At 31.6% G+C, this 62898-nt stretch overlaps 1 protein-coding gene and 1 long non-coding RNA gene across 4 annotated transcripts in view; both read right to left on the reverse strand.

Moving 5' to 3' along the window:
* Positions 1 to 2741, reverse strand: part of LOC143048103 (uncharacterized) — a 24760-nt gene extending 22019 nt beyond the window's left edge. The window contains exon 1 of the long non-coding RNA XR_012969740.1: positions 2608 to 2741. This is a non-coding gene — a long non-coding RNA (uncharacterized LOC143048103). The remainder of the gene's footprint in view (positions 1 to 2607) is intronic.
* A 4582-nt stretch (positions 2742 to 7323) lies between these two features.
* Positions 7324 to 35972, reverse strand: LOC143048104 (organic cation transporter protein-like). 3 transcript variants are annotated; one of them, XM_076221553.1, is made up of 12 exons: positions 35835 to 35972; positions 27461 to 27555; positions 25698 to 25847; positions 21906 to 22062; positions 19706 to 19809; positions 14263 to 14417; positions 13733 to 13901; positions 13090 to 13314; positions 11785 to 12011; positions 10303 to 10484; positions 9784 to 9935; positions 7324 to 8085 (listed from the first exon to the last, which is right to left on the reverse strand). In XM_076221553.1, exons 3-12 carry the CDS (start codon positions 25838 to 25840, stop codon positions 8010 to 8012), a joined length of 1590 nt encoding a protein of 529 aa, XP_076077668.1. In that variant the 5' UTR covers positions 25841 to 25847; positions 27461 to 27555; positions 35835 to 35972; the 3' UTR covers positions 7324 to 8009. The 3 variants fall into 3 exon arrangements, with proteins under 3 accessions (XP_076077668.1, XP_076077669.1, XP_076077670.1); XM_076221554.1 differs by lacking the exon at positions 35835 to 35972 and adding an exon at positions 27875 to 27959; XM_076221555.1 differs by lacking the exons at positions 27461 to 27555; positions 35835 to 35972 and adding an exon at positions 27646 to 27899.
* Between the last annotated feature and the right edge of the window lie 26926 nt (positions 35973 to 62898).

Below are 62898 nucleotides of genomic sequence, written 5' to 3' on the forward strand. Positions count from 1 at the left end.
GTTCTAACAAAATGTATCGTGGTTAAGGTCACTGCATACGCAACAGGTTTAAGCGAATATCAATATATCTTAAGATGTTGATCACATAAAGGATTTTGTTTTATGAAATGACCACACTTGTTTAAAAATTAACTATTTTGTGGACAACCATCAGAACATATATCTAATATACACTTAAAGACATTCACAACCATTCTTCCGTCACTTTAATTTTACATCTTTTTTTTTTTTGTTTTTTTTTTGTTTAAACAAAATATTTATGCTTTATTGACGGCTTTTACACATTTTTAAAATCCGTGTCCTTGTAAATTTATCTTACCTTAAACCATATGTATTTCAAGGTTTGAGTTTACAAACCCTCGTCGTCTTCATAACCATGAGTGACGACTGTCTAAATCAGCCGAAAAGAAAAATGATTTGAATTGTTTTTCAATCCAATAGAACTATTCAATTAAACATTTAGTTTCCCTTGTTTACTTCTGAATTTTTACGTTGGAAACATTTCTTTTTTTCCTTCAAAATTATTGTTTTTCTTACGGTATATGCACATTTTCTTGGTTAAGAGATTATTTGAAGTCATCAGCTACAATGCTAAAATAACATCATTCATTATAAAACTATATAACCCATTATTGGTCTCCTATATAAGCTATATATATATATATAGATTCTACCACTGCATCGAGTGTAATACGATATTTATCCACTCGGGACAGTTAAATTTTCAAATTTAAAACGCGAGGCTTGCCTGAGCGTTTTAAATATCCAAAATTTAACTGTCGAGAGTGGATAAACATCGTATTAAACGAGATTTGGTGGTGGAATCTGTTTCTCTAATGATTTTCTAACATTATGCAGGCAAACTTATTCCTTCTTTTTGAATGATCTGCAAAAAGATGTGTTCTTTCTATGTGACGTCATCAGGCATGGTCGCCTTTTTTTCATGCCGTCACAATAGGAAATTCAGAGAAAAGCAAGAAAAATCGACGTCATAATCGGATTTTAACCAATGAAGTACTGAGATCAAACGAACCAAAATCTGATTATTTTTTTTTATACAATGGGTGCAGAAAGGGATAAATTGACGAAGAATTAGAGAAATATGAATACTCTGACCTATTAAGAACTGTAAAAAAATTAATAACCTTGCCGAAAACAGAATGAAAATAATATTTTACCAAACAAAATGCAGGATATAAATGTGTACAAATGTAAAAATAACTAGCGATACTCGAAAAGGGTGAAACTAAATGTTCCGTCAGAAAAAAATCCTCATGCCCTATCCCCCATACCCCCAGAATATCAAGTATTAACTGATCAACCCAAGATATCAAACTAAAGAAATTGCCTCAATCATAGCAAACGGTTCATGCAACCTTTTACGATGGTGGACGGTATCGATCGTGATCGACAATATGAATCTTGTTACGTGATGGCAATAGCTAAAAATTTCAAACTGACGTTTTGTTGGAGGTTTTAGCTCTAGATTCATAACCGTTAATTACAGGTCTCTTTTAAATGTCCATGTGTTTTTCTTATGGTGGCCTGGATTACGAAAATTCTGAACATATTCATATCTATAATATCAAATGTATGGATACAGTATTACCACAAGTAAACAGATTAAAGAATTATTTTTTGCGAAAAAAAAGTCCAACATTGATTTTTACATCCACCTTATTTGGTCTCTAGTGGATAGTTAGCAAGCGTACCGCATCTCCTTTTTAATATGATAATAAGGCTAAATCGGATGCGTCTAAATAAATGAAGCATTATGAATTTATATACTATATTTGAATTATGCTTATAATGCATTATTTCCCGTTTATCGCCAACATATGCAAGAAACAGGCTAGCATTGCAGTGTATATACTTGGCTTTATTGAGTAATTATACAATATACAAAACAGAAGATGTGGTATGACTGCCGATGAGACAACTCTCCACCAGATACAAACGATGTAGAGTAAGCAATTATAGGCAACAATGAGAAAAACCCATACCGCTGTATTAGCAGGGGATTAGCTGTTAAATTCATGTTCATCGATTCGACTCAAAATCTGATACTTTGTTTATAACATACTTAAACGTCTATTCAAATTCCATTACGTCCTAAATCAAAAATTAACAATGCATTGAGTCGTTACATTGTATCAACACTTCGTGAGTATTTTAGAATATAAGTCATCTAATAAACCGTCGATATGGTCTCTGAAGAATTCTGTAGGCCATATGATCTGATGCAAAACATAGATATTAATAAACATGAAGCATGTGCAATCGTATAATGAGCAATTTTCTAGGTCTGTTTGATTCCATGTCATACATTAAAACTGACTGCTAATAGCGAAATACTATTTCACGATTCCGCCTTTATACATGTTTGAAACAAAACTATTAAAGTATGATTTTTTTGTCAACTTCGTAGCTAATGCCCCTTTGCCCATCAGCAAATAAAATACATTTAGAAGTAATTAGTAACAAAATATTCCACTAATGTAAGAAATTTTTATTATTGAGTTGTTAAAACTTAGTATAGTTTGATAAATTCTTACTCTTCAAAACAAACAGGTTCGTGAGATCTGTTCAACAAAATAATGTTCTTACCTTTTAGACTATATTATCAAATTGTCTTTCAAAATGAATTACTGTCCGATAACTTTATTTACAGTTTCTATCTAGAGATATTCTTATTCTATGACACTGACATTACAACTGTAACGCTGGATATTTAAGCTATACCTATTTCACCGTGGCGTAATGCCGTAAAATATGATTGACATATAACATTGTAACAAACATACATTTTCTCTTTTCGTATTTCATTTTCATATGTTTGAAAATGGAGATTGTTATGCATACGTGTTAGTAATTTAAATTCTTTGATTCATTTTTTTTTCTAATTCTTATTTACTCAAGGAAAGCATAGGGGTTTTAAAATAAACAGCGTATAGAAAGATGCACTTGCAGCTATATAAAAATAAATCTAAGGTTAAATAAAAAAGTAATCTACTTAACTTTTAAATCTTTTGATTAGTGATGAATTTGTGATATTCCTTCAAATACATTTTAATTGTCTTCAAGAAAGAATCCATTTTTTTTAAATTTATTTTGGCAATGGTTGTGTCACTGCACTAGCTTCGACGTTTTGCAACCTCTTCTACTAGCATCAAGACATACAGTGATATAACAATCTTACCCCTCGTATCATATTCTTTCGTATTTGTTTAACAACCGTTCACGATGAGACCAGTGTATTTATCCTAGTTTTTAGATAGAGAATTGGGGTCGTACTATGAATATAATTTGCCCTATATATATATATAACTTTCAACTTTCCCGTGTACTAACATAAAAATGTACGTCTAACATCATCTAAGTAGTTTTTAATTCGGTATTGGCACGACTTCAATGCTACATATATTATGTGTAAATTTCTAGTTAATAAATTATGCAACTGCACTCAAACTTAAGTTGAAACTTCCTCAAGCAAATTCGATGTAAGTATGACGTTATAGCTTTTGTGTTTATGACATTTTTGAAATTTTATGTGACTGTCATACATGTGAAAGGTTTTTTGGTCTTCCATGCTTTTGAACTTTGAACTTTATTTTGCCTTTAAGTTCTCTGATTCGAGCGTCACTGATGGGTCGTTTGATGACGATAGAACTATAAGTTTGGTATATTTGATGAGTTTTCATAGTATTCTAAGATCCGATCAATGTGTTGAGTAAATAAGAACGCTTGCAAGTTTACTTCTGAAGGTTAAAGTTGCAAAAATTCCTTTTTTTTAATTACAGTTTTTCTTACGGTGTTTGCACATTTTCTTGGTTTGATGATTGTTCGAAGTCATCTAACACAACGTTACAATAACATCATTATAAAAACTTGGTTTCATATATGTGACTAGCCACGAGATGTCAAGGCTTATTGGGGTACCCGGTCTTAAATGAAAGAAAATATCCTGTCAGGTTTTTACGACAGATTTGTTGCGATAACAGTGTAATGGGTCTTTTTGTATATCAGCATAAGGAGTAATGATTCAACTTTTTGATTAACGAACGCATTAATTTATATTTATAAAGTACACATATATTTCATTGGAGCTGAGTAACTTCTAACAGCCTATTTGAGCACAATTTTTCAAATGTACTCTTTGCTTATTTTAGAAAATGAAATTCAAATTTGCAATGAAACGTATTTAAAATTTGTCTTAATGACAGCTTGTGTTTTTTTTTTTACATTTTCTTTTAGTAAGGCAGTTTAATGATGCATGTTTCTACCGCGCATATCAAGCAAAATGACATCTCAAAGATGCATCCAATATGACGCATGTATTATAATGATGCAATTTTAATGTTTCTAACTATGGAAAACTCTATGGAACCGATAATGTTGAATTTTAAACACATCGAAAATTTGTTAATCAAATTTATGCAAAATAAAGAAATTTGAACTTAAAACATAAACGTAAATCTTTTTCAATACTTGTGTAATTGCTAGCAAAACATGTAAAACAAGTAAAGTGGTATACAAATAATTGAAAACGACAACTAAATACCATTCAATTAAATCTAGAGGGAACTAAAGGAACTATCTGAAAGCAGCCTTAAATTTGTAAATGGTTGATTTACTTTCAATTTATATATTATTTTTGTAGTAAATTAGATTATAGAACTACCATGCCAACACATCTACGACTTCTATGGACTTCTATGATAAATGTCCAATAGTGTCTATGATAAATGTCCAATAGTGTCTATGATAAATGTCCAATAGTGATTCTGATCTTTATGTTTACTTATATAATTTTATAGATATTTAGAGGATTTGGACTTCTAATAATACATCACATATCTTCACGTCTATCGACTTACATAATTGACCTGGCCAAACATAGACAAATTGTCGTTCGAGTCTTTCAACATTCTAGGTTCACTGTTGATGAACATGGTGATAGCTATATATTTGAGATCTAGGTGCAATGGTCTATCTACCATACACATATAAAATTACATTCTACATTCTACGAGTTTGGTTTTTTTTTCAAATTGCAATTATACCACATCTTCTTGTTTTATACGTACAATGCGCCAATGACAAAAATACGGAAGAAAAAGGTGCTTTACTAAAATTTTCATGCTTAAGACAAAGATTTTAAAATATACTGAATGTTTCAACTTTTGTTAGTTCCTTTCTTTTAGCTAAATTATATTTCCTACTAGTATTTAATGCTAAAGAGCATTCAGACTTTAAATTCAGTATAGAAATAAATTTGTGTTGTTGCAGAATTTTACGTAACGTTCATAGTCAACGGCGCTATACCTCCATCATGGCGAGTCACACAAGCTCTTATATTTTTGTACTAATCTTCAACGAAAAGGTCCTAATATCAGAACATAACCCTTCTTTACATTGTATGTTTCCATTCACTATTTTAAGTTGGTTAACTTGCAGAGAGCAGCCCAACATATTAAAGGTGATTTGAAAGAACTTTAAATAAGATGTAGGGTAAGGGGACTATTTAAAAAAAAAATATTCTGTCTGGTCAAGAACTGAAAATAAATATCCTTGTCTAAAACAAAATGAAAATGAACATTTTACCCCAAAAAAATGCAGTATATAAATGTGCACAAGGGTAAACATAATAAGCGATACTCGTAAAACGTCAAATAAATATTCAGTCAGAAAGAAATCCTTTTTCCCTATTCCCCATAACAACTCCCCCAGAATATCAAATGCCTATTACCTAAACATTGACTTGTGCTAATTTTACAAATTGTAGCAGACTATTCATTCAACCCTTTACTATGGTCGACGATATCGATCGTGATCGTCAAGAACTATGATGTTACGTGATGGCGATGACTAACATTTTCCAAGTGATATTTTGGTGAAGCTTTTGGTAGAAAATTCATAACCGTTTACTCCTGGTCTCTGTGTTTGCACATAACGCAATAGGTGTTTGCACATCACATAATAGGTGTTTGCACATAACGTAATTGGTGTTTGCACATAACATGATCGATGTTTTGACATAATGTAATAGGCATTTGTGCATAATGTATATAGGTGTTTGAATATAATGAAATAGGTATTTGCACATAACATAATCGGTGTTTGCATCTAATGAAATTGGTGTTATACATAACGTGATAGGTGTTTGCACATACGTAATAGGTGTTTGGACAGAATGTAATAGACATTTGCACATACTGGTATAGGTGTTTGCCCAAAATGTAATAGGCATTTGCACAAAACGTAATAGGTGTTTGCCCCCAACGTAAACGATGTTTGCACAAAACGTATAAGTTGTTTGCACATAACGTTACAAGAGTTTGCACATAATGTATTAGGTGTTTTAACATAATGTAAAAGGCATTTGTACATGACGTAACGAATGCTAACAGAGAGTATCAATTGTTCGGTAACACGCATATGAACAATACGATGTTGTTTTATGTTTTTCACTGGACATTTAAAGTATAAATACAGCATAGAGCCGTTAGACTATAATATCATGAGGTTTCATATAACAAAGATGTATCAAAACATAACGTTTAGAACATTCAGAATAACAATCACATTTGAGACAGGACGCAACTATTTACTGACTTACGTAAAGGAAGAATAGACACATCATAGAGAAAATATGAGTGAATGTAAAGGTGGTTGAACATAAAGTGTAGGGGTATTCACCTAATATACAGTAGTTACAGCATAATGTAATATCCATTGCGCACAACAGAGTTTAGGCATAGTTCCTTGATTTAAAATAGTATACATATCCATTGAACCCTTTTCGGACTTGAAGAAAATATTAATATTAAAAGGTATATTTGCCTGATGTGTTTTTCTCTCTTTCAGTGTTGATTCCAAGGGCTTGGAACCACTATTTTAGAGCTAATATAATTAGCCCATAATTCTATGGAAACATGGGTTTCTTATTATCGACAGATAATTAAGTGTTGACGGTAGATAATTGCAGTCTATACTGAATATATTCTTTTCCAAACTTTTCTAGATTCGGTACCGTTTGGAAATTCCAGTATTATTCATATATTGTTCAAATTGGAAGACTATATTCTGGTGTCTTTATGCAATTTGGTTATTAGAATAGTTGATTTACCTCATTGTTAGGGAATTATACAAATCTTTGTTTAATGTTGTGTTTTGTGTACTTTTGTTTCTCTATTTGTCCTATTTCTTTTTAGCCATGGCGTTGTTTTTTACTAATGAGTTTAAGTGTTTCTTTTCGGTATCTTTCGCTTCTCTTTTATTAACAATTGTATGCTGGAGTAAAGAAACCGGGCAATTCACCAGATCTTTTCAATTTTATTTCGTATGAAAGTGAATAACATTGTGCATTAGTTAATGAGACAATTGTAAAACTTTAATGGCAGTTATACATATTTATCTCACCTCCAATACATTTCTAGGAATATGATTGGTTAAAAGCGTCCACGTTGAGATCGTGTATATTCCATAATAGGTTAATTGGGAGGAAGGCTTATTTCAATACACAGTTAGTAGCGGAGTTACGACTTTGGCACTTTTTAATTATTCAAATGTGTTGTAATTTCTGTTTAATGACTTTAATATTATCATATCAAGGTTGTTTATATTAAATTGGTATTGTTGACATTAGGTTTTTATGCAGACCAATGGAAGTAGGTTCATAAAATTAAACACTTGAACACTTTAATATAAAATATAAAGTTGTGGTATGATTGCAAATGAGACAACTCTGGTCTAAATTCCACAAATAAAGATAGTCGGTAAGACAAACTAGTTACAAAGTGTGCTAGTGACCTCATACGATATATATCGATCAGTAAATTTTGTATGGGGTTCCAGCTTCACTCACACCCCATATGGAATTTACTGACCCCGTATATATCGTATTAGGTCACTAACACACTATGTAACTAACACTATCTGTTTATAAACAAAAATAAAATTAATAGAAATTGTTATATTATCTAATATTGGTTTAAATGTTTAATATTTCATTCCTTTGTGACAATCAAACTACTTTCAGCACCATTCACATACAGGATAGATCCACCATCTTTGTATTGTTTTCTACAACGAAAGTCGTATGTGATTGTTTATAAATATACAAATAAATAGTTATCAAAGGTACCAGGATTATAAAATGCGTTATGTTTAAAAAGAAACTACAACAGAACTGATTTGCCAATATCCTAGGATACGAACTGTTATCAAATTTTGTTTTATCTATAAACTTATAACTGTAATTGTAATTTCTGTAATCTATAAATGGAACTTGAAGAAGTATAACAAATATTCTGAACTTCGAGGTAAATAAATATTCTGAACTCCGAGGTAAATAAATAAATGTGAGGTCCATAAAAACTGACAAAACTGTGATGATTCTTTGCTATATAGATATAGGAAGATGTGGTGTGAGTGCCAATGAGACAACTCTCCATCCAAATAACAATTTATAAAAGTAAACCATTGTAGATCAAGGTACGGCCTTCTACACGGAGCCTTGGCTCACACCTAACAATAAGCTATAAAGGGCCCAAAAATTACTAGTGTAAAACCATTCAAACGAGAAATCCAACGGTCTTATCTATATAAAAAACGAGAAACGAGAAACACGTATAAATTACATAAACAAACGACAACGTCTGTACATCAGATTCCTGACTTAGGACAGATGCAAATATTTGCAGCGGGATCAAACGGTTTAATGGTACCAAACCTTCTCCCCCTTTTTCTGAAACAATAGTATAACATCACAACATAGAAAAACACACGATAAAATAACAATTGGAAGGCTTAACTCAATCAGAAAACGTAAATTAACATTATTTGGTACTGTTTAACATTGATTTGACGTGTATTTTGTTGTTGTCTATACTACCGATAATGTAAAGTTAAATATTTTTTTCGTATAAGAAAAAAACTGTTTTGCCACTGAAACTTATATTTTGGTGTTTAAAATTGTCCAGCGTGTGTGTCGTATCTAAAACATTAAAATAGTATGTCGATGAACGACTTCAAGCTACTTAGTTTTCTTTTGAATTGTTTTATATCAGTGATTTCGGGGTCTTTGATAGCTGACTATGTTGTATGGGCTTTACTCATTGTTGAAGGCCATACGATGACTTATAATTTTTAATTTCTGTGTCATTTTTGGTCTCTTGAAAGAGCTGTGATATTGGCAATTATACCACATCATCTTCTTTATATATTTTTTTTCACGTGATATATTCAACTATTAATACTCATTCTCAGTTCCTTAACACATTTCCCATCAATTAAAAAAAGATGTCATTGGTTGTAATTACATAATGTTATGAATTTGATTTGTTGTTTAGTGTTTTTCTCAGCTCTTTACAATTATGATAATTACAAATAGAAAATTGCTTTCTTTGACTGAATTTAAAACTGGTCATATATTTTACAAAACGGCTGTTTAAATACAGTCAAAGCCTAGTCATCAATGTAAGTAGTATAAAGTCAGAAAACTCTAAGGATACTTTCAATACTATGCATCATGTTAACTATTCTAGTGAGACTTTAAAATATATGTGTTTACTGTAAAATTATTTTGATAGGTTGAATGCTAAGGTGAAAAGATATAATTTAATGAAAATCCCTTGAGATATTGCTCATTTATTAACGTATGCTTTATCTGAAACATCTTATGAACGACATTTTTATGAGCAAATGGTTTAAAGTATAGAATCATTTGAGAAATCCATTCCTTCGATTTAAGGTTTTTGTTGCTTAGACGTAAATACAGACCTTGAAATATTTTCAGCTTCGTGTATACTTTGAGGCAATGGCATATTTTTAGTCTCTGGAAGGGCAAACGATAGTAAACCAGCACAAATACCAAAAGCCCCAAATATTACCAGCGGTAAGGCAACACCAAACTTTGTATCAACCAATACACCCTACAAATATATGAAATGAATTTGCTGGAAATTAACTAATTATAATTGATACATGAAGAACCTGTGAAATGTGACTTAAAAGCTATCATTATTTATCTTATTTTATTCTAGGGTTATTCGTGTTCCTATTGTAATTCTGACTGTTAAATCTAACCTTCATTTTAGCATGCGTCTCATGTTTATGGATTTTTCATATTTCATTAAAGCAGGAAATTGAATGAGTTTTAAAAGTAAAATTGGATTAGATTTTGGTAAAATCAAATATATATATATATATATAAACATCTTGTCAAAATTTCTTTCCTCGTTTCGAAAAATGGTCACCACGAAAAAAGATTGTAAAAAATCTCAAAAAACACATATTTACCAAATCACCCACATATGCAGACACCATTGACCCAGCATACCCAGATGAGCTGCAAATTCCAATCGCAAATGATCTGAGGTTAGTTGGGAAATTTTCCGCTACCATAAGATAAATATTAAAGTATGCCACCGTTATTGTGAGCTTTCCTATCATAGCTAAGGTTATCGTCAACCAGTGAAGGGCTGTAGTAGACAAATGAAAATACGATAAAAACCATGTTATCATACCTTGCATACAAAGTTTTAGTCCGACGTGGTTTAAATGAATTTAAATACAACATAGATGCAAAGAAAGAAGTATAGACTTCCAAGTGCATTTAGGTATTACTAGCTATGTTCATTTTAACCCCGAAATGTTGATTGAATGAACCGTGTCATTGTTACTCCTTCTACATGGTTTGTCGTATCTACATGAAACTATATGCTATATGCAAATAAATTCGTGGATTAACATTCGAGTTCCATAATGAATAGATATAAGTCATATTTTACAAAAGCCGAATTGATTATGAATTTAGCTTGTAAAATTCAGTTTAAAAATTATCAGTCTGAATAGTTATGTTTTTATCATGATAGTTTATTTAATTGATTTGGATCAATGCAAAACCAGGTATTAATTCCAATGGGGCGATAGCAAAGAAATTGCGTATATATCTATGATCATATCACCTGATATCATTGATAACTATCAGAGAAATATATGATGAATTTAAAGAGCTAATGGTGGGAATGGAAAACGACGAAAAAGTATGTTATCTTAATGTGAAACTACAAGCAATTTCAAGTATCTTCCAATTGGTGATATTAGTGCGAACCTAACTAAATTTTTCTACATTTTCATCTGCTATTGTTCAATCTATTTAAACTTTTTTTCAGTTCTGTTGTTTTATTGAGTGAATACAATAGCTATTGTTGTGTTTGTAGTTTATTCACCGGTACCTTTAATTTCTTTTAGCAAATAAAAGTTTGAATAGATTGAAACTGTGGAAATGTTTCTTTTTTTTTTCATGCAGCTTGTGCATTTTAAAACGTTCGTTAAAAAAAGACAGACAGCAAATATGAAAAAAAGTCATTGACTCCAAAAATCAAACAAACCACCAACGAATTATGTTATGATACAGAGTCTGGAAGCAAGTATATGTTGGGTCGCTATCAAGTGTACCTGATTATAAAAATGATAATCGTTTGCGTATATAAAGTTCCAAAAAGTTCACCTCCACTTATTGACAGTGAAAACTATACCATTTGTTTCACATCTATTAGACAAACGGAAAAGCGAAATGAATTGTACATAATATAATGCATTTGCAATCATCGATGGAAAATGTTCACATTGGTTTAACTCCTTTAAAAATACGTACGTTATCGGCATGTCAAGAAAGCTCATATATACTAAAGTTATGTACTTAAGGGGCTTTTTCAGAAGTTTTATTATACTTTGATTGCAATTAAAGCTTTTGAAAGTGTTCTTAATTCTACTTACATGGGCCACCGTACAAAGATGAAAATATTGTACACAGGCAACCAATGCCACAGATTAACATAGAAGAACTGAATATTTTCTTTCTTCCAAGTCTTTCCACCACATAAAGACATACGAATAAGGCAATTACTTCAGCTGACGTGGATATTAAATAATTAACATAAACATCACCACCTAAGTTACCAACTTTCATTGTGATCCCAAAATAAGTCATACTTATTGAAAACCTGTTAAACATATTACAAGTTTATATTAAAATGCTACATTTTTATCATAACACAAGAAAGTCTACAAATATCAAGCAAACATTTAATAAAAGCAAGAACGATAACAAAATGAAAAGTTTTAAACACAAAACATACATCGTTAAACTCTATTGAGATGTCAGTGTTCACTGTTGACTTGATAATGCTTTTACTATTCCTTAGATTTTCGTTTATTACATAACTTATTGATGATGATGTAAGTTTTTAACGACATTGACTTGCTATAGAGCCCTTGCACGGTCGGTTTAAGGTTTTCGCGGTTGACAATAAATATACACGTAATTCAGTTATCCAATAAGTGTAATTGATGTGAAAAGAAATGCTTACTCCGTCAATTATAAAAGTGAAACTGCTGCGTCCACAAAGTGCCTTCTGTCTGAACAGAAAAAACTGAAAACGGCTAGAAATGGGCATGCAAATACCGATTTTAAATCAGTGGATATTTTTTGGCTTTTTTTATATAAAAAATAAGATATGGTATGATTGCAAATAGCTATTCAACAATCGTAATACTTTCAAATATGATTTATATCAATATTGAGGGAAATGTTTTTTTTTTTATTGCAATTCAATGAAAAATTGCTTTCCTTGGGCATGCCATGAAATGAATATACCGCTTGGTATCATGGTCTCATGATGGCCTCGAGTGCATGATATCGTGTGCTCGATTTCATGTTGTTTCAAACAATATCCTTGACCTTTTAGCTACATTTCCGCTAAATATGCGTCCTTAAGTAGTAAGAACAGACTGATCAGTTCAAAGTCATAAGTATGTGTCTGGGTATGGTAACATGTCCAGCTGCTATATTTTAGCTTGTGAAATTGCACGTTGCATATACGGCTTAGCATGTCGGTCAAATATAAAACTGGGTTCAAAGTCATATCACATTAAGACATTCTTGTCCTTATATGTACACAATATTTGTCATCCGACGTTCAACAACAATTCTTTCACCCATGCTGCTATATCATGGCAATACATTGATTGATGTACATGCTGATTTACAAAGTGTTTATGTTATTGTATCAAAGTACTTACCAATTAAACATAAATATAGCCAATCGAACAGTAAGAACTTTTGTCTTGAAAAGCTCTCCGACTGTTGTACAAAATGCAACCTTTTCATGTTTTTCATCAACCTTAATATTCTGAATGTCAACGTCAAAACTAGCATTATTTTCTTTTGCTATATCCTTTAGAATCATTTCAGCTCTCGATAACTTCCCCTTAGCTATCAGCCATCGTGGCGACTCTTTCTGGAATCTGAAGTATAGTATTTCTAAATATAATGATTTGCATTTCTAAGAGAAAACTGTGTGAGGGGCTAACAATTACGTGCGCTGTTCATTAGTATTTTGTCTGGTTTCTTTAACAATATTTTTTGTTAATACTTTTTTTCGCGTTAAGATATATCTATATTGTAAATTCTGCCTTCATGTTCATCATAATAAAACACAAATAAATGCTTTATTAATTTGACAGAAAGAACAAACGAAGAAAAACAATATAGTACTGTTCCTTGAATCTTTGTGTTTTCATGAACGAGTAGTGATTTTGTTTCTTGAAATGTTTTGCCATTTCCCTTCTTTTCCATAAATTGTCCAAAGTATTTTTATTATTTTATTGTATTCAAAATAAACTATTTAGTTGCTATGATTATACTTGATATATATCTACATACAGTAATGAGGTGAGAAATATTCCAACAACTATTGATGTTGACCAGCCCAGAATTCGCCAATCTCTGATAAAGTAGGCAAAAATTACCAGCACGTATTCTCCAATACAGAAGGAGAAATAATAGGCAAAGTTTGCAAACACTCTTTTAGATGGATCCACCAATTCGGTAGCTAGAACGAAAAACATTTAAACAGATGAATAGCGTTTATGCATTCAACATATTTATATCTTTCATATTGTGAACTGATATATTGTTCTTTTTTCGAAATGAATCATCCATCTGTTATAAAGGTACACGGAATCTTGCGCATAGAATAATAATAAGATTATTTATTGAATCCAATTGAAGGGCCCGTTTCTTGGCATAAACATTTAAGTAAGGTAAACAAATTACCAGCAGTACTTGTTAAATTTTACTGCTTCTCATTTTATTAATCTTCAAATTCGTTGTCATATTTCTGTTAGATTAACATTTAAACATATCCACCTAATCACATATAAAAACTGCGATATAAAATGTAAACAGCATACCTAGAGTATAACCTGACTGATACACGAGTATGCTGAAATAACCGTTCGCAAATATCAGGAAACCAACAAGTGGAAGAGACGAAACAAAAGACCTTATCAAATTTGGTAACATCATTCCTATAAGCGCTGTTGTCAATACGGGTCGTCTACCTAATCTGAATTTAAAAAATATATAATTCTGAGAGATTTGGTTACCAAATAAAAAAAAAATCAGTTTAAACAGCATGGTTCTTCTAGTGCTATTAAACTAGTCAACAAACGAAACGATACAAGACTTTTTTTTTCGAATTAAAGATAAAGTTTTCCGTTCATTGGACCAATATTGAAAGAAGTAATACTTAATCATTATGGAAATATAAATCCGTTTAAAAAAACATTTTTTTTTTCTTTGTGACGTTTTTTCGCAATTTTTTTTTTTTACAAAATTTACATAAAACGACAATTTTAAAAACAGAAGTTCCAACTAATGATGCCAACCTCTCATTTAAAGGTAAAGACAGTGTTTGCCATCAATTTGTTTTTAAAAATCATACAGTTTCTTCGTTTATTAGTTAAGCAAAGTTCGGTCCCACGAGAAATCGTTAAAATGTATACATTATCAACTGATTTACCATAGACAGTATGTGTAAAGTGATATTCAAAAAGCGGTAACAATCTTAAAACTAATCCGAAAGGTTCCAAATTTACTGTGTATTGTTTTCATATCTAAAGCATTGATTTGAGACGAAAATAAAAAAAAATTTTTTTGCAATTTTTGAGATTTCAAAAAACACTTTTTTTCCCAAAAATTAAAAAAAACAATATTTCAACCCATTAGTTACAACATGAACATAATTTGATTAGCATATTGAATATTTTTAAACAAATTTGAAATTTTATTTAGTACTTAGAAAATTATGTGTCGATTTTTTATTCAACTTTCCGCAAAACTAATTTACACCCTATGATCGTTTACACGGAAATTAGATACTTTCCGAAAAGTTTTGATTTTCATTATCACATGTGCATACATTGCAAATGAAAGCTTTTTAAAATAGTGTATATCATTTTGTTTTATATGTAATACTTTTTGATAAATTTTATTTCAAAGTCGTGTATCGTTTCTTTTGTTGACTAGTTTTTTTAAGAAACATATTAACAATCACAATCAACAATGTAATTATGTCCTTAAATGTTGTTTTATTGGTAAACATATTGATTTTGTTATCAGTAAATTAAAACCAAATAAAAAGTCTGGTTATATACATTGGAATATTCACGATACCAGTAATTTGGCATTACACAAGGTCATTTGTCTCGAACTGCTAATGACGTCTTTGCACTATATTCGTTGGATGTTGGATGTGTACAGTTTGATATTTTAGTCTTAGATACATAATGTTTTATTATGTGTTATTGGCTTTCAATTAACTATCAGTGACTGAGAGTATTCTCAGATTTGTACTTTGTGTATATTTTTTATTGCGGGATATAATTTGGATCGATTTGATGAATAAAACACTTTTCAGGTGTTTTTTTTATAGTTTGTTCTTATGTTATCCGTTACACCTCTGTCCCAGGTTAGGGAAGGGTTTGCGGTTTAAAACATATCTACCGCCACTTTCTGTATGTGTATGTACCAAATCAGGACCTGTTATTCAAAGGTGTTCGTTTGTTACTGTATATCAAATTTTGGTTTCGTTCATTAATTTGTACATGAACAAGGCCGTTAGTTTTTCTCGTTTTAATGGTTTTCATTTGTCATTTAGATGCATTTATAGCTACCTATGGAATATGGTTTTGTTCATTGTTGAAGGAAATAGGGTGACCTATAGTTGTTAACTTCTATTTCATTTAGTCTCTGATCAATTGTTGTCTTATTGGCAATTATAACACAGTAACTTTTTTTATAATATATGCGATAATTAATGTCTTTTTTATTTTTAGCCATGCCGTTGTCAGTTTATTTTCTATCTATGAGTTTGACTCTCCCACTGGTATCTTTCGCTCCTCTTTTAGTCTGGCTAAAATATAATAACACTCTAGAGACAATACAGCAATTAGCATTGTGATTCCAAATCTTCAAATATGATAATGGCGTACATTTCAAATTAGATTAAAAAAAATCGGATTTCAGTACTATTTTTTTACTATTATTTGATATCTCAAAAATCCTTTAGTACAAAATTATTCAAGAGTTTAGACTTAAAGTATCAATTGCACCATAACATCTTCTTTTTGATATTTCTCTTGCATGCTTTTCATGCTGAGCGTATGATTGGTCTCAGTCTATGGAAGAAGCGTATCGATAAAAACTTTTCTTATATCACATAGCGATATTGTCTAATATCAATTGTAAATATGCAGACATTCCATGCGCAAAATGTTGTTTTCGGCAACGAAAAATTAAGAAAATACTAACTTTAAAACTTATTGTTCAAATGTAAACAACAATTGAGTCTAAATATACATTCAGAAGTTAGTTAGAAGCTCAAGTTTATGTCCGTGTAAAATTTGAAGTGCTGTGTTTTTCTTATATACATAAATAAACAAATGATATTAGTTCTTATATCAATGCGATACTTTTAAAATATCAAAGCGGTGTTTTTGTTATATCAATATTAGTACTTATTAGTATTAATATTAGACTGCTGTACCCATATTTTGACAATTTTACCTATTATGTCTGTTTTGTTCACGCATCGTTGTAAATATGACAGAATGTGATGAGACTGTCATACACGTGAGAGGTTAAGCGCTATAAAACCAGGTTCAATCCACCATGTTCAAATTTGAAAATGCCAGTACCGAGTCAGAAATATGACAGTTGTTATCGATTCGTTTGGTGTGTTTTATCATTTGATTTTACCATTTGATAAGGGACTTTCTGTTTTGAATTTTCCTCGGAGTTCAGTATTTTTGTAATTTTACTTCTTAATAGTATTGTTTGTAAATAAGCAGTTTTAAGATCATTACTTAAATTCAAATTGTTTTTGATAACATCTTACAAATTTCTCAATTGGTTTTGGAAGCAAAACTAATCAAATAAAGGTTTACAAACAATATCGTAATCAAAGAGCTAAGTATCAAAATGATTGTTCACATACATAACATTTAGCAATTTTTTTAATGAACGCACCGAAATAATATATATCCGATATTCTCGCAACACACGCATGGATGACTTTCTTTATTGATAACAATGAAACTAACTTGTGACAAAGATGAATCATACTGATCTCGTTCAGATAGATTCGACAAAATCTGATCTGCATTTTTTAATCTCCTTTTTAATACAAATTAGACCTTGGTTTTCCTGTTTGAATGGTTTAACACTAGTAATGTTTTTGTTCCTATATAGCGTGGTGTTCGCTGTGTGCCAAGGCTCCGTGTTTAAGGCCATACTTTGATCTATAATGGTTTACTTTAAACAATTATTACTTTGATGGAAAGTTGTCTCATTCGAACTCATGCACCATCTTCTTATATCTATAAATCTTTTTTAAAAAATCCCCTTATAAATAACTACTTTCCAGTCCTCAAACTGAACGATCTACATTTATAAATATAGAAAAGATATATACACATTTCTAACGTCAAAAGACATTTACATCTTATTTATTTGTGTTCTTAACATTTTTTTTTAGTACTCATTGAAGAAATGACTTTATAACAAGCTATACGGATTGTTATTTTGCACCAAGAAATGTTCGCGTATTTATACGATCGGTTACTAGTCAAAAACGAAAGGCAATCTCTGTGACAACAATACATCGGAATGCCCTCACGGTCATCGCGATGTAAAATAGCGTCCACGCGGCGAGCTGATTATGTTCATAGAGATTTCGATTTACCAACAGGAAAAGTCTTTGATATATAAAAAAAAAAAAAAAAAAGAACTGTTTTCCTTCTCAATATTTTGCTCTATGTTAATAATAAATACATTTTCTGTTTGACAAGATTTTTGATTTTCATTGTATCTGAAGTTGTCCAATTTATAGTCTGAGGCTACTCAGTTGGTATCTTCAAAGTTCGGGACATCAGCATTTGTGCATCTTAATTTGTTTGGATTATTTATTTTACCATTTGAATATTCATTGTAATTTGGAGCTGTATTTGATTGGATTGTTTGATAGAATTTTTCTTTTAAGTAATGATATTTTTTTGTCTATTTCGATATTACCAAGGTGGATAGGCTATAGCAGTGTGACCAGTATATTAGAATCTAATAGGTCGGTAGACTATTTGCAACCACATTTAAATTCCACCATTGCATCATCACTTCAAATAGAATTAGTCGGTTAAACCAATGTGTTTGAAAACAATAGACTGATCAGGTTGTTAACACTTTCAACTATTAATAGGGTCAAGCAACATTTTCGAAATGATAAGTTTATATAAGCGTTAATTTTGCCACAGTTACGAAATTTTAGTGATATTGACCCTAAAACATTAAACAAGTCATGATCTAAGTTTGTGAATTATGTTTGCAGTTTTCTTGACATGCATTGTGACGTGTCATCGTATTCATTTTATATTAGAAAACTATAGCAGTTATATTATAAAAAGTATCGCATTCATAAATTTTTGATATAACAAAATCATCGCTATGATATAAGACCAATATCGCATTGATATAATAAAATATAGCAGTATCTTTGACTTATAGGTGATTTTGGCTTAGCAAACAATTGAATTGCTACATGATATTTATAGAATGTGTACACCTACAAATGATAAATCGTGCATTTATGTTTCATTTAATCAACAGTTCAATTTTCTCGTTTAAATACACCTTGCTTGTTATTACATAAATAATTCATGGAAATTATACACCAGACGTATGTCGTGTTAAATGTCACCCTGTTTTAAGAAAAGAGTCTTTACTTTATGCCGAGAAATCTGCCTTTCTTCGTACAAATGCTAACATTCGTCTGAAATTTCCCACAATGCAACTCGTTGATATAAGACAATATCGCTCGTTGATACAAGAAAAGTTTTTATCGAATCGCTTCTTCCATAGACTGGGTCTAGTGAAGAGCCATTTCATTTGAAATCATACGGGCAAAATCTTATAAAATGAGTTTTAATTTCAAGGGCGCATCGACCTGTGAAGTCAAGTGCCCAGTTTTTTAACTAAATTTCACGATTTTGAATATGACACTCTTGTATTTACATCTACATTTTACAAGTCGACCTTTATAACTATATATTCTCATGTGCGCGGGTGATAAAAAAATGAGGTTTGTCATCAGATAGCCCTACGACGCATGTATCTATATAGTGCAAATCATAATATTAGCAGCGCTTAAGTTCTGAAGGTTTTGTGATGTTGATGATTTGTTTAGTGTTAGACCTTTGCTTTCTTTTTGTCTGTGTTGTCTTTTGTTGCCATGTTATTTGTTATTCTTTTCAATTTTTGTGTACTCTATACGACTGCAGATCGACTAGTGTGCATACGTACGTGTCAGAAAACATTCCATATGTGAAGGCACCACTAAAAATTCCAATATAATGACATAGCATCGTGTGACTTCTTACAAATTTGTTGTCGCATACCATATCAAACTGAAAAATGGTAATGCATGAATAATTTGTAATGCAAGCACTAACTGTAACTAACAATTTGACTGTAAAATACTAATTTACAAATAAGTTTTTTTGTGTTGTGAGCAAACTGCTTGGTTTACAATCTTTATGTTGTTGTTTTCGTTGACTGTTTAACGTACATATTCTTTTGCTATTCGGCATGTTACGTTTCATCCCACTTCTTTTTTAATGCACCAGTCCTAACACAGGAGCATGTTGTTCACTGATTGACGTCGGTGTGGTTCATATATAAGTGTTTTTGTTTCATTTTTTTTTATATTCAATTCAATTCAAAGTTGTATTGCCATATAAACTATACAGTTTGTGACATATAACAACAACAAAAACAAATAAAGACAATTACTAAGTAACTCAATATATATACACAAATTCAGGTAAATATTAAAGGGTCCCCTGTCCTCAGTTCCATTGACTTTTTATAAAGGATCCTAGTTTATTCACTTGTGTTGGTGTTGATGGGTTAAGTATATATATATAACTTTGTCATTGTCAGTGAGATTAGCAAATGAATTACTTTCTCTGTTAATGCAATTAAAATATGTTAATCTAATATTTGAATTATGAGAACAATTTATTAAGAAATGTTTCTCATCATCTAGTACTTTGCATTTTTTGCAAAGTCTTTCTTCGCGAGGAATTTTAAAATGCCTTCCTTTTTCAATTAGTAATGAATGGTCACTGATTCTAAGTTTTGTAATTAATTTTCTAAATTCAAAGTTTGGGTTAGAGAGGTAAGGTTTGATCAATAGATTTGGCTCAAGTCCTTTATAAAAATTTAATTTACTTTTATCGTCAATAGATTTCAACTTATCCATCAACAGGTTGTTGTAATATGAGTTTATTTGGGGTTTAATATAGCTTTTAATATTTTTTAATTGTTTTAAATTATTACAGGTTTTTGGTCTATCTATATCAATGTTAGATTCAGAAAGAATATCTTTTGCAAAAGTGAACCATGAATAGGAGCCACTAGAATCCAAAGTTTTAGTTAATTGAAAAGATTTATGTAATAAGGGATTCAAATTTGAGGTAAAAAGCCTTGCTAAATACATAATAGTTTGGGTTTTTATATGACATTCAATAGGCAGTCTTCCCAATTCGTTCCTTGTACCAAAATTTGAGGCACTCTTGTTAGTGCCAAGGGTAAACTTGCAATAACCAAGATAAAAGTTTTCTATTGGAGTCTTGTCAATAAAATTAAATGGGTCCACAGTTTTTCCAGAAACCAAAGCTCTTTTTTTAGCTTTGAAATATGTTATATATGAGTCCAAATATGTTATCTCAGAATTATAAGTTAATATAGGTCTCACTAATATGTAAAGATCAAACAGTTGTTTTGAATTGCTTTACACCAGTCCGATTGGGGCCTTAAAATATCTTGCTACTCTATGTAAGCCAATATTCCGATGTAAGCCAATATTCATTGTTGAAGGCCATACTTTGACCTATAATTGTTTTAGTTTTATACATTGTGACCAGGATCTTATACATTAAGATTTTCTTTAATAAAATGTGTTTACATAAACAATCAACACGTTCGAATGCATATTTTTAGTTAAAACGAAATTGAGAAAAGTAACATTTTAGAATTATTTTATAGAAGTACCCTCCCCCCCCCCCCCCCAAAAAAAAAAAAAACAACCAAAAAAACACATTCACACACATTAGACACGAAAAAAGATGAAATAGAATGACAGCAACAAAACGAATTAAAATTTTGATGATATCAATAATACGTTTTACAGTATTCTAAATGAAATAGTTACAAAATATCAATTATTTCTTAAGCCTGTAAAGACGAAATCAGTTTTTACTTTTTTCAAAATAGTGCGTTCGTATGTCAGCGTTTATCCGAGTGTATTAACTGTTTGTTTAAAACTATATCCAGCATATGATTCAAACTTTGTAGAGCCATGGATTTCATCGGTGTAATCGTCGTTGTTTAGCTGTGAGGCTCATGAATTCCAAATTACTTGATATATGTACATTAAGGATCCTTAAGATTGCACTTGGTTTTCTAGCATACCAAAAACTTAATTGAACGCAAAACTTACTGTTGAAATAAGTGTAGATTTGTACTGACTTTGATCGTAGACCCACTCATTACAGGCGGTTGTACTTCCATTTTGATATACAAAACATTCAGAAATGTTTGCAGCCATATTTAGAGTACTGTTAAATGGATCACCCATGGTGTTTAGCATTTGGCATCTGCAATATATAGTGAACATGGTGAAAATGCATAAACTTTTACAGGAAAGGTTTTCAAATTATCAATATTCAATTCATATTTATTATATAAAATTAAATTCTTCGTTTAGGTTTAGGTCACAGCAGACATATTTTTGAAATGCTATCCTATTACATATTAACTCAATATTGAGATAATAAAACAAACTATATCAATTGTGTTGTCTGTTTTTTTTTTTTTTATTTTTATTTTTCTATTCGACATTTTAGTTTTTTTTTTTCTTTAAAAAGTCAGAAAAATAACAATTGCATCTTTAATCGACCGCTCAACAAAAATTACTTTTTGTAGCTTTATACGTTTTTCGTAACGTGATATATTTTTTTGGAATGGAAGTGTCATGATCTCATATTCAGATGCTTACCATGAAAGATCAATTTGTCATAAAATAGGCTGTTTAAAATAGTCCTTAAATATGAGTACTTGTACAATGTATATCAGATCGTCAATGTTGATTTATAAAGGAACATATAAAAGCTTATTTAAAAACCTGCTTTAAAAAGTGTAATGCCATGAGTGGTATGAAGCATTTCCTGGAATCATGATAATAAATCTCATTTTTTTTTTGTACATTGTTGAATAATCTATAATAAATGCAAACAACTATCTCTGATTTAAGGCGAAGTGTACGTAATTGCACGCCTCTAGCGGAATACGGGATTAAAAACGTTCGTCGTTAGTTACGCAAGTTATCTCCCTTACTCCAAGAAAGGACACACGAAAGAGAAACTACTTTCTGCGGTCTATAATGAATCCAACAAGCACTCCTATGCTGTCTTAAACCTCATAGAAATTATCTAAATAACTTCAATTAGAAATCACAGCATTCTGTACGTTGTTCTGTGTGCAGCCTGACTTTAAAACATCATTTTTTTTAGACGCGTAGGAGAAGGCATTTCGTGTTTATGATGTCAACAGAAAGAAAAAAAGCCTCACAACAAAATTATAAACAAATAAACAAATAAACATGTAACAATTTTTCTTCTATTGATATAAAATTAATTTAAATGAAACCTGAATTGACCCAACAATATCGTTTTAAAAAGCCGTAGTCTTGAACGAAAAACACAGTACGCAACGTAAAGTTTTATAATAGGTTACAAATAATTAATGAAAGACGTGTGAATTTAATTGTTTAATTAAAAAGACGTTGAAATGTTCGTATTTTGTGCAATTGAAAATTTAACGACATGATTTATATTCATATAAGAAATCAGACGATACCAAGAGAATAATTTGACCACTAGTGCAACACTTACAGGTCGGAAGAACAAAGCGGGAAAACAAACAAAAAATAAACAAATTAGGCCCCAATAATTATTCAGAAACTTAAAATTTGTCTCACTCTAACATTTATCTTAAAATAAGTAAAAATTATGTCATTAAACTCCCAGTTTTCAACTTTTTCTACATGTACAGAAAATAAACAGGTGTCTTCTATTCCGTCCGCAATTTATGGGAAAACTAAATCTAAATTTAGAACCATAGTGAAATTGAAAGTACACATGTAAGATAAAATATAACATGTCATTTCTTCTTTCACAAATTCCAATTTCGATGAGATATATAGTGAAATCTGTTTTCTTTTATTGTGCCTGTGTGTATCATTCAAAATTAGAGAATGTAATTTTGAAGTATCAAGTCTCAATTCAAGATTATGAATGAATAGAATATAGAATTACGGGGGGAGGGGGTGGGGGGTAGGACCTTTATCGGAACTCCTGGATCGGGTGTTTTTAAGCTCGGGATTTCGGGATTGACCCTTTCGGGATCCGGGAATTCTATTTCCGAATTTCGGGTAGTCGGGATTTAATTTTTTTTAAATTGAGGACATCGGGATGTCGTGTTTTTAAGCCCGGGATTTCGGGATCCGGATCCCTCCGTCCCTCCTCCCTCTATTATGGTTAAAGAAAAGAGGTCAGGGAAGTTTTGTGATACTTGTAACTGCAATTTAATTATTAGTGGAATGAGAGGTGAAATGTGTTCAGGCTATTACATTTCGATTTTTTTTTTTAAATTTAACCCAAGTTTACTGCAAGGGGTGCTTAACGACCTCGATGATTATCCATGAGGATCTCGCACTCGGTCAGCTCTAGGTTTTCACCTAGTTCATGATCATACAAGAATTGAGAAGCCTGTGGTTTACTAGTCTCATAATATGAGACTTTGGAGTTCATATAATTTACATTCAACGTTTTTTATCGAATATTTCAAGGCTTTTTGACAATCAATGTTGACCCCCCCCCCCCCAAATTGATTGGATAAAATGAATGGATTACCGCCCCTATTTCAAACTAAAGTCCTATAAACTGACTGGTATTCGAATTTGTTAAAAGAAAAAATTGGTATCTCTCATATTGATTCAATACCGTAATGCCGAAAAACAATCATTTGTTTCCGCGAATTCCGAACAGCTAGAAATATATTCCCGAGTTTCAATTTGAGTAACTCGAATAAGTCAAGCCCTTTTCATGTCCGATTTTCTCCCACACGAGAAATGTAGCATTCGTACATTAGCTGAATAATACGACTGAATTATTCGGGTTACAATTTGTGTAAATCCCGAATGCACATAAACGTAAAGGTCCAGCCCGATTTTCGGGAAAGGACTGTTGTAGATTTCAGATTGATTTCCAGAAATAAAATTCATACAAAAATGTTTCACGCAAATATTCGTCTTCAGACGTGTAAAGTTATAAAAAGGTTACTAGCCGGTCTGGATTGTGATAAAAAGAAGCGCATGCAATGCATAAAATATATAATGTCTTGGCTCAGGGATGTGTTGAATTATAGAGATGCTTATGCGACACAAAGATAAGATTAATTTACCCAAATGTACTAAGAATTACCAAACAACTTAAATTTACTTAAATATTGATTTGTTATCCTGTGCCAGACAGATGGCTAATATTCTGAGAAGAGACCTTGATGAAATGAAGTTTTATGGGAACAAAGATTTTGAAAAAACGTCGCAGTGTTTAGATTTTAACAAAAATAAGGCACCAAGGTCGAAAATAGTTCTAGTTAATAATGAAGAAAATATCAACCGTTTTCTAGCTTGGCAATCGCCGCACGCACCCGAATATAAAAGACAAATACAATACAATAGTACACAAAACGTAACATAAAGAACTAAAGACCGACCAACACCAACAAAACGGTATATATTTCATACAAGTAAAGAACTATATGAAGCGTCGTAACTGTTGCGGCGACGTCAATAACGTTGTCGTTGGTTTTTGTTTTTTTTTTACACTCAAGATTCAACTTTAACAGGGTATAGCTTGAAAATTAGCACGGTTGCTAAGGACTTTCTTTGCACCAATCGATTCCTCAGACATTTTAGAATCGTCTCATAAATTTAAAAAAAAATTGATTGTCTAATATAATAGAAAATCTTGGAAATGTAACAATTCCCGCCGAATTTCACGATTTTCCCTATATATCCTTTGTAATTTTGGTGTATGATGCTGTTAACTTCAACAGCTCGTATCTCAAAAACGAAAACGGTTACCGTATTGTAATTATCAGTAATTATTTTTTCTGTGTTTTATCGCGTATTGTTGTTATTCCGATTGCAGTTTGAACAATAACTTACCTGTGCTTATGATCTCCGAGTATAAATGTCAGCATGTATGACGTCATGGGATCCAAAAAAGGAGGAATTATTAACAGAGCCAGCATACGTTTCTGAAAACGACCAAACCCTCCGATCTCCATTAGCAGCTTGTCGTAATTCATATTGGTCCTGACAAAAAAGTCATATTTCATTAAATAGACAAAAAATTGGCAAAATATTCAATTTGCAATAAGAAAAATTGCTATAGATTCCATAGGCGGCCTTTTACGTTTTTTCCATAAAGTTTAAATAAGAAGGCACCAGAGAAGAGTGTTGCCAATGGAACTTGAGATGTGAAAAGTTCCATCCGATCTGACGGTAAAGAGTTGCAAGTTTCACTTTAATATGGTAAATAGAAGATTTTTTTAGACAAAATTTTTGACGGGACGTATTATGATATACAAATGTCCGGCGTCCGTCTGTCCGTCTGTCTGTCTGTCTTTCTGTCCGTGTGTCTGTATGTCCGGCGTCCACATGTTGCACCATAACTCGAGAACCGCTTATCCACATTTCATGAAACTTCATCTAGTTGTTTCTTATGATTGTCAAACGATCTGTATACTTTTTGGTGAAAATAGGATTTAAATTTCTTGAGTTACGAGACTTTATAACTAAAACAGAGGTGTGTATTTTTCACATGTCGCGCTGTATCTCAAAAACGATTTCTGATTTTTGCTTTAAACTTCACACACTTCTTAATTATAATAATCCAAAGATCTGTATATTTTTGTTGATGATTCAAAATTTTGTTTTGGAGTTAATAATGAGTTCTTTGTAAAAAAAGAGGAGAGGGTTCACATGTTGTATCGTATTTTAAAAACCATTAATGACTATTGCCTAAAACTTAACACACTTCGTAGTTATATTAATCTTTAGATCTTGATCTTAATATTTTTTAGTGATGATTCAAAATTTTATTTTAGAGTTATTGAGATTTTTGTAAAAAAAAAAGGGGGGGGGTCACATGTCGCACCATATCTCATAAACGATTTATGATTATTGCTTAAAACTTTACACACTTCTTAGTTATATTAATCTAAAGATCTGTATATTTTTGTTGATAATTCAAAATTTTGTTTTGGAGTTAATGAGTTTTTTTGTAAAAAAGAGGAGAGGGTTCACATGTTGCATCGTATTTTAAAAACGATTAATGACTATTGCCTAAAACTTAACACACTTCGTAGTTATATTAATCTTTAGATCTTGATCTTAATATTTTTTAGTGATGATTCGAAATTTTATTTTAGAGTTATTGAGTTTTTTGTAAAAAATTGCGCCGTATCTCAGAAAATATTTATGATTATTGCATAAAATTTCTCACACAAGACAAATGGCGTATCATGCGCTCATGGCGCATCTGTCTATTGTATATATTTTGTTTAGTTTAGTTGGTTTTTTAGGGGTCTTGTCTTCTGTTTGTTTCTAATTCCTTCATTGTTTCTTTAAGCTACAAGAGGCTCAACTGCATAACTTTTGCAGCAAAAAAAGAAACACAAGCGGTTTTATAATTTTTCTCTCATTCGAACTATATCCGGTTCCTTGTAGATTCATTCTTTCTAAATGCAATAAAATACTGTTAATGAATGTCCTCACCCTCCCCCTTTTCCTCAACTCCACCCTCCCCTATGTGATGCCAGATATGCAATCCCGTGCAAAACCTTACATTTAGACAAAACATTAACATTTATACCAAGAAATGGCTTTAGTTCTGTGATATTGAGTCAATTCTATATACTAAATACCGAAATAGGTCGCCGGTCTTGAACTTCAAAATCTACGACACAAAAACTCAAGAGCCTTTAGAAAACTGTGCAATGGTTACGTCTGCTTCTCCTATCTGGAAATAAATTACATATCATTCCGTTCAGTGCAAAATATTATTTGGTGTTTACTTTTCTCAAAAAATTGTTTTTATACTTTTTCTTACCTTTGTCGTTTTTCTAAGCTTCGAAGTCGCCAACATTGTCAAACATAGTTAACATGCCAAATGATGCGTTCAACACAGTGATATGTGTGCGGATATATTTGCATTATACAAAAAAAAAACATTTAGGTGTTGTGTTTACACGGTAAGAGCGACAGCAACCCCACAGTACTATAAAACAAAAACAGGTACATACAGGTCACTTTCTTTTCGTCATGATGGAAAAAAATACCTTGAATGCCCGTCCTGTTCTGTTTATGTCTTATATGAAAGTAATTAGACAATGTCAAAGCATGCTTTTGTTTACACGGCTTTATCAATTAACCACAATAATCTCTATCCGCGGAAATCCTGGTGATCAAGGTAATATGTTAACAAAAATTCGATTAATAATTGGTGTAAATATTAAAGTTGATACAAGTAAAGAGGGGCTTAAATCAAAAAATAATATAACTTCAGAATATTTCTTTTCTTTATACATGTAGGAAGATTTTCATTTCATTAGTAGGAAGCTCACTAGTTATATATTTTTCTTGTTTACAAATAAAAACGTTTACATTTATATGTTAATTGATTTGAATTTTACAGTGAATATTTCAAAATTATGTATATGTTGACATATTTCTTCATTCTAGCGGTTTTTTTTCTCCCGTCATATTTTAATTTATAAGAGCACTGAAAATTGAGAATCAAAATGGCGAAGGTGTCAAAGTGACATTAACCTTAAAAAAAAGAGCAGATAACAGCTGAATGCCACCAATCGGTCTTCAACACAGCGAGAAAATCCAGCAGCTGGAGGTGGGCTTTAGCTGACCCCTAAACAAAAATTGCGTACTAGTGCAGTGAAAATAAACGTCACACTGAACTCCAAAACAAATGGATGAAATAAAATTAAAAAACAAACAAGACCAGCAAGACCAGTAAGGACTTGCATATTTATATGTTAATGTCAGCATACGATCATGCATCCTTGGAATCCCGATATGAATCATCAACAGTGTGAATTTAAGGCACAACAAAACGAAAATAACACGAAGCCTTGTTGACATTTAAAGTAAGACGGAAAATATTAGGACAGTATTTTCTGTAAGTTCTGATTGTGAAATTATATGCTGATCAACACAGATATAAATGTAGTGAATTACGTTTTGGTGATTTTTTTAATGTGGGGAAAAATCCTTGATAGAAATGAAGTCTCATGTATTTGCCTAAGATTCGGATCAAATTGACATCCATGTGGATGTTCTTTCAAGTATATATACCAGGGGTGGATCCAGCCATTTTAAAAGGGGGTCCTAACCCAGGACAAAAGGGGGCGTTCCAACTACATGTCCCCATGCAAATGCATTGATCGGCCAAAAAAGGGGGTTCCAATGTGACGTTGAACAAGTATAAAATTGTAAATGTAATGATACCATTTCATTTATCATTACTAAATATAATAAGAAACTTAGAAAAACAGAGACATCCGCCAAATTGTGTTTTCGTGAATGGTATTATTATGCTTTATTCTTGAATAAATCTTAATATTTCAGAAGTTAGATGAACTGAATGTATTGGGCATTGCATACATATCCCTTATGTTACGAAGATACTTTGACCTTATACTATACATTTCTTCTTTCGATATTATTTTGACGTAGAGTCATAAAACCAGGTTCAGCCCACCATTTGTTTTCTTCAGATGCCCTGTACCAAGTCAGGAAACATGGAAGTTGTTATCAAATAGTTCGTTTCTTTGTATATTGGCGTTTGTTTTTATTGCACGTGAGTGTTTCTGGAGTTTCGTTGTTTTCATCTTAAGGTTGATGTATTTCCCTCGGTTTTAGTTTGTTACCCTGATTTGTTTTCTCTCAATCAATTTATGACTTTTGAGCAGTGGCATTCTACTGTCGCCTTTATTAGATTCTGAATATTTTACAGTCGAAAACTTTTATACACTCCCAATGTGCGTATTTTTGCTAACAATGTTTGTGCTTTAATTTTGACCTTACTTGACAGAGGTTATTTCAAAAACACCCTACAAACAGTTTATTTTGTTTTAAAAAAAGACACATTCGAAGTTATTGATTTGTAATAGGGATAACACGAGAGCTGAGTGGTTTGTTTGTCATCCGTCATTATATTTGAAATGCTTTATTATTATATTATTGGTTTGAGATATTTAGAGCGTATTCCAGTATACTAGTATAAAGAAATGTAATATAATTACACTATGAGGCATCACTATTTGGCTTTCATATTTCATATCTTCTTCTGCGATTTGCAATTTGCTATATTGTATTATTTACTTCTATTCAAAACGCAACCTGAACCACAGAAAACAGGCAATAATAAATGAAAATTAAGAAAAAAATTAAATTGAAAACAAGACTTCGCGTCCCTGATACCTTTTGTTTTAGGACAAAAGAGGGGCGAAAGATACCAGAAGGACATTCAAACTGATAGACTGATAGACAATATGTGCTGTGACTAACTGCCATGTACACATTGCCATTTCTGCAATAACATTACTTACATATTACTCTTTGTAGTGCAACTATATAAATATATCATTTTGGAAATCAATGATAAGATTCGTTTATATTCTATTGCTGTTTATTCTGTTGACTTTAGACAACTTCTAATTTCTTTGATTTTCGTTTTTTAGATAGAGCGATGATTTTTTTTATGTTTTGCGTTCCATAAGCTTAAACAGTTGCTATATTATTTAGTGTAGTAAAATGGTGTTTTTTGTAGAGTCAATTGACACTATAAAGCTTCCGGTAAAGGTAATTTAATTACTATCATTACAATTTTTCACTCGCACTTGCGCATTGCGATTGTTGAAGTTCTAACATAAAGTATTGGAGTTAAGGTCACTGCATACGTAGAAGTATAGACGAATTAATGCATGGGAAGACAATATTTCAATAGCAATACATAAAATACGTAAAGGATTTTGTTTTTCAAAAAAGTTATTTACCACACTTGAATGAAACTATTCAATTATATTAAACATTCAACTTTTATTTTTTTGATTTGAAGTTTCATATCACTATAAAGTTCAACACACAAATTTTAAATCGAGGTCGAATTTTTAATTCCAGCTACAAGTTAAAAAACATTTAACTTTTCACAGTTCGAATGACCGAAATTTCATTACCGGTTTGAATAGGTTGAACTTGTTTTGTGGACAAACATCAGAACATACTATATATACACTTATAGACATTCAGAACCCTTCTTCCATCACTTTGGTATTATAACTATACAACTTATTTTGTTCAAAACAAATATTCATGCTTAATTGACCGCTTTTACGTATATCTATAAACCGTGTTCTTGTAAATTTATCAGACCTTGAAAAAATACATATCTCAAGGTTTGTGTTTACAAACCTGCGTGGTCTACATAACCTTGAGGGAAGACTGTCTGTATCACTAAAAAAAATCACTTGAATTGATTTACAATCCGATAGAACTATTCAATTGAACATATACTTTGTTTAACCCTGATTATGTTTTCTCTATGCACATTTTCTTGGTTTAGAGATTGTTTGAAGTCATCAACTACAATACTAAAATAACAGAATTTTAAGACTTTCAAACCAATAATTGGTATTTCTTATAAACTGTTATTTTTTTTTTATCTAACTTTTAAAAAAAACGTCATGATATTTGTGGAAATAAAACCTTCTCTTTATATTGCCTATATTATTATTCACTTTTCAGATTGGTTGACTGATCCAGTCAAACATATCAAAGGTGGTTAGAAAACAACCAGTTATGTAGGAGTTTTTGGATCTAGATTCATAACTGTTAACTACAAGTCTCTTTTATACCCCAGTCCCACTAGACCACGATCGCACTACGATCTGTGAAAAAAATGCAAATTTTGATGATCGTGGTACGATCGTGTAGGTCGCAGTAAGGTCGTACCACGGTCGTGGCGAGGTCTTCAAGATCGTGCAGAGCGTGGCCAATTTTGAACATGTTCAAAACAATCGTGGTGCGGTCGCGGCGAAATTAGGTCGTAGTAGAAGCGTAGTGAGAGCGCACTAAGATCGTAGTAAGATCGCAAAGGTCGCTGTACAATCGTAGCGAGAGCGTAGCGAAAGCGTGATTCTATTCGGAGAGATTGCGCAACGATCTCACAGCGACGTTATCACGACCTTACTACGACCATCACGTTCTCACCGCGACCCAACTACGCTTCCACTACGACATTACCACGCTGTTCACGACCATAGTACGATTCTAGCACGCCCTTGCCGTCCTCATCACGCTCTTCTCGCGACCTTACTACGTCTAGAGACATATAATAATAATGTATTATATGTCTCTGCTACGTCCACACGACGACCATCATTTTTATTGTCATTTTCACATAAAATATATAAAAAAAAACTGCCTAGATTTTGTTTGTCTGAATGTATTTATCCATTTGCTCTAACGGCTCAACCATGCTTCTCGTTTTTATATAGATTAGACCGTTGGTTTTTCCCGTTTAAATGGTTTAACATTTTTTTTTATGGGCCCTTTATAGCGTGCTGTTCGGTGTGAGCCAAGGCTCCGTATTGAAGGCCGTACCTTGGCCTAAAATGGTTTATTTTTATAGATTTTTACGTTGATGGAGAGTTGTCTCATTGGCACTCATACCACATCGTCCTATATATGTTACAGTGAATTTGAATAATCAGTGATTATGTAGAATCACTGGCTACTTTAGGGATTATATATAATCACTAAAATTTTCAGGGATTATGTATAATCACTAGAAAAAACGTCAGTGATTATACATAATAACTGAAATGAAGAAATAGTTTTATTTATAAAGAAAATGAATAAAAGTCAAATAATTTATTCTATAAAATCATAATGAAACATCAATATAAACATAAATTGTAAAATGTTAAACACAATATATTAAAATAATAATTCGTCCTCAGTCAATATCATTCTTTCAGGTTAATATATGTTTGTACCAACCTCATACAAAGGCTATAATTGTATAATATTAGACACAATACATTGAAATGTTAAGCATAAGGTTAAACAGTCATTTATTTTTTACAAATTAAATTTGGATGGCATTGACCATTGCATATTTGCCCTGATTTTTAATAGGCATGTTTATTTGCTTCACATCTATTTTACCACAATATCCAAATTTTAAAAAAATAGTTTCCTTCACAAATCAGATTTACGACACGCCTAAGAGAAATAAAGTTTTCAGTAAAAACATCTGAAGGTACCCCCCCAAAAAAAAATAAAAATAAAAAATAAATAAAAATTAAAGGGTTTCAGTAACCTCGAACAGGTTCGAGCAATATACCATGTTTTGGGGTTTCACTTTCTTTTTTTTTTACCCTGTGGAATTGCTATGAGAATATTACACTAAATGTCAGCATCCTCTACAATTTTGTTCTATTTGTCAATCCTTAGTTCTGCCTGTTTTCTATACACTTAGATGCGTAAGTTCTCTCAGTTTGAATTTCTTGTTCATTTGAACAAAAAAACACAACACAAAACATTTGTTCCATAATCATCTTCATCATTTGTTTTACCACAAATAACATGCTGTGTGGATTTACAAATAGAACATGAATATCGATTTGACGTTGGATTTTGATAAACAAACAATACATGTAAAGTTATCGCTATAAAGGAAATGTTGATATTATTATTTTGAAGCCTTCAACTTTATCTCAAAACCCCGTGTTGTTTAAATCTTTAAGATCACTCTGTGTTAAAAAGGAGAATAATCTCATCTTGAAAGGAATATGAAAGGAAAAAAGGATAATTTGTCTATATTTAAAAAAAAATAGCAAACAAAGTATCCTTAAATTTTTGATAATCCCTGAAATATTAGGGAATTTGTAGAATAATCATTAAAATGTTCAGTGATTTTGTAAAATCACTGGCCATTTTCAGGGATTATATATAATTACTAATGATTTCAGTGATTCTACATATTCCCTGAAAAATCAGGGATTCTACATAATCCCTGACTATACAAATTCACTGTAACATATATATTGACACATCTGTGTCATCTCTGCTATCGTTGACTAAACTATCGTCATTTGAGCTTTATGGACCAGCAATATGTTGTAAATTAGGTTTGATTGGTCGTTCCGACATCTCTTGATGACAAGTATTATACTACTTATGTGTATAGTATCAGTTTAATTGAAGTCTGGAGCATGTCAGTTAACTGATAGTAGTCTGTTGTTATTTATGTATTATTGTCATTTTGTTTATTTTCTTTAGTCACATCTTCTGACATCAGACTCGGACTTCTCTTGAACTGAAGTTTAATGTGCGTATTGTTATGCGTTCACTTTTCTTTTCTTCATTGACTAGAGGTATAGGGGAGGGTTGATATCCCACAAACATGTTTAACCCCACTATTTTTGCGCCTGTCCCAAGTCAGGAGCCTCCGGCCTTTGTTAGTCTTGTACTATTTTTAATTTTAGTTTCTTGTGTACTATTTGGAGTTTAGTATGGCGTTCATACTTTGCTCCCTCTGCCTCTACATCAACCCCTACCAACACGCCCACGTGTTCTAGTAGATTTTGGTAGCATGACTGTATTGTATCCGAGAAATCTCCGTTTTAATCAGAAATAGAAGGAATGGAACTATATTGATATGAAACACGATGTTGACGGTATTGCTGAGAACGTAGTAAGATCGCGGTATGAACGTAGTATAATCGTGGTAAGAACGTGCTATAATCGCAGTAAGATCGTGTTGCAATCGGATAACTCGTGGTATGGTCGTAGTGAGAACGTGAAGGGCGTAGAAAGATCTTGATAAGCGTAGTGAGGTCGCAGAATAAGCCCGATGAGAACGTGGTTTAATCGTAGCGGGATCGTTGTAGAAGCGTAATTAGGACGTAGTAGCATCGTGAAACCAACGAAAATTATCATTTTATGCCGCTCATACCGCGACCTCACCACGATCTAAATTTATTTTAGATCGCGGTGAGCGTGGTGCGATCGTGGTCTAGTGGGACTGGGGCTTTAAGGGGCACCAGCTACGAGATATATAATAAATCAAAAGTATGATTTTTTTGTGTTCAATCATTAATGAAAGTGAAAAAGTGAAATAATAATTTGCTTTTATCAGCTAAAATGGTTCAATTTTGTCAAATTAAGCTTATAAACATTAATAATGTATTATTCACTTGCAAGTGAATAACTTGACCTCATAAAATCCATATTCATTTGAACTTCAATTTAACCCCGTAGAAAGTGATAGAATAACGCATGCATTGTCCGTGTACGGGTATTTAAAGGAAAGAAATGTCAACATTGAAAGTGAAACAAAGGTAAATAATTTGATTAACTGATTCGATCCACACAAAATCATTCTTATAAAGGTAAACGACGATAAAAATAAATTTTTAATCTATAATACAAAATTTAACAGACCTATAAAAATCCAATTGCACTAGTTGCCTAATCTATTTATATCTGTGTTTATGTTTACATCGCTTATATGGTCATAGAAGGTCAACTCGACAGTTAATTAGATGGCGTCTTGGCTAAATTTCACACGAAACGAAGCAACATTGTATTGAGACCATGTCCTGTAAATAGTTTATTTGATATTTTTGATAGTATGGAAAAATGTAAATAAAATATGAGAATTTGAGTCAAATCGGTGATCATGAATTTGGCAGCTATTGCTCCATTAAGAATAGACAATAACACACTATAACAATAAATGCCCATGCGTTTTTCTTATGGTGGCCTGTGTCACGATTATTTTTTTATAAATAAACCTATCTATGATATCAAATGTTTGGATACAGTAATACCACAAGTAAAGAGATTAAAAGAATTATTTTTTTGCGAACATATGTTCAACATTATTTTTTACCACCACAATGTTTAGTCTCTGATGAATGGTTAGCAATTGTACAGCATAAATAAAGGCAACAGTAGTGTACCACTGTTCAAATCTCATAAATCGATAGAAACTTTTTATATTATAATTGGAACAAAGTTTTTATAGTATTAATTTTTTAACTTCATAGCTAATGCCCTTTATACCGATCAGAAAATAAAATAGATTTAGAAGTATTTTGTAACAGCATTTTCTACTTTTGTGAGATTTTTTATTATCAAGTTCGTAAAACTTAAATTCGTACTCTTCAAAACAAATAAGTACATGCGATCTGTTCAACAAAACAAAGTTCTTACCTTTAAATGATCTTTTAATCTATGTCATCAAATTTTCTTTCAAAATGAATATTTTTTTATAATTACTATCTAGAGAGGTATTCTAATTCTATAACACTGACACAGATCAGTAAGAATAACAACTGTTACGATGGAAATTTAAGTGGTATCTATTTCACCCTGTCGTAATGCCATGAATAACAAATTACAACATGATTGTCACAAACATAAACTTTCTCCTTTCGTATTTCATTTTCATATGTTTACAAATTGAGATTGTTATGCATACCTATTAGGAATTTAATTTTAATTTTTCCAATGTTTACTCAAGAGAATCTTGGAATAAAAAACGTATAGAAAGATGCACTTGCAGCTCTGTGAAAATAAGTGTCATGTTAAACAAACAAAGTAATCTAATTTGAATCTTTTAGTTAGTGATGAATTTGTGATATTCCTTAGGATTCAAAAGATGTAATTGCTTTCATGAATGTGTCCTATTTTTCAAAATTTATTTTGGCAAAGGTTGTGCCTCTGCACTAGCTTTGACGTTTCGAGACCAACTCTACCAAGACATAGAGTAGTTAAACAATCCTACCCCTCGTATAATATTATTTCGTAATTTTTCCAACCGTTCACGATGTGATCAGTGTATGTATCCAAGTTTTTAGAAAGGGAATTGGTTCACTTTCTACCTGGCTAGCAGTCAATGAATTGAGGTTCGGGAAAAGTGGTTTAAATCTCAGTATTCCTCAATGCTCTTCAACATCGTACTTCATTTGGACTTTTTTTTAAAACTTTATTTGATGCCTTTTGTAGACGAAACGCGCGTCTGGCGCAAATACAAAAAAAAAAGGTAAAATCACAAAAAATACTGAACTCAACGGGATAATTCAAAACCTAAAGTCCCTAATTAAATGGCAAAATCAAATGACAAAACAAATCAAATCAAACGAATGGAGACAACAGCTGTCATATTCCTGACTTGGCACAGGCATTTTTGAATGTAGAAAATGGTGAATTGAACCTGGTTTTATAGCGCTAAACCTCTCACTTGTATGACAGTCGCATCAAAATTTCAATCCTGGTATCTATGATGAGTTTATTTTACAGACGGGTCATTTACAAAACTTGAGTAAATATATGCTACAGTCAATTTGGGTGAGGTAGATCAACCGGAAGCACGAGCAACAGTGTATGTTGTCATTCATTCTCCTTTACAATCAATGATCACCGAAAATTGTTTTCCTCAAGATTAAATTTCAATGTCTTTTTTTGGGGAGTGGTGGATCCGTATGCGCACCAAATTTATTGAAGTATCATCAGTTCGTTAGTTGAAGTTGAAACAAAAAGAAGACAGAAATAAGTTTTACTAGACGTGAAAAAACACTTTAATAGCTATCATTACTAGTAGTTTTTTATTCCGTTTTGGCACGACTTTAATGCAACTTCCTCAAGCAATTGCGATGTAAAAAGTAAAATCACAAAAATTTTCAACTCCGAGGAAAATTCAAAAAGGAAAGTCCCTAATCAAACGGCAAAATTAAAAGCTCAATCACATCAAACGAATGGATAACAACTGTCATATTCCTGACTTGGTAGAGGCATTGACTTATGTACAAATGGTGGATTAAACCTTGTTTTAAAGCTAGCTAAACCTCTCACTTGTATGACAGTTAAAGCTTTTCTGTTTATTACCTATTTATACTTTGTAACAATGAACATATTCTTTTGCATCATATTTGTGGGTTTACTAGGAATAAAACTAGGGAAATATAGTAAATCTGTCATCTGTCACTATATATTTTGGTTTACCCTTTCGGAATTTTGGTCGTCACTGCTCTTTAACTTCGCACTTTATTTGGTATTTGACTTCTTCTCTGATTCAAGCATCACCGGTGAGTCGTTTGATGAAGATAAAATGATAAAATTACACTATGAGGACGAAAAAGTTGAATTTCATAATTTTTCTTCTGCTTTTTTCATTTCACTTTATTGTGTTTTTTTAATTCAGCATTTATTAAAAAAAAATTCTCATAGATAAAAGAAAAATATGAAATAATTATAGATGAAAATCAAGTTTAATGAAAACTAGAATACGCGACTTCGTTAAGTTATGATTTTAGATTAAACATGTGCTCTGACTGACTTTATGTATATATTGCCCTCAATCAAATAAAATTGATTTAATCATAAATTTTGTAGCATAAAGTTCATTGTTATGAAATCGAGGGTTTGGTTCGTTTCTATTCATTTGAGTTTGATTTTGTTGACCGTTTAATATCCAACAATCTTATTAGACAGGAAGTTACACATTTTCTCTTGGTCAATCTTGGTCTCTAATCGACGTCCGTTCCTCAAATCGACGTCCAAATCTGATGTCACATTCTCAAATCGACATCCAATATTTTGATCCTCTAATCGATGTCCAATGTGACGCCATGTATTGCCAAAACGACGTCTGATAGATTGTAGTCTTCTTATATCGATGTTCAATAACTAATGAAATAACAAATTACTGCACTTACATTTTTACATGTACATTCGGAGGACGTTGATTGATTTTGAAATTTTCAAATGCGAAATAAACAATGAATTTTGATCTGATTTGTAGGGTTTTTAAAGCAATTTAATTTTCAAACAGTTATACATACTTTCCATAGAGATTTAATTCACCCACTAATACTCACTTATAGGTAACTTGCGTAATGATATTTAATAGAAACTAATCCAGTCGATCTACCTTGACGAAGTTCATTCATATTCATATTGATAAATTATATGTGAGTATACATCAATGAGAAACCAACGACATATAAAGGGCAACATTCAGTCTTCAACAATGGACAAATTAAAGAAGTAAAGCCATCTATTTTTCGGAATTGTTTTTTTTTATAAGTAAGACCGTTAGTGTTCAGTTCTAATTGGTTTGCATTTTTTATGTCATGGCATTTAATTGCCGACATTATCGTTGGCGAAGGACGTACGATTGATTATAACTGCTTATATTAATTTATTTGAACTCTAACTTTTTACATTACTTAAAAATTTATATAACAACGGTCCTGTAAACATCGATTATACATTCAGAAAAATAGGTTTTTAATATATTTTCTTTGTCGCATATAATGAATTATGTAAAAAAAATGACGTAGAACTGTCTTTACATCTCTCCCGGACGATACAAGTTTCAGTTCTGTTATAACCTTTTTCGGTTTCTATTTGCAGTTTTGTTCATTTGTTTTGGATATTTACGGAATGTCGGTCCAACATATCACGGCGTTTGGATCTTTGCATATGCCCATTAAACGGACGTCGATCCGAGAATCTAAAAATTGGACGTCGATTAGAGGGACATAACATTGGCCGTCGTTTTGGAATGTTATATTATTGTGACGTCAGATTTGAACGTCGATTTGAGAAACGGACGTCGATTAGAGACCGGACGTCGATCTGAGTCTTAGATATATATTATATAAAAAAAATTAAAAAAATGATGCAGTTTAAAATTATCTTTTTTTATTTTTTTTTTTATTTTTTTTTTCTGTTATAAAATCTCAAAGATACCAGACATCTTAAGTCCTCTAAAATGCGTGTTTTGCCTACTTAAGATTTAGCATAGTAACATAATGCAGGATACCGAGAAAAAACGATATTGCCAAAAATGGATTAAATAGTAAAATTATAGAAGAAGAAAAAAGGTGTTTGTCCTGGAACAAGTTTAAGGGTGGTGTACTCATATCGGCGAATTAAAACACGGGAAGACAAATTACCAATGCATTTCTGAAGATTTTGATCATATAAGGATTTTCCCTTACAAAATAGTCCACGTAAACCTGTTTAAAAGTAAAACTTAGCCATACAAGTAAATAAAACATTCAACTTTTTTTCATTTAAAGTTTCATCTGACTTTAACGTGCAACGCATTATACAACGCACTTGAAATCGATTTTAATTCCAGGTACATTGTAAAAATATTTGACTTTTTTGCAGTTTCGAATGAATGATATTTGAGACCAGTTTAAACTGGTTGCGTTGAATTTCAGAATATATATCAAATATACACTAAGCGACTTCAGAACCATTCTTCCGTCACTTAAATTTACATCTTTTATGTTCGAAAAAAAATATTTATGGTAAATTAACTACTTTTACAAATGTTTGAAAATGTGTTCTCGTAAATCTTCATAACTTCTAAAAAAAGATATATTTCAAGGTCTGTTATCACCTTCGTCGGCTTAAATAATCATCAGTGACAACTGTCTAGTTTATACGAAAAGAAAATTATTTGAATTGTGTTATAATCTGATGGAATTATTCAATTAAACATATAGTTTCCCTGTATACTTCTGAAAGTTAACGTTGCAAAAACTTTTTTTCTTCAAAATTACAATTTTTCTTACTGTGTTTGCATATTTTCTTAGTTTTTTAACACAGTTTTCAAATGTAACCTTTGCTTATTTTAGTAACTGGAATTTGCAATGAAACGTTTTTAAAATTTGTCTAAATGACAGCTTGTTGTTGGGTTTTTTTTTAAGTGTTATGATGCAAAGCAAGCAAAATGACATTCCAAATATGCATTTGATAAGACGCATTTATAAATATTATGCAATTTAATGATTTTAACTATGAAAACTCGATGGAACCGGTTAAGGTGAATTTTAAACACATTAATACATTATTAATCTTGTTATGCAATCTTTTTTTAACTATCTTATACAGATAAAAACGACGATAAACATATATTTTTAATCTATAATATGAAATTAAACAGACCATAAAAAATCTAATTGCACGAGTTGCTTAATCTATTTAAATCTATATCTTTGTTGATATTGCTTGTATGGTCATCTGAAGTGTTCGGGGTTGAACTCGACTAGATGGCATCTAGACTAAAATACACACGAAACGAAGCTACATATTATCAAACTCAAGACCTGTAAACTGTTTATTATTCAATAGTTTGGATAAATGTTTAACATTGTTTCATTGCCAGCAAACATTTGTTCATTATTAAATCTATTGCTATTTCAATTCAACGGTTGTTGATGTTTTTGTCACTTGGTTCAAGCCGTCACCTGTTCAAATCTAAATCCTTCAAAACTGCCTTTACAATTAACATAAATTTTCATGGGAGTTTAGTATTTTTGTGATTTTACTTTCTATTACTAATGCTTTAATTATGGAAGAAATATGATAAAGTTCGAAATGTATGTAACTAAAAGTAACGTGCTTTCGCCATTACCATGATACGAAAATTCTGAACATACACATATCTTTAATATCAGGTTATTGGATACGGTATATTACCACAGGTAAAGAGATTGCATTTGGTCTCTAGTGGATAGTTGGCAATCAAACCGCATATACCTTTTTTAATATCATAATAAACCTAATTCGCATGCATCTAAACTAGTAAGCCATTATGAATGCACGGTCTATATTTTAATTCGGCTTAAAATGCATGATAATCCGTTTATTTCGCCAATATTTGCAACAAAACATGCTATCATTGCAGAATAAGTGTTATTGAGAACTAGTGGTAAGAGTATACAACATACGAATAATATGGTATAACTACTAATATGACAACTATCAACCTGAGACCACATGACTTAGGTTAAGCAATTTTTGGCCGTCGCGATTATGTCTGACAGATTCTGTAGGTCACATAACCTTATATAAACATAAATACACACGAAGCACGTGCAATAGTTTAATTGCCATTTTTCTAGGTCAGTTTGATTTCATGTCTTATATTAAAAACGTGTTAATCATCGTGATTTGTGAGCATGGCAAAATCAGTGAATGACAGACAATTACCGGGTGTCTGCTTTTTCACTTTCAATATTGACATTCTTTTTTTATTGATAACTAAACATGCTTTCACCATGAATAACCATTATCAATTATTGCGAAATATTATTTCACGACTCTGCTTTTATATGGGCTTGAAACAAATAACCATATTTTTGTGCATGTTTTTTTTGTCCAACTTCGTAGCTAATGTCCCTTTCATCATCTGCAAATAAAAAAAATTCTGAAGAAGTTCTTAACAACATATTTCACTTCTGTTACACATTCAATCATGAATTTGTTAAAGTGATACTAGCTGTCAAATTCATGTTCACCGATTCTAATCAAATTCTCATATTTGATTTATAACAATGTAAAACATTTATCCAAACTATTAAAAGTCTAAATGAAACAATAAACAAGGCACAGGCATGAAAATACGTAGCTTCGTTTCGTGTGTACTAATATTTGAGTCTAGACGCCATCTAATTATTTATCGAGTTGACCTCTATAGTCTTCCGATGAACATATATTATTAATTAAGCGATGTAAACATAAGTATAGAGATAAATAGATTAAGCAGACACGTGCTGTTGAATTATTCTAGATCTATTTAATTTCATATTACAGATAAAAAAAATGTTTATCATCGTTTATACCTGTATTAGAATGTTTATTTGCGGATCGAATCAGTCAATAAAAAGATTTACCTTTGTTTCATTTTCAATTTTGACATTCTCTTCCTTTAAATAACTTTACACATAAAATTCACGTATTATCCATCTCAAGCTAAGGGGTTCACATGAATACGGATTCAATGAGGTCGAGTTATTCACTTGCATAATTCATAATCAATAATGTTTTGCTTATTTTGACAAAATTGAACCTTATTGGCTACTAAAAAGGAATTATAATTTCACTATTTGTATTTCATTACTGATTGAGCCCCAAAAAACAAAACAAAAAATATATTAGGTTTTTTATATATCTCGTAGCTAATGCCCCTTTAAACATGAGAGCGGTTTGATAAATTCTTCGTCTTCAAAATAATTAGATGCATACGATCTGTTCAACAAAAAAAAATCTTACCTTACCTTAAATTGTCTTTCGAAATGAATCAATGCCCGATAAATATCCTATAAATACCTTTTCAATTTTATTACAGACACAGATCAGTAAGAACTACAACCGTAACGCTGGTAATTTAAGTAATGCAAATCTCAACCTGTCTTAATTCTGTAAGATATAAATAACGTATTAAATTATAACATTTCTCATAGTTTCTTTTATTTTCATATGTTTACAAAAAGTTTATGGACACGCGTTGGATATTTAAATTCTTTAGTTCACTTATTTCATCAATTCTTATCTACCCAATGGGTTTGAAAATAAACAGGGTATAGAGGTATGTTCTTACAGGTCATATTTTTGACTTGGTACAGGCATTTTCGTATGTAGAAACTGTTGAATTTAACCTGGTTGTTAAAACCTGGTTTTATAAAGAGCGAGAGCTACTACTTGTTTTACAGTCGCATAAGATATCATTGGTTTTTTAACAAAACAAAGACACATTATAGTTAAAAACGTCAAAATTAGGGTACACTAGTAACGTTTCATCATGTTCCATTACACATGTTTCCCATAACGTCAATGCAAATTATTTTCCGGTTATACTTCCGAACCGCGAGAAAATATCAACCAAAACACGATAAAATATATGTCATAGTAAGTTCCTTCAAGAAATACGAAAATACTCACGATCTTTCGTGTATACATTCAGAATATTAATGAAATTTGAAAGTGTATACACATGAAAATACTCTCAGAAACATATAATTGTTACCTAAATGCATGTTTTGAATGAATCTGTACTTGTATAGCCTATGTTGTCATTGTACATGGCATGTTTTCATAACCTTTTGATCATATGATACATGTATAAATGCATGTTGACATATTTACACTGTTGTGTCAAATTATTAGTTACATAGAGTGCTAGTGACCTCATGCGGTATATATGGGATCAGATAATTTCATATGGCTCCATATATACCGAATTAGGAATTTACATTGGAGTTCGGTATTTTTAAGGTCTTTCCTCTACGCGAGGAAAGACCTTATTGTTTTTCTCATGTTTTTAAGGTCTTTCCTCTCCGCGAGAGAAGACCTTATTGTTTTTCTCCTGTTTTTTTTTTTTTTTTTTTTTTTTTCATCCAGCATTTGTTTGACATGGCCTCCCCTCGTTTCTATTGGAGTTATCAAGACCAAATATGGACCATCGGTAGACCTCATCATGAAGTATTACCAGATGAGGCTGTGTAGGATTTCATCATCCCCTTTAGAAGTTATCTCCCTTTTATTGTTTTTTTTCGACATGGCCCCCCCTCATTGTTTTTAAAGATATTATGACCTTATTTGGACAAAAGTTAGATCTCATCATGATGTGTTACCATATGAGGCTGCTAAGGATTTCATCATTCTCTATGAGAGTTACGTCCCCTTGAAGCAATTTCTTTCTTTTACATTTTTCTCAAAAAGTATTCAAGATAGAATCGATTTGAAAACGGCAACATGTACAAGACCAGATGGCAATGATAATAAACATATACAATCATTTTGTTGTTAACCCGTATAAGGAGTTATTTCCCTTGAAAAAATATACACAATTTTTGAAAAATTGTATCTCGAGAACCGGAAGTCGTAAAGACTTGGGACCTACACCAATAATCTGAAGTTCATGTGACCTTTAATTTGCACCCAAGGTCAAAGGTCACCGAGTGCAAAAAAAAAATTACGCTGCAATTTGAAGCTTACATATTAGGAAAACGATAAGATTTTGCTGCATACATACAGCGTATAAAATGTTCCTCTCGACGAGCTCTACATTTTATATAATAAGCTCAAAAATGTCCGACCGTCTGTTACAACGGGATGATTCTTAAAAGTATAGTATTTTGTGTATATCTTTTTAAAGGTAACAGATATCAACCTACTATAAACTGCAAAGATGATCAGTAATTCAAGACCTTCAATTTGAGGTCAATGTCAGGTCATGATGAAATTTCACCTTGACCTTCACAGTATACAATGACCTTGACCTTGTGATAGTTGAAAGGTTAAGTGGTCCTGAGTTGTGGTCCTGAGTTGAATGGTGCTAGTCCCATGTCTCTACGACTTCCGGTTCTTAAGTTTGGTATTGCATCATATATTTGATGATTAATTGTGACCTTGGTGAACTTTAAAATTGTCCAAATTCTTTTTCTATAATGTTGTTCTTCAACTGTAGATCATTTATCATTTAACAAATTTGAGATATCTATTGTCGTTTTAGAGATAATGCAGTTTGAAGTTTTGCGAGCGGAGGCATGTATTTCTGAATCAACAAGAGCTTGCCACTTAAAATGTTTTAGAAATTGAAGAGGTTAACATAGTTATATGTTTGACCAAATACCAAAAACATTCCATGGACAAAAACACCAAAAATTCAATTTGAAATTTTCATGTTTTGCATTGACTTTGTAAGTTTCATTACTTCTATTTATATAGTTGATATTGCATCATTATTTGCACTTTGTCAAATGGGGTCATCTGATATATCAAATTGAAGGTCTTAATAAACTCTAATTAAAAATGAAAAATTTAAACCCCCTTTTCATCCCAGGGGGACGGGTGGGGTCATTTAGTACAAACATTCAAATTCCTCAGATAGTAAGGTTGTCGCATATCAAATGAAAGAACATAAAGCGTACATTTCAAATTTCAAATTGACGTCTCCCAAAAATGGGTTGGATGGGGTTATTGAGTGCAAAAAATAAATTTTCTTTTAAGATAGGGTTGTTGTATATCAAATGAAAGGTCATGATGTGAAAATTTGAAATATCAAATTCCCGACCTCCAAAAATTAGTTGGATAGGGTTATTAAGTGCAAAAATTAAACTTTCTAGAACATGGCTTGTCGCATATCAAATGAAAGCTCATCTTCTCTATGTTACATATATCATAATTCCGATCTCAAAAATGTAAGCGAAAAGTTTCAGACGGTATGCTTGTCGTATATCAAACGAAAGGTCGTACAAAGTACATTACGAAAACATCACTTTTACAGGAAAGACCTTTCAATTGTTTTACAAACAATTGAGATACTAGTTGTGATACTTTTTCTTCTACATTGATTAAACTCATCATAGGTACCAGGATTAAAATTAAGTATTTGCGCCAGACACACGTTTCGTCTCCAAAACAACCGTTAATTCTATAAAAATGTTTACAATGATCAAAAGTCGATATCATTCATCCTCCGAGTCATTGAATCTCACTACGAACCAACTTTTATCTATAAGTATTTGACTTTTCGAGAATGTAACTTTAACACACTTATGACTGTTGTAAAATTAGTTGTTATGATTATAGATTCACGCAATATTTCTGAAGATAAACTAGCTTCATCAGGTGCATGCATCCATCAAGGTGAATTCAAATGATGATAAGAAATTTTTTCAGCAATCGCACATTTTCTTCAATTTTTGGTTTCTTTTCGTTTTTTTTACAAACAAGACAGCCCAGCCTACTTTAAAGTTCTCAATAATTGAAAAATAACTCTTTATCTATTCATTAACTAACATTATTTCTCTCTTAGAACAGGTTTGTAAGGGGTATTTTATTTCGAATATTGCATCATTTTACTCTTTCACCGAATCATATATCAGTCAATTGAAAGTTAAAGGTATGTACATATAAACCTCAAACTGAAATCATAGCTTGTTTTATAAATTTTATAAAACGAGAACATTTTAAAAAAAATATGAGAAAGTTCATGTAATGACAAAATAAAAAAAATAACTCTCATGACTATTAAACTAAAGACGCGATACTTTTCAATTTGATCTAAACATGATTGTTAAGGTCAAGGATCAGTAAATGAACTAGTCCATAGATTTTTTTTAAATTTAGAACTCGATTAGATATTGAAAATATACATCAGAAAATGTAAAAAAAAGTATATGTCACCGACTTCGTTTTCGAGAAAAATTCATTTTTAAAATGGTCCGAGAGGGTACTAAATTACATTGAATATATAGGGAAAATCTGTATTTTTCTTCTACAATTTTCGGTTTCCGGTATAAATCACGTAAACCGCTCCATAGAATTTTTTTTTAAATTAACATTTTCTTCCTCTTTGTCTTACAAATTAGATGATGTTAAAAAAAAATATGGTCACCGACTTCGTTTTCCCTGTAGAAGCGACGCAAACTCAACATTTTGGCAAGAAAAATATCAAATTTCGTGACGTCGTTATTTTTATTACATAACGTCAAGTTATCATGCTAATTATTTCCAACGTTCTTCGTGTTGATTATGCACGATTATTATGTGTTTCGTATTGATAGATTCTTTTTATCTGGATAATTATCATTAATTTTTATTTTGTATTTCCAATATTCTTTATTCTTTATATTTAGGCACCCCATTATGCTCTTTTTCTTTTTTCTTTTTTTTTTTTTTGCCTTTTATTCTGCAATTTTTGCCCATTATTCTGTATTCCGTTAACCCCAATCAGACCCTCTTTTATGGAACATTTTAAAAAGAAATTATACGTTATAAAAAATATGATACATGTATGTTCATTATCAATACACATGTCTAAAACAATTACTAATTCAAACAAAAATACATTGTAAGTACATGAACGCAAAAATAGTAAAAACATAAAAATAGAAATCATCAGGTTTACTGTCTACAATCTACAAGTTGACACAATAAAAGATGTAATTGAAGCTATAATTTGTTATGCCCCCGCAACTGAAAGTTGGGGGGGGGGGTGTGTGTTACCCCTGTCCCTCTGTCCGCCGTCCTTCCCCTATTATAGTTAATCCGCATAACATCTACAGTTTGAATTCTAGAACGTTTTCACTTTGTTGTCTGTTTGTACATATATTGAAGGTGTGCATGTGGTCAGGGTTGTGATCTTTATTAATATTTGCTCTAATGAGAGATTGTTGAATTTTGTCACTTTTTTGGGAAACCAATACGTAAATCTCTTAGACTATAGTGTAGATCATCTGTTTGCATTTTTTCTCCGTTCCGATATATGATTTGGCAAATTTTTGAAAACAACGGTTACTTTAGCAGCGGAACATGTAATAGCTCGTTTTTTGGTACTATATCACGACAGATCGAGTTCTGTCCATATACTACTGCTTAACATCGCATATATAAACAAACATTATATCAACGATTCTACAAATTATTAAAAGAGTGTCGTGCGGTTATTTATACATCTGCAAGTTAACAATTAAAACACGCAGACAAACTGACATCTTTGTAAATATTTTTGTTTGTTCTGCATACAATTTATTGTAATCAAGTCTTCAAAAACGTGTTAAAAAGTTTAGTAAATAGTTATTTTTCCATAAGTGTATATGTGTATGCTCGAAGTATATATAGAATCAGTACATGATACACAACATGCGACAAAAAAGGGGGGTAGTAATAACAGGAAACTAAATTAAACTAAGGCTTTCATCGATGTAAACTTCAACAAAACTGGAAGGCGAACAGGAAAATAAGAATATATTGCATCACTTACGACAACCTTTGAATTGACCAGTGACTTTTTTTTAATTTATTACTGACCAGCCACACCGAGATAATCCAACGAGTTTTTAAGGGTTCATATGAAGTGTGGACCTAAATATTCTTTATCTTTAAATATAACGCTTATTCTGTAAAATCCTCAATAAACAATTTTGTAAAATTCTTCTATCATCAAATGATTTCTTAATTCTGTACATGGTTCTTGTCTGTGTCTACACTGTTGTATTAAATTATTATTTTATTTTCTGTTGTTATTCTTTATAATTTTGCAAACTTTTTGTTCAATTTTTAAATTCGCCAGTATCCGTTATTCTGCAACTCCCTTTGAGATCTTATTATATGTGACAATAAATTAATGTCCTTCTCTCTCTGATTTTCGCTTTCTCTCAAGACATTGCACGGTCTTTGAAGCACGGTGTATTTTCCAGAAGATACATCGTGTAAAATATTTACAAGGAAACCAAACATACGGAGATTGAGATATAACTTAAAAACAGATGTACAAATTAATGTTTAATATGCCTACCAAAATAATCCCCCCCCCCCCCCCCCCAAAAAAAAAAAAAAAAAAAAAAAGAAAAGAAAACACAACAAAAAACAAAAAACAAAAAAAAAACAAAACAAAAATACAATCGCACACAGGCTGAGACATAACTCGAAAATGTTTGTTTTGTTATTTAGTTCATCCACACAAATGAGGGAGGGGGGAGGACCGGGATCGGAACTCCGGGATCGGGTATTTTTAAACACGGGATTTCGGGATTAATCTTTTCGGGATCCGGGAATTCTATTTTCGAATTTCGGGATGGCGGGATTTATTTTAAATTTCGGGACCTCTGGATTTCATTTTTTAAAGTCCGCGATTTCGGGATCAGGACCCCTCCTATTTTTTTAGAAGGTATATAGTAGTAGTATGATATAGAGATGATCGATATAATCTCGTTCTCGACCTTCAAGTTTTATGGGTGAAATAGAATTGAGAACAGTTCTATTCTATATTTGAGATGCTACTTTCAGGGTACATTTTTATTTTTTATTCGGTTAATTTTTACCCATATATATATATAGAACAATTTCCTTTGAGGAGACAACCATACGAATCAATACTAGTAAGAAAATTCTTTTAAGGATCCACTGAATGTTCTTTTATTAGGATAATATTCCATGTATAACTCTTTAAACCATAAACTATTTATACATGTATCTATTAAAAAGATTTGTGTTCTATTTTTAACATCGAAACTTTCAACAAAATTGCGGACGTGAAAGAAAACACCATAACAAAAAAAACCGTCAGAATACAAAATGTAGCGATGGATTAATGATCGTGAAACATCATTTTCGTTTATTTTTCATTTGTTATAGTCTAAAAACTGTTGTATGAATATTAAATTATTGTTCCAACCGTAAAGAAGGTTACAAATTTAAATGTATTATAGTTTAGTGTCATCTATATGACTGACTGACAGCAGCGGAGAATTTATGACCAGTATTAATTTATGTGGTTCATTTCCTTCTCTACTTTGAAAATATTTTTAATTGTTCCGAATGGTGTGATAGTTTTCAAAATAGGGGATATCTAGTCTTACCGTACAAGACTAAGTTTAGTATTAATGTCCCAAACTTGCACCCCCTTCTGCTTATTTCCTGCTACACGATGTCTTTTCCCAGTGAATATAGGGTTTTTGTATGGATAGTTTTGACATACTACAAGTAGAATACAGGGGCCAATCCAGGATTTTGCAAAGGGGGGCGAAGTTTTTGGGACCTTTTTTTGGTTAAAAAACATAAAATAAGTGTAAAATGCACTTTTTAAACGGTTCTAGACGTGGGGCATGTATATTTTATAGTTGCTGTTAAGTGTAAGAGTTGGACATTTTTGATGTTGTATTCTCCCCATAAATTGTCTATCATAAAATTATAGTATGGGTCAAAAGCTATGAACTGATATATTTGATGTGGGACTTGTCAGTAAAAAATAGACATGGAAAATTCTCGCTTGTTGTATGTTACGTTAGCATAAACTCACAGATTTCTTGTTGTAAACAAGATACACGCCGCGCTATTCGATGAATTTTACAATACGAGCGACACGAGTTAAAAAAGACAAACAAGCAATTTTTAAACAAATGTTTGGTTAAAATGTTTTACCCAACACAATTGAAAATTAACCAAAGGCTACGAATGAGTCTGAAATGACAACGAATTTATGAATGACGGTCGACAAATGGAGACATAAGGGCCACACCAGCAGGCAGGTTGCAGTCTGATCTTGATAAAAGTATTCAATATATCAGTTCATGCAAACCCCCGTCCCCCCAAAAAAATACGCCCGTTTTTTATTCATTATGTTCATTTAATGCTATATTATTCTGTTGGAAATTTTCGTTTCTATTAGCCAAAAAGTGGACAAGATTATTGTTTTCAATCTAAATACGGCCAGACTCTCAGATCTCAGACTGCCTCCTCAAACAAATGGCTAGTACCTTGCACTTTAAATCTATCCAGAGCTTAATATACTGACTGGGTAATAATTATTCAGCTATGTTATTTTAAGATAGGCGCGGGCGTTTGGGGTTAAACATAATTTCGTAGGTAAATAATATTAATGTGGAACTTTTTTTCATGAGATTATAATAGAGTATAACTTTCTTTTTGGTTGAATTGTGAAATAGAAGTCAATACGTTCTTGCTCACTCCTTTGTCGCTTGAAGGTGTTATGATTTTTCATGCTCAGAATTGCAAATGTGTTCCTGTAATTTGAATTTCAAAATGACTGAGTGACGTTTTTTCGACGAACTGGTCAACTCAACCATACCGAATCACTCTACTGTGATGCGACTGCCATATAAGTGAGAGGTTTAGCGCTATAAAACCAGGTTCCATAAATCCATCATTTTTTACATTTGAAAATGCCTGTACCAAGTCAGGAATATGACAGTTGTTGTCCATTCGTTTGATGTGTTTATCATTTGAATTTGCCATTTGATTAGGGACTTTCCGTTTTGAATTTTCCTCGGAGTTCAGTATTTTGTAATTTTACTTTTGAAATAATCAGTAAATAATGGCGAAAAATTCTTTATATGAAAAGAATTGTCTCATAAAAATTAAATACACGGGAAATGGCAAAGTTCACGAAGTCTAGTCTTATTAATCTTTTTACAAAAAAAAAAAAAAAAAAGTCCAAGCAAAAAGGGGGGGGGGCGTACGCCCTCATGCCCCCCTCTGGATCCGCAACTACACGCAGTTACTGACAGCTTGTTCAAAGCCAATAACAACTAATAAAAAATCAAGCATCTAAGACTAAATTCTTACCAAGATTTCTGTAAATCAGTGTTGATTGAGACCCACTGGAAAGAAATGCACCACTATTATTCTGTGTAACAGATTGTCATTGTTGCGTCAACCAGATTGATTTCTTGTTTTAATTCATTTCAATTTTAAAAGTGTAAGAAAAATTGATTTCTTGTCCAAAAATACCGTGTGTTGCACTTATAAACATTTCTTACTGTTTTTAAAACATGCTAAATGTTTATAATTACATGATTGTGTAAATTTACATTCAAACATTAGATGAATTGCATTTATTTCAAACGTGCCAGAAAACATGCACATATTCGAATAAGCTGACAATAATTCAAGTGAAACAGGGATGGGGATATACAAAGTACTGTAAAAGAAAAGTTAGAGTATCTATACTAATAAACGAGAAGACCTACTTTTGTGTGTCGCTTCTCTTCCTTCTACAATGAATTAATCAGCATGCCTCTGTGTTCTATATAGGTATAGTCGCATTTGTCATCTTTTCTTATGATTATTCAGTTTGGGTTATTTTGGGAGGAAAACGAAAATAAAGGTGTCAGACCACCAATTAAAAATCCCTATCTGTTCAACCGATTCTTGCAATTTTCACAGCTATCTAAATATTTTACCTTAAGTTTAACTTCAATGAAACCAGGTATATCCTGAATTGTACATGTATCACCTTTCTACATGCCAATTTTCAACCAAAGTTTAAAGTCTTATATGAAATTTCTGATCTTGAAAACACAGGTACTACCAAAATAACTCCCTGTTTTCTGGAAATCTTAAATTAGTGTACTATGTAGCGCATTAATCCTGAATTTTTAACGCAAACTCATAGACAAGTGAATTTTGACTCAAAATGGTCTAAATATATTTCCCTTTCACCAGAAGTTTCATTTCTGCATATTTGTTGGTTAGTTTACGTAAACATGACATCAAAAGTACTATTTTGTGTCATAGTTCAATATACTGTCGAGACTGCACTGTTTTTCCTCATCACAATTATGTAGAAGTAGAAATAGTGGTGAGCAACAGTGATCAACAGTTTTCACACTTGTTTTAACTGGTCGGCAGATATCCAAACTCAAACACCTGATTTTCGTTTTGAAGATCGTCTTCATGACTGTTTTCATATTCATTTTCAAAATCCTGTAGCATTTCTTCAATTTTAGCAAACAAGTTCATGCTCCTAGAAGATACATACTTTCCGTCAGATTTACCGTTGTCCCATTGAAAAGTCACCGGTTGAAATTTTAACATTGCAAAATCTGGTCAAAGGGACGTAATTCGTACAAAACATCGCAATATTTCGCGGAATCCGCTAGACGGCGTTCATTTACTGTTACTTGACCTTAATGTTCGTATCTTTATCTCGCATAATTAGTGAACAAAATTACTGACGCATAGCAAAGTTGTTATCACACTTGAACGGAAAACGGAAAATTTGACCAATTTAAACAGAAATGAAATGAAAATTTAAATTTAAAAGAGAAAAATGTTTCCAGCTGTAACAGTTACTCCTATTTACAATCAAAAACGGTTATCTTTATACAGCGTAAAAAAATGTAATTTTCTTGAATTATTTGAAAGGTATTTTAAATGACAATCCTGGTGTACTTGTATGTATAGTGTTACACTAAGACAATCAAATAAATAAACGTCTGTCCTCATAGATCTTAACTAACATAATGGATTGCCTCATGAGCGAGCTATTAATGCTGCTGCAGTCTACAATCACCAAGTTTGTTTATGTAAAATACTCAAAATAAAACCTATATTGTGCTGTTTGCTGGTATCGAATAGTTATTATGCTTTTGAAACTCGTGCTTTTTAACAGAACACTGTTCCATATTGGGCTGTCTTTTCAAATGAGTTCCTTTGGCATTAGGAACAATGTTAAAGGTCAATGAAAAACTCCTTTTCCGAACGCCAATGTATTTGTGTGAAAGTGTTCTTTGGACTTTTTAATGGAGTTGTATCCCCTTAACTATTTTAAAAAAAAACTATTTAGTATGAGAGTTCCTAACCGTATATAGAGACTTAATGTTTTCTGATTTGAGATCCTCGATTTTTTACCCTAAAACTTAGGGCAAGGTCATATTTTGACTTTTGGTAGAATTTTATACTCGTAACTGATGAAGCCATTTTGTCTTTACTATCAGTATTAGCATGAAAATGGCTTACACGAAGTAACTGTGTTTAAGTTTGATAGACAGTTTTGCCCAATGGCATGTAAAAGAAAACAGAAACAATATATTTTTCGCATTTGTAAAAAATTACTTTTTCATTTGACATCTGATTGGGAAAATTGTTTGCCGTAAGTAGTAAATAATTCCCCTTATTTCAATGAAACCATATATATTCTTTTCAAATCAGTCAAAATTAAGTTTACACTCGAATGGCTTTTGATACTAAGTAGCGGATCATCTCTCTTGCTTCAAAGAATGATTTACAAACAGCATATTTTTTTGGGATTGGAGCTGGATAAGTGGTCTTCTGACACGAATTGTTTAAATATAAGTTCATTTGTGGTCTCGAAAAATTAGTGTCTGCAGAACAGTTTTTTTTCCCAATATTTATCAGCATGTGAGCGAAAAATAACTCCGATAGATCTCTGAACAATTGTTTTTTGTTTTGTATTATTTTTTTATTCTGTAAAATCTTTAGTTGTATGGTTATTTATGATATATGCATTACTGTTTTCACAATTTTGGCTTTAATTTATTGTTGAAGCACCGCAATCCTATAGCAATCACAGGACGTACGTACTAAATCTTAAGGCTGGTATCATTGATGAGTTATTATATGTAAAAAAGAGATATATCCCCTTGCAGGAGATAGCTTTCACGAAAAGAAAATTATGTCCCTCTCATCCTAAATTTACTTTACTAAGTAGCAATATGGACAGATTTCTATCAGTCACAGGTGGAATTTTATTTTGATTGTAAAACGTATAGTCGTTTGGGGTAATGTATGTTGTATATTAAATAATCATATACCTTGATGATATCAGGTTTAAAAGACTCGCGCGTAAGACAAACCAAAGTATATACCTGGTATATATGAGTTTTAACAACCACTGTTTCGATGTCTTTGCTTTATGACGTCCCGTCTCCGAGAGTATAGTCAGCCTAGTAGTCAGCACTGTTTTCGTTGACATGAAATGGCATCAATCGTTTTATGTTATGAAAATTAACTGATTATAAACTGTTGAAATATTCAAAACACTGATGTTTTTCTATACCCAGAAATAAGTTTTCTAAGCTATATTTGGCACACCTTTTTTTGAATTTACGGTTATAAATACACTCGAACTTTGTTTTTTAATTCAAGCGACATTTTTGCGTCTTTACGTAAACCGAATTATAAGCCTGGTATCTTTGACGAGATGTTTTAATAATTTTTGATAAATTCAAACTAGTTATCGCAAAGTATACCTTATTTCTCCCTAAAACAATATATTTTTACATATTTTGGTCAATTTTTTTTTATAAACAGAATTCTTCTAATCTGTCTTAAACTAGGATTATTTGTGTAAAGGGTACAAAATGTCGATGTGTAATTGAGTGTACTCTTACATATGCGTTCTTTATATTCCAAAATAAGACGCACACCCCTAGCGATAGAGCAGACATTTTCACGCTTAATCTAATGCTCTGTTTTTATTGCTCAGATAAAAGATATGCGTAATTTTGATGGAGGTTTTGGGGGGAAATAGACCTACTTAAGTTAATAACAATATAACTGTTTGTTGGGACACCTTTTATTTGTATCCATTTGACAATTTTCGTTATGTCTTGATTAATATTTACTTTGCAATCCTTGAAAGTTTTGATTAAACATAAAAGCTTACCACAATCTGTTCTCATAATATTTTTTTTCATTTCGTTCTTAAGTATTTAGTGTTTCTGCTAACATTCATAATACCTCAATGCAATGATCTATTTGTATCTATGTTATATATATATATATTATTGTATTTTCACTCATATTGTTTTGAGTACACTGTCAGATTTATTTTACCTTAAATAGCCTACCATTTCATGAACTATGCAAATCTGTAAAGATATATTTTTCACAAACTCATCCTTCCTTTTTTCATAAAGATATATTTCATCCTCATTCCTTAGTGAAGTTAAACACTATATGTTAATAATTTTGAGGAATTGAGCCACATCAAGGTCCAGAATTGTGTAATACAAAAGGAAAATAGCACAATTTGTTAAAACGCCTGTAATGTACGTCCAAAGTTAGATCTCATTAACACCGATATACATAAGTAGGATATTATTTATATATAATTATCTCATCATAACAGGTTAAATAATTTCCTTTACAAAAATAAATTATATATCCTTGTTTTAAAAATTTCAATAGGGAATATATTTTGTAGTAATTAACCATTATTCAAGACGTTTCGGCCACTGGCTTTCTTCGGTTTCTTTATTTTTCTTCTTAGCTATATGATAGACATTTTTCCTTTCACAATCAATAAATTATCTATGTTTCAAAAACATGTAAGGTACAAGATATAGGAAGATGTGGTATGAGTGACAATGAGACAACTCTCCATCCAAGTCACAATTTATAAAATTAAACCATTATAGATCAAGGTACGGTCTTTAACACGGAGCCTAAGCTCACACCGAACAGCAAGTTAAACGGGAAAACCAACGGTCTAATCTATATAAAAAAAAAGAGAGAAACGAGTAACACTTATGAACCACATAAACAAATGACAACCACTGAGCATCAAATTACTGACTTAGGACAGGTGCAAATAATTGCAGCGGTATTAAACGTTAAATGGTACCAAACCTTCTACCTTTTCTAGAACAGTAGTATAACATCACAACATAGAAAGACACACTATAAAATATCAATTGGAACGACTTAACTCATTCAAAAAATTATATTGAATGTATAATGTAACAGCAGTTTACTGATATTCAAATCCGATAAATCAAATTAAAAGATAAAAATTCAAATTTAAAACTAACAAAAACGGAGGGATTTAGGGAACAAAAATATTGTCAACAGAGTAAACAGTCTTTGGACATGTAACCGCTGCCATAAGAAGGCACACTCAGTCAAAATGTAACAATCCACTAAAAACGTGTTTACTTCTAAAAGGGATAGAACTTACTGTACTTGTTCTTTCTGCACCATTCTAAACAAGTCGATATTTTATTGGAAATCACTGTTTCTGTACAGGTATTATCTGAGAAAAAAGTTAAAGGTACTTGGTTTTATGGCTAACTGAAACTCTGGCTTATACATCATTTGTTTAAATTTCATTTATATAAACCATATTAAGTCAGCAACTCCAACAGACATGATATGTTAATAATTTGATCCAGTAAATGTAGCACACCAAGTGTGACTGAGTGTGTAATAAAAGCTTTTTAATCTTTGGTGAAAATTAATTAAAAAAAACTATTAAAGATGGAATGGATTTGAATAAGTAAAAAAACAACAAATGAGTTTAAACGGTTAAAAAGATGACAGAAAGAAATATGTTAAGCATTGATATTAAACATTTTATAGACATAGATATGTCAAAGAAAATTACTTATTAAAAAAACTTGTCCATTAAAATTTGCTAATGCATATTGTAAATCAGGTTCTGATAAAATCATGAGATAAATGTTAGAGATAGGATTTAATGATAGTAGATAAATAAATTAGAAATAGTTTAAAAAAAAAAAGTAATGTCATCCCTCATATATTCATATTTACCGAACTCCAAGGAAAATTCAAAACGGAAAGTTCTTCTTCGAATGGTAAAGTCAAAAGCTCAAACACATCAAATGAATGGAAAACAACCAGGGCCGTAAGTACCATTGAGGCAAATGAGGCAAATGCATGCCTCATGCCGGAAATTAAAAAAAAAATGAAAAAAAAAGATTGTCTTTTATCAAATTGTTTTCACAGAAAGTGTCTTGCAAGAGGCAAGCTCTATTCACTCCCTGATGTCGCCCCTGCATTTTTTCCGTGATCCATTTTCTATTTTACTTTTGGTTTTCGGAGTTGATGGTCTATTGTTTGTACTTCTGTGTCTCGGGTTTGTATTTGTTCTTTTATTGTCCTACTTTATGACTATAGTCTGAGTGTTGATTTTCATTTGTAAACGTGTGCAATGTTAATGTTGCATGTCTGATGTCCAGATATAGTGTGGGAAAATATTTTAAGAATATGCTCTACGACAAAAATTGTTGACTTGTATCTGCATGGATAATTGAACTTGATATCAAAGAATACAAAACTGTCTTATTTGTATATTAAACCACAGGTCTGGGCATATGATACAGATATTTTTTTTATTTTTTTGTTGTTGATTAAGATATTCAATTTTCTATATATTAATAATACATATCTATCACTTTTGTGCGTGTCTCACCTAGTTTCGAGTGATTTAAACGACTTAGAGAACTGAAATACCCAATTTTTCTTAGTATGGATGGTAAAATTGGGTATTTTCTCGGAGTCGTTTAAATCACTCGAAACTAGCTATATATAGGTGAGACATGCACAGAAGTGATAGAAGATATGTGTTATAAATATAGAAAAATGACTATTTTAATCGACAACAAAAAATAAAAAAAAAGATATCTGTATCATGTACCCAAGCGCCTATAGCTCTCATGGTTTAAATTAAAGTAAGACCACCAATTTCCTGGTATCAAATTATTTAAAAAAAAAACCAACAATGTATTGCTATATGACCTTTTACATTGAAGGGTTAAACTTGCATTAAGTCGTGTTCAGACAGAAAATAAAGGAATATGGAGTAACCTTGCACGGGACCTAATCGCACACAAAGTCAATGCATAGAAAAAATACTAATGATCAATGGTCAAAATTTGTATTCCTATTCTTCATCTTGATAGTTGTTGGAGGGTCTTCAATAATAAAAGATTAGAATCATTAATTCTGTAAAAGAAGGTCAAGATGGTCCCTAGTGTCGACTTGAGCAGTACTAGTACTTAAAGTATAATACTGCACTGTCGCAAATTTAAATCTTGTCATTAAAAAAAATCATCAAAGTCAGCACAATACAAGACAAGAGCAGACAGACTGAACCGGTATTAATGATTATGAGAAATACGATTTTTACTTTATCCTACATATTGGTCTTTTTATGTTGCCCCTAAAACCTAAAATGAATCTATGTTTTTGCTTTGAGACCAGAATATTATCGAAAAAAATAGCTAAAGATGATTTGCGTTTCAATATAAGAAAGAGTCCGTGGAATGCTCAGAATGCACGAATTTGCGATATTTTTTCACAGTTTCTGGGGGCCTTGAGCAACCCCCAGACCCTTCGCCAAAAATTTTCAGCTTGCTCCGCTCGGCGAATATATTTTGCCTCACTATTAACAGTATATGGGCGTTTTTCAATAAAACCGTATTTTCTTGTCCCAGCCACTTTAAAAAAAAATATGTTTGATCTTTGCAAGTAATTTTTTGTGCAGTCAGTACATTGAATAAGATTTAACATTTTTAAGCAAAGAAACAGTTTATTTTTAGAGGAATTAATAAGATATTGACTCCTGAATGGTCCAAAACAACCAAAATGGCATGTCCCTAGACCGCCTGTTCAACATTCATACTCTAAAATATCGTAAAAAAATGAAGAAATAAATGTTATTTTTACTTTACATAAGTTCTTTAATAATTCAAAAGTATGTTCAGTGCCAACATATTTTAATAAACAGCTTTAAATATCGGATTTTTAATTTCAGAAGGTGTGTCCCTCACAAAATGTCCACTACGAAACGAAGTCTTTAAAATTTGCCAATAAACAGTTTTATAAAATCAATGTAATTTTTGTTTGCAAGAGATATAAACATTAGGGTCTTACAAAAGAAGTGATGCTTTTATAACGGCAATTAAATTGTTGGTAAGAAAAATTGAGCACATCAAATGGACCAGAGTGATACCGTATTTTTGTTAATGTCCACTACGAAACGGGTCAAATCTCCTTCAGTATCTGGTTTTAAAATTATGAAAAAAATATCAGTGTACAGCTTAATAAATGCTTTGATGAATACAATCAGTCTTGTTACTATTGCAATATAGGGATTGTGGGGGAAAAAAATAAAACATGCGAATATGTCCCCTACGAAACGGTCCCCTACGAAACAAGTATGGGAGAAAAACGTTTCGTAGTGGACACTACCACTACCATGCAGTCTTTTTTTAATCTTTTTTCAATTATATTCGTGCAAAACAAATAACAAGGGTTAGTTTCATGTAATTTTTATTATGTTTTTATTAACATATAATAGGGTTGATGTCAACTACGAAACTTTTTGTCCACTACGAAACGGTTTTGTCCACTACGTAACGCATCAAAATGTCCACTACGTAACATGAGTTGAACCTTCATATGTAAAGTACTGTCTAATCTTTAACGTTAAAAATGGTTTTCCAATTCAGAAAAAATGAGATTTTCTAGTATTTAAAGTAAACAAACTGGAATGTCTATAGGAAGCATTTAAAATTGCAAAAAATATGTGTGTTTAGAAGAATTTTCGTAGAGGACAAAAGTCCCCTACGAAACAGTACACAAATTATGAAAATAATATCATTTCAAAGAATATTTAAGATTGCACTTTTTGTTTACAAACAGGTCTATAATAGAAGTATTCAAAATAACTCTTGAAATTAAATTTTAGACATGTCAAGTTGATTTTCCATTTTTTTAGGTCTGAAAGTTACGCTTTTATTGAAAAACGCCCATATATGTGTCAAGACATGTAGATTCCGCACCCATAATATTCCAAATATAGTCAGTTTAACTTATTATTCATAGTATTAATTAAGTGACTCGAGAAATTCACATAATAAAATAACTCAAGCAGTTGCTGTTCAACCCATATGCAAATGATATCAAGAACCATGGACAATATGATTGATATGACGGATAGTAATGCCTCGCATACTGCGACGAAAAGGCGTGACAAAAAAAAACGACAAAAAAATAGAAAAAGGTTGCCGAAATATTGAAGCTATAGAGTATATAAAGAACTTATAGAATAATCATATTCAAATCATATGCAAAATAAATAAAGAATGGAGAAAAATTGTTAAAACAGGGCCGTAACTAGCCCCTTTTAATACTGAGGCAAAATATGTTTGCCGAGCGTAGCGAGGCGAATTTTTTTTTGGCGAGGGGCTTGGGGCCGCTTTTAAAGGCCCCCAGAAGCTCTGAGAAAAATAACGCAAAATCGTGCATTCTGAGCGTTTCCCGGACTCTTTCTTACATAGAAACGCAAATAATTTTTAGCTATTTTTTCGACAAATCATAATTCTGGTCTCAAAGCAAAAACATAGATTCATTGTTATTTAAGACTTTTAGGGAAATTCAAAACATTAAAAGAGCGATATGTAGGATAAAGCAAAAATCGTAATTCTTATGATCATTAATACCGGATCTGTCTGTCTGTTCTTGTCTTGTATTGTGCTAACTTGAGATTTTTTATGACTAGATTTAAATATAGTGACAGTCATTAGTGCAGTAATATACGTTAAATACTAGTACTGCTCAAGGCGACACTAGGGACCATATTGACCTTGTTTTACGGTATTTATGATTCTTTCATAATGGAAGACCCTCCAGCAACTATCAAGATGAAGAACAGGAATAAAAACTTTGACCATTGATCATTTGTATTTTTTTCTATACATTGACATTGTGTGCGATTAGCTCCCGTGCACGTGTACTTCATATTCCTTTATTTTCTGTTAAAGGGTCTAAACAAGAATTAATGCAAATTTAACCCTTGAATGTAAAAGGTCATATGGCAATACATTGATGTTTTTTTCAACAAATGATTTGATACCGGGAAATTGGTGGTCTTACTTTAATTTAAACCATGTCAGCTATCTAGTTTTATCCACAGGTGCTTGGGTATATGATACAGTTTTTGTTGTTGTTTTGTTTGGTTATGATATTCAATTTTCTATATTTATAATACATATCTATCACTTCTGTGCATATCTCACCTACAGAAAATACCTAATTTTGCAATCCATCCTGAGAAAAATTGGGTATGGTTTTATATACAAGAAAATCAGTTTCGCAGAAACGACCACTTTTTTCTGTGTCCAGTAGCATCGTATATTCTTAAAATATTTTCTCGCATAATGCCTGGACATCGGTGGACATGCAACATTACACAGTGTGACACGTTTACAAATGAAAATCAACACTCAGACTAGTCATTAAGTAGGAGAATAAATGAACAAAGACAAACCCGGGACACAGAAGTAAAAACAATAGACCATCAACTCTGAAAACCAAAAGTAAAATAGAAACATGGATTACGAAAAATATGCAGGGGCGACATCAGAGAGTGAAGAGAACTTGCTTCTTGCAAGACACTTTCAGTGAAAACAATTTGATGTGAAGACAATCATATGAAGAAAATCTTTTGTTTTTGTTTTAGTTTTTTTTTTTTGAAATTTAAAACATGAGGCATTTGCCTCATTTGCCTCAATGTAGTTACGGCCCTGACAACTGTCATATTTTTACTTGGTACAGGCTTTTCCTCATGTAGATTATTATGGCTTAGCTAGCTAAACCTCTAACTTGTATGACAGTCGCAAAATCTGCATTATTTTAACAGCAATGTGTGAGCAAAATAAACAGACATAATTGGTAAAATTGTCAAAATTTGGGGTACACCAGTCAACAGTGCGTTATAATATTTATCACTATAAAAACAAATAACTATATTTCAAGGGAGAAAAATAAAATGGCATATTCATTCTATAAATAAGTACCGTGATAAGCAAACTTGAAAGACAAGAATACAAAAAAAAAATGACTATAGCACAATAACAAAATGTCGGGATGTATAAAAACTGAGCCAGACAAAAAGCATATTACCAAAACTGGACAAAACAGTAAAAGTTTTAAAAAAATATACAAAGACAATTTAAAACACTATAAAACGTAATAAGGACGATAAAGAATATCAGTACTTGACTTCAAGATCATCATGTAATATTTGTTAAGTTAATACGGAATATTTATGAAAAAAAGGTTAAGTATCTTCTGATGATATTGTTTAAAAAAAAGGACGATACGTTCTTTGACACAACTCTAGATCATCAAATCTCTGCTTGGACACTGATGGCATTTTAGTAGCTGCAAGCTCTCAAATACCAAATAAACGACTAAATGTATATCCCATATACAGATGGATTTGGAATAGTAAGGTGGGGGGAATTAATAGTTTTAAAATAAATATTGTCTCGTTGTCATAGATTCTGATTCCCGCTAGTGTCAAATTTGAGTTATATATCAGTCTAAAAATGAGGCAGAGGAAGCATTATAAGTTATATATCATAACTACACTGCGGTAGTTATAATATATAGGAAT

Source organism: Mytilus galloprovincialis, chromosome 10, assembly GCF_965363235.1.
Source record: "Mytilus galloprovincialis chromosome 10, xbMytGall1.hap1.1, whole genome shotgun sequence".
NCBI lineage: Eukaryota > Metazoa > Mollusca > Bivalvia > Mytilida > Mytilidae > Mytilus > Mytilus galloprovincialis.

Excerpts from the sequence above, each read along its gene's own strand:
- LOC143048104 (XM_076221553.1), bottom strand. The coding sequence starts at position 25,840 with ATGAATTACGACAAGCTGCTAATGGAGATCGGAGGGTTTGGTCGTTTT. Across the intron at positions 10,485-11,784 it reads ATCTTTGTACGGTGGCCCAT|CCCTTCACTGGTTGACGATA; the intron begins GTAAGTAGAATT and ends TGTCTACTACAG. Across the intron at positions 8,086-9,783 it reads GAAGCTGAAAATATTTCAAG|AAAACAATACAAAGATGGTG; the intron begins GTCTGTATTTAC and ends CTTTCGTTGTAG.